Source organism: Xenopus laevis, chromosome 3L, assembly GCF_017654675.1.
Source record: "Xenopus laevis strain J_2021 chromosome 3L, Xenopus_laevis_v10.1, whole genome shotgun sequence".
Taxonomy (NCBI): Eukaryota; Metazoa; Chordata; class Amphibia; order Anura; family Pipidae; genus Xenopus; species Xenopus laevis.
Window position 1 is genome coordinate 124,628,528 of NC_054375.1, and position 72,089 is coordinate 124,700,616.

Consider the following 72,089-nt stretch of genomic DNA (forward strand, 5'->3'; position numbering starts at 1 on the left):
GGAGAGCCCTGATCAAAGGTTGGACCTGGTTTGACAACCACTGCTATAGTATAATAATCTCCATACAAGAGGTGAGTGGGTCTAAGGCCATTCTTGTTTACTCAAGGAATGCCAGATCATTGCAGCCACTGAAGAACTCAATATATACTCCTGATTTGTTTTTGGTTATTTTGCAACACTTTTTTACATTAACCCATTTAGAGGGGTTGTTTACCTTTGAGTCAACTGTTAGTATGATGTAGACAGAGAGTGATATTCTGAGACAATTTGCAATTGGTTTAAATTTTTTATTATTTGTGATTTTTGAGTTATTTATCTTTTTATTCAGCAGCAGTGGTTTGAGTGAATAAGTCCTGGCTTCAGGAATCGCAGCCCTGCTTATCAAATGTCTGCAGCCGGCTGGACAAGAGGAAACCTACCACAGACCAACTTAAGATGCTCGGGTTCAGCATGTTATTCCATGCAAACAAACAGCTCGCCGTCATGCCCTGTGTTTATTGGCACTGTGCATCTCTGTGGCACTTACACTTGAAATAAGGAGAAGTGCTTATCATATTTATTAACTGCCTGCATTAAAGTGGACCTGTCACCCAGACATAAAAATCTGTATAATAAAAGTCCTTTTCAAATTAAACATGAAATCCAATTTCTATTTTTTATTGAAGCATTCATAGCTGTTGTAAGCTCATTTAAATATGTCAGCTGTCAATCAAATAGTGTCTGCCCCTCCTCTATGCCTTAAGGTGGCCATACATGAGCAGATAAAGCTGCCGATATTGGTCGTTTCGACCATTTTGACAGCTTATCTGCCCTTGTATAGGGGCTTCCGACGGGTCTTCCCGATCGATATTTGGCCACTATTTCGATCGGGAAGGTTTGATTTTAACCCGACCGACCCGTTGGAGCCCCTTGGCGTATCGTAATCCGATCGTTCAACCATACGGCCAAACGTTCTGATTACCCCCAATATAGCCATGCAGTTACTGGCATATCGGGGAAAGATCCGCTCGTTTGGGGATGTCGCCAAGAAAAGCGGATCTTTGAGTCTATGGCCAGCTTTAGGCATAGAGGCGAGTAAGCCAATTACTTTCACTTTCCATTCAGCACTTCCTAGATGTCACTGCTCTCCCCACATTCCCCCGTTCACTTCACCATTTAATTGTGTAATCAGTGCATGGGTATGGAAATTGGGTCCAACATTCTGGTGCACAAACAAGATTCTGAGATGATGCAAGGCTTGTCTTAATAACAGTGTCCACAAAATGGCTGCTGCCTGCTTGCTGTAATTATGAATTCCCAGACTAAAGGAAACAAGATTCAAATAATTTATATAATGTAAATAAAGTTTATTTTGCTTGACTAATGTGATAAAATAGGATTTTGAATCATTTTTTTGGGTGACGGGTCCCCTTTAAGTGACACAAGCAGGCCTTGTATGAGATGGAAATCAGAGCCATAATAACGAGAGACAATAAAACTGGATGTGGGCTAGGGTTATTTTGGTAACTACCATACTGCTGTACAAATGGGCTTGATTGAGATGGTTGCTTAATGCATAATGTATATTCCAGTGCTGGAAGAAATCTCTACAAGCTGACTTGTTAGTATGGTATTACTGTATAATGATTGCAGGAATAATGGCACACGGAGATCTTGTTGGACTTTCCATTTCCACTAATAGCCTCCAAATGTCCTTCTGCTTTCTTGCTCTGTTATCAGAGTAATTGAATTTGGATATTCTTTTGTTGTAGGATATTATTGGGATGTTTCACAGTACCGCAGGGGTGTCGAGTCTGTGTCCCTTAAACTAATAAACACATTTTTCCATTTTAAAGGAGTTGTTCACCTTTAAATAAGTTTAAATAATTTAGTATGATGTAGAGCAGTGATCCCCAACCAGTAGCTCGTGAGCAACATGTTGCTCTCTAACCCCATGGATGTTGCTCTCAGTGGCCTCAAAGCAGGAGCTTATTTTTTAATTTATGGCTTGGAGGCAAGTTTTGGCTGTATAAAAACCAGGGACATTGCCAAACAGAGCCTCAATGTAGGTTCACAATCCACATAGGGGCTACCAAATAGCCAATCACAGCACTTATTTGGCACCCCAAGAACATTTTTCATGCTAGTGTTGCTCTCCAACTCCTTTTACTTCTGAATGTTGCTCACGGGTTCAAAAGGTTGGGGATCCCTGATGTAGAGAGTGATATTCTGAGATAATTTGCAATTGGATTTCATTTTCTAATATATGTGTTTTTTTAGTTATTTATTCTGAGATAATTTGTAATTGGTTTTCATTTTCTAATATATGTGGTTTTTTTGTTATTTATCTTTTAATTTAGCAGCTCTCCAGTTTGCAATTTCAGCAATCTGGTTGCTAGGGTCCAGATTATGAATAGTAGAGGACCAGAATAGAAAGGCGAGTGATTAAAAAGTAGCAATAACTATAAATTTGTTGCATAAAAGCGCCTTTGCCACCTGTCCGGTTTTGACCCGGACAGTCTGTTTTTTTTTGAAGGGCTGTTCTGGTCAAAACTTTTCCAAATTAGGAAAACCAGGCAGGATTTCCTGGGATTGACACTGCGATTGGCCAATCGCCGATGGCCACATTATAGACCCGCCCCCAATCAGACCTGCCCCCAATGTCACAGTCCCGCCCCAGTGACATCATGGCACCACTATGTCACTAACCCGCCTCCCACTGGAGTTTGTCGGGGAGAAAGGTGGCAACCCTAGGTCAGTGACCCCTATTTGAAAGCAGGAAATACTATAAAAAATAAACAATGAAGACCAACTAAAAAGTTGTTAAGAATTGTTCATTCTATAACATACTAAAAGTTAATTTAAAGGTGAACCATCGCTTTAAATGTTTTAAGTTGGTAATCAGGACATGCCCTTGATAGGACTCCATCTCCTTTCTCCTGGTTCGCATCCCTCTAGGAATTCTGTGGAAATAGGTTGTAATATATGTAGTCAGGAATATAATTAGCCCACCCTCAAAGGGTTGTGTTTGATTGTGTGTAAATTGAAAACTACTGGGAATTTTAACAGCCCAAAGTGCACCAACATCACCCAGTCCATATGCATGGTACATTACAGGCGGTAGGCCTACTACCAGAATCTATATGTTGCAGCTCCACAAGAAATCATCAGATTCGGGAAATACCAGCAAACTGCCATAGCCACCTAACATAAATCGTGTGGGTGGCCTCTGCAGGCAAATCACCATATGACCCATCAGGATGAGGGGGACACCCACCCAAAGGAGCAACATGGGTGGTAAGTAACCTGATTATAAAAGGGCCCAAACAAAATGTTATTTTCCTATCATTTATTACCCTAAGGGGCAGATGCTTTTGTCTTTCTTCAGTCCCTGCTGGTTGTAATCCCTTATACAGCATTTGTTCATTTTCAGCTTGTGGGTATATATGCTGAAACCAAACTTTTTTTGGTGCTCATATGTTTGTTTTTTTTACACAGCTCTAGTTACACATATCAGTCAGGCTTTCTAGCTTAAGAGAACCAGTGTAGGAGCCTCCCTAGTCTGAAGTGAAACAAACAGCCATTTTCTCTCACTCCCTGAATGAACAAGACAATCCTGGAAGTTCTGTCAGCTGACAAGATGGAGGAGGTAACCATGGTGCCTTTCAGTTTCCAGGTAGACTTTTCCAACCCCAAGGGCATTATTTCATAAAATGTACTAACCTTCTAGTTTTCTTTCTCTCCTTAAATGAATTCCACACACACACACACAGCAAGTTGTCAGTTTCTCCCACTCAAATCTCCCTGAAGATTACAGGCCTGTAATTGCTGCTCTCACATTTGCGCTTGACATCTCCCCACCAGCTAGTGGGTTTGATGGCTTGGGAGCAGAGCTGTGTATTAACTTCTCACAGTGATTTATCACCAGCAGAACACAAATGTGAGGAAAAAGCACATTAGCCCTGCCTGTTGCACTGGCCCTAAAAGTGCTTTCACACTGAATACCAATTTTATGGTCCTGCTGGTGATAAGGGGGCAGAATGTCTCAGCCTACAAAATGCTATTGCTTTACAATACAAACTATTCATCTTTACTGTGCTGTTCTATAGAAATCATGTTTTTTTATTGTTTTTTTAATCAAGATTTCTACTTAAAACAATACTTTCTTCCAAGTCAAAATAATGCTTCAAAATCAACACACTACAGGGTGATTACTAAGCCAGACAGACGCAAGCTGCATCCCTGTAATATCTGTCTCGCCTAATTAGCAATCAGCGGCGCAGCATGTGGCAGCTCTACAGGAGCACGAAAGGTAATTTATATTTAAATGGGTATATTTATGCCAATAGATCCATTTTGAGAACCTGCCGCTCCTTCAGTCACCAAAGTGTCCCATCAAAAGGGAATAACAGAGCATATTACTTCGTTATGTTACTTTAAGGAATACTGCTGTCAGGGGAAAAAAGGTTTATTTATGTCTGAGATTAAGCATACCTCCCAACATTTTGGAAGCAAAAAGAGGAACAAAAAAATTTTTTCCGCATGTAGCGCAGCAATTTTTTGACCACACCCCTTTCTGTGGCCACACCCCCTAATTACCATGTTTGTTTTACAAAATTTGGCAGGTTATGAAAGTTTGAAAATATTTCTCCTTATCTAAACTGTGTTTTTATGTCTCAAAATTGTTACAAAGTATCTTATTTGCACCTGTTAGCTGTTCTGGGCTCTCTGCTAAAAGCCAATTAAGTGAGAAACTTTGTTTCTTTTTCTGGCTGTTCAGTGCAGAGAAAAGAGGGACTTTCCAGTACAAATGAGGGACTGCGGGTTGAGCTGTTAAAAGAGGGACTGTCCCTCCGAAAAATGGACAGTTGGGAGGTATGGATTAAGGTATAAAGCATTTTGATAATGAATTAAAGAAAAGTTAATTTTTGAAGTTACTGGCATTTTTTGTGCATGCATGGGTATGGGATCAATTTCCTGGTACTTGTGGTCAATTTATTTCTGGCCTAAAACAGCAGTGCTGTATTATATTATGGCAGAGATTATAGATTAAGGGCTTTTACAGATGAGTGTTTGAAGCTGCGCTCCCCGTGTTCTGTTTTTATGCGTTCAGACACAGGGGAGCACAGGAATAGACGCATTCTATGCGTCTCAACCTGCGTTCGGCGCCTACATGTGCCTGTGTGAGTACAGCCCCACTGAATGCGTCTATTCCTGCGCTCCCCTGCGGCTGAACGCATAAAAACGGAACGCAGGGGAGCGCAGCTTCAAACGCTCGTCTGTAAGAGCCGTAAGGGTGGCTAATTGGCAATTTATGTTGGAGGCCTCAGGAGCCCCTGTCCGACCAATATATTGTCAAAAATTAGACAAATATTATCAGTAGAGATGCAGACCTTGTCCAGATGGGTATCCTTAAGATGGCCATAGACGCAAAGATCTGACATTTTTCGTCCGGCGGAGATCGGTCGTTTGGTCGATCGGACAGGTTAGAAAATTTCTATCGGCTGCCGATAATATCTCTGCGTGTATTGCCGATCGTACGATTTTCAGTGGGAGACTGTCACCAGCTTTGGTTGGACATAGATATCGTACGATTGCTGTCAGGGGCAGAACATTGCTGATCTGTTCTTTAACTAATCTGACTGGTAAGACTTTGATCTGAATGGTTAGTGGTGGGTCGGGAGATGGGAAAGTCCGATCGTACGATGATTCGTACGATCGGATCTTTGCATCTATGGCCAGCTTTAGGCTTGCAGTATAATTTGATTGTTTGCTCATATGGCAAGTGTATGGGCAGAATAAGGGCCAGTGTCTTTTAAGACACCGCGTTGACTATCTTTTATCTGAAAAGCTCATTTCTTCCACTACTGCATGGAATGTCTGTGGTTGATTTAAAAGCCCCATAACACCAACATATGAATGGATTTCATATTGTGTCATTTTTACCCCGCACTTAGTCTTTAGCGCTGATAAGCAAAGGTCACTTTAAGGAGCTGCTTTAATCTTCTTTGTATGACATTCAATTATTTGCTCAGTTTGTAGATCACTGCATCTTATGGCATTCTGTAGTTCAATAATCTCATGTGAGCTATGCTGTATCTATATAAAGACATTTTGCAGTTAATTCCATTTATTTGTATCTTGAGTTAACCCAGCCTGACATATACATATTAATGTTGCCAGTGGCTCTGTGCTATAAGCTGATATCTATTTCAGGGTAGCTCTCCAGCAGGTATACACGTTGCTATGCACATGGCCCGAGGGGAGCACATCTGCAATTTTTGCACAGCATGAGTTAGAAATAATTCTAGTGTATTGTTGGCAGTATGGGGACAGAATTAAGGATTACTGAGCTCAAGTGAATATAAATATCAAATAGAGCCATTTGTTAGTTCACTTACCAGTTATTAAAGTTCATTTTTATGGGCTCATTATCAGCTTCTTTGTTTAGAAAAAAAAAAAAAACTACAAATGTGCGTGGAGCAGTTAAAATTTATTCTGTTACACGTAATACACAGTCTAAACATATTTATTATATAAATCATTATTTATTATATAGATCATAATTAGCGAAATGTAACCCAATGAAAAGGAACAGAACAAGTTAGTGGGGATTCAGGTGCCATCTGCTGTATAGAGAGAGAAGTACAGAGGCTCTTTTTATTGGCATAGTGCCACTTTGTAAACATGGGCATGGCCTTTTTAAAGGAATGCTGAGTGCCAGAACATACCAGAAACTGAAACTTTGCAGGGATGTGAGATATGTAGATATGTAGACAGACGTGCATGTATAGCATTCTCCAGCAAAGTGCCTGCAGGGGCTGTACAGAACTGCATACTTGGTGCCTGGCCAGGCAGAACTTGCCACTTTCACCCCCCCTCCCTCAAATCTCAGATTAACATTTATACTTTCATTAAAAAATATTTGGCAGACTTAGTGTTGCCTGGTGAATGCGGAAAAATTAACTGTATCCACCTCAATAAACTGTAATGTAGGATGGTGCCGAGTATTGTGTGTTTACCCTTTAATGCAGGGGTCCCCAACGTTTTTTACCCGTGAGCAACATTCAGATGTAAAAAGAGGTGGGGAGCAACACAAGCAGCAAAATGTTCCTGGGTGGTGCCAAATAAGGGCTGTGATTGGCTATTTGGTAGCCCCTATGTAGACTGGCAGCCTACAGGTGACACTGTTTGGCAGTACATCTGGCTTTTATGCAACCAAAACTTGCCTCAGAGCCTGGAATTCAAAAATAAGCTCCTGCTTTGAGGCCATTGAGAGCAACATCCAAGGGGTTGGTGCTCACGAGCTACTGGTTGGGGATCACTGCTTTAATGGAACATATTCAACTTATAGCTCTTACATAGAGACTAGGGCAACATACTTTTATTATGGTATAGCTCCCACCCCCTGACTCTACTGATAACAGAGCCTCCAGCTCACCTTCCTATATAACCCACAATAAGCCTGGCTAATTAGCAGTTAATTTAGAAGCAGTCTGCACAGAAACAGTATATGCTCTTTAAGGGCTCTTACTCATGAGCGTTTTTACCTGCGCTCCCCTGCGTTCCGTTTTTCTGCGTTCAGCCGCAGGGGAGCGCAGGAATAGACGCATTTCATTTTTTCAAATGGGGCTGTACTCACACAGGCGCATGTAGGCGCCGAACGCAGGTTGAGACGCAACATGCTGCATATTTCCTGCGTTCGGCGAATACATGCGCCTGTGTGAGTACAGCCCCATTTGAAAAAATGAAATGCGTCTATTCCTGCGCTCCCCTGTGGCTGAACGTCGAAAAACGGAACGCAGGGGAGCACAGGTGAAAACGCTCATGAGTAAGAGCCCTAAGATGTGAACACGAGTGTTAACTGTCTGTGACTGCAGCCCGGGGAGAAAGAAAATGAGCACGTACTTGTGTTTAAGGAGTAGGTGAGAGACATTTCTGTCTAGATTAGTTAGAAATGCCACCTCATCCCTTTAAAACTGAACACATTTAACCTATCCTGTATGATTAATTAGCAATGTTAATAGAGGTTCATGTTTTAGTTTGCAGTTGCCTGCGCTGGATTTTATGCATTCCACTGCATAGCAAACATAGATTTAAAAAAAAAATGATATATATAATATTGATCTATTTTTCGGAATGCTGAGGACCTGGGCTTTTTCAAATAAGGGATCTTATAACTTAAGTCTGCTAAAAAATAGTTTAATAAACACTAAATAAAATCAATAGGATTGTTTTGCCACCAATATGGATTCATGCAGTTTAGTTACCATCAAGGATAAGGTATTGTTTTATTATTGCAGAGAAAAGGGAATTATTTGCGTAAAATGGGGTCTACGTTAAATGGCCTTCTATTAATTCAGAGCTTTCTGGATAAAAGAGATAGAGAGATAGATAGATAGAGATATAGTGTGTGCATATATAAAAATAAATAAATAAATATATATATATATATATATATATATATATATATATATATATATATATATATATATATATATATATATATATATATATATATATATATATATGGAAATACACCCTATATGCAAGATGTGATTTTAATGCATCACCCCTCACCTACTCATACACCAATTTCTTTTATATCCTGCTATATTTAACATTGCCATATATACCTCTCACCTCCTATAAACTGATTTCACTGCCATACACACAATTATAACAACATTTTACAGCATTCTGTGAGAGATTAAAATTCACAAGTGGGATCAGTAGGGAGCTTGCTTGCCTTCCTTATAACTGGGCACTGTAAATTAGGAGTCAGTTGCATATATTTGGCTACTGGGGAAAATCCCCTGTTGTTCCAGTATATCCAGTTGTACACTGCTCAGCCATCTTGGAAGGCTGTCTCCACACTTTCTAGTATATATTCAGGGCCACCATCAAAGGGGGTAATGCCCCTAGGGGCCAGAAAGGGCCCCAAAAGCCACAAAAATGCAGATGACTGGTGGGGTTTTGGTAGAACAGGGGTATGACAATGTGTGCTGGTCATTTGTTTTTCATTGGGCCCTATTCTACTTATTGGCAGGACCCTTCAACCAGAGAGCCCAGGTGACTGGTGGGCTAATAATTGAAGCCCTCTTGTGGCCCTGTATCAAAGGATGAAAGGACAGATTTCCAGAAAAGATTTCTACAACTCTCTGTTCATTTGAATAGACTATTTTGAATTCTTATCTGCTGAATTGTCCTTTCGCCTTTGATAAATATGCTTACAGTTTGAAAACCAGTGGCTGGCAGTCTACCATGAAGGCAGGGCAATCAGCATCTGCATGGGGTTGCCACCTGTTCTGGAAAAAAATACCAGCCTTCCTATATATCTTTTTTCCCTATTAATAACATTGGGATCAGCCATCATTTTTATCGGCCAGGCCGGTAAAATACCGACCAGGTGGCAACCCTACATCTGCATATGCTGGAACAACAGAGAATCATAAACTCTGGTTTTGTTAATCTAAGGGAAAGTTAAAAAAAACCTTAATAAACTGCTATAATTGCTGCAGAAATTGGAAATGAATCCTTCTTCCACTCCAGAATAGCACAGTACACTGTATTAAAGTTAGAAACCATGGGTTCAAACTAGATAAAATAGTATCCAACCATCTCTTGCAACTTTCTGTTGTGAAATAGACCCATTTTAACGGCAGAGGTACTGCTTGTCCCCCCCCCCCCGTCCGCTGTATACTAGTTGCATTGCTAGTACTTAATGTTACTACACTGCATAGGAGACATTCTGAATTTAAAGGAGGCTTACGTTCTTCAAAATTGTTGCCTACAAATCTCCCCCTCTTTATAAAGGGGTTTTTCACCTTTAAATTAACTTTTAGTATGATGTAGAGAGTGATGTTCTGAGACAATTTGCATTTGGTTTAAATGTTTTATTATTTGTGGTTTTTGAGTTATTTTATTTAGCTTCTTATTCAACAGCTCTCTAGTTTGTTTCCGTAATCTGGTTGCTTGGTTTCAGAATTACGCTAGCAACATATTGGGCCCTCCAACGGGCTTCCCTGATTGATATCTAGTCAAAGATCAGTTGCTTGGACAGGTTTAAAAATACCATTGAATTAACGTTTAGTATGACGTAGAGAGTGATATTTGAGACAATTTTTCAATTGTTTTTTTATTATTTGTGGGGTTTGTTATTTATCCTTTTATTCAGCAGCTCTCCTGTATGCAATGTAAGCAATCTGGTTGCTATGGTGCATATTACCCTAACAAACATGCATTGACTTTAATAAGAATAAGACTGGAATATGAATAGGAGAGGCCTGAATAGAAAGCGTAATACATTTGTAGCCTTACAGAGCATTTGTTATTTAGATGGGGTCAGTGACCCCCATTTGAAAGCTGGAAAGAGTCCGAAGAAGAAGAAGAAGGCAAATAACTCGCACTATAAAATAAATTAATAATGAAGAACATTTGAAAAGTTGCTTAGTATTGGCCATTTTATAACATATTAAGAGTTAACTTAAAGGTGAACCACCCCTTTAAGGCTGCTTTATGATCTCACTGCAACAATAGATTTCTGTAAGCTGTGTTTTAACCAATCGCACCTTCTTATACCCTCTGGGTGCTGCTGGGTCTGTACAATATGTACGTTTTTATGCACAGCTAATGCTTGCATCAAACTTGTCTTGCTTGTTTACCCTTGCTGCTTGTTGAAGAATATCAATAAGGCAAATCAACAATTAAAGTTCAACAGAAAACAAAGGCAAAGATTTGATTGGTCGCTATGAGCAACATCACTGGTAATGTTTCACTCCACTTTTTACACAGCATGATCAATAGAGTGTAGAGAGTGCAACTGCCCTAGCAAATCTGCCCCCCCCCACCCTCATCTCTGTTGGAAGACTGGAGTTGGCATCCATGCATCTGACTTGTAACATGTAAACTGATGATTCATGGACATTCAACAAAGGCTACCATATTCATTGTGTAAGCTGGACCCCAGAGGGATTTCTATGCAGTGTCGGACTGGCCCACTGGGATACCAGGAAAACTCTCGGCGGCCCAGGTGTCAGTGGGCTCTCATGCTGCTAAACATTTGGCTTATTTCATGGCCATTCCCTATTTTATTGAGAACAAAGGCTAAATAGATGGAATAATAGATCATAGTTTTATAGTATGTAAAGAAAAGGGACTATAGAGGTTGAGTGAGAAGAGGAAGAATAATAGTACTGAGAGTGGGCCCCTGGTCTAAGTTTTTTTTGGTGGGCCCCTGGTGTCCCAGTCATACACTGTTTCTATGCTTCCAGAAGCTATGGGTCTGCTGTACCTAGAATTCCGGTAGTTGTAGTTGAACAACAGCTGAAGGGCAGCAGGTTGCATATGCTTGATCTGCTGTATAAATCTACCTAATACACATCAGAAATACAAGCTACATTCATATATATATATATATATATATATATATATATATATATATATATATATATATTTATTTATTTATTTCTCAGAGGGATATTTCCCAGAACTAGACAAACGGCAGCCAAGGTTTTTTATACAGATATAAATGCTCCATATTAAGAATTTCTAACATATTTGGAATAACAAAGTCCCCAACAAGACCCATCCTAGTAAGGTACCATTGCATCCCTGCCTTTGTTAATTCCCCTGAGTCACTGTGGGCCAGTTCAGTTTGTTCCCTTGTCTCCCCACAAACCTGTCTGACAAGTCCTTAGTGTTTGGGGCAACAGGAGGGAAAAAAAACCAACACTTGAACAGGAGGGAAGATAGAGAAAAAGAAGGAGGGAAGAGAAGCGAGTAACAAAGTCTGCAAGCAAAAAAGGAGAAGCAAGAAGGGGGAAAGTCTCTCTAGGAGTGACTGTGTAACTAAGGTAAACAGCAGAGAATAAATGGGCTGAGAGTAAAATCAAGCGTTTGGTAAGGGAGTTAGAGTAGAATGGGTGAGTCTGTGTGTATAGACTGCCACCAAACGCATTGCATTCCAGCGCAGGTAAGTGTGCAGGTGTGTTTATGGGGAAGGTGTGTTCCACACTGCAAGGTGTATAATAGAGATATAAAGGTGGTGTTCATTTAATCTGCAGTTTTGTGACAAGTGCAATGTCACTTCCTCATCTAAACTCTTTCTCAGATTTTGGACTTTGCAGGTACCTCTGGGAGCTAGTTTGGGTTCTCTCATGTTCTCTCATGTTATACTTTAACTAACCCATCCCCTGCTGGTTATATATTAATCCCTGAAATATAACTCCAGATTTAAATCCTCTCTGGACTTGACATTGAATCACACGCAGTCTGTGCAGAGACCAAATAAAAAACAGTGGAATACGAAGATATTAGCCCTGTATTGAAGTAACAGGGGCCCCCAGGTGGGGGGATTTTGGAACCAGCACAGATCAATCAGAGGGAGAGAAGCAGAATAGATGTCTAAGCACAGGTATGATATGGGGAAACAGTGGTCTCAAGCTAAAATGCAGTATTGATTTTGCTAAACCGAGGCCCTGTAGCTGTTGTTGAACTATAACTTATGAGAAGTAAAATCTGTTCATATGAGTGTTTAGTAATGAGGCTTGATAGAAAGGACCACCTTTTTTTCTGAAACTGTAGATGTTGTAGTTTTCTTGGGGGTTCTGCCATTTGTATTGCATTTTAAATCTCCGTGTTTGGCCTGTAGCTTATCTAAAGGTGCGGAGCAAGTTGCTGTCTATGAAAGGGATTTGTCTCTAGCAACAGGTGAAAAGTGGGTTTACTAGTCACTCGGCAAAAAAATCACTTGACCTGAGCCTCCAGCGTTAATGGCAAAGCTGTCAGTTAGACGAGATCACTGCATGTATATACAACTTCTCTTTGTATAAGGTCTGTTGTAGTCTCTTTGGTTTTACTTGTTTGGCTTTCAGCTCCCCCCCCCCCCCATGTTGTTCATGTTTACTAAAAGCCCCCATAGTGTAAAACAAGATAATATATGAATGAAAGCAGTATCACTACCACCCCCAAATATCCAGCAGCATCCCACACTAATAAATGAGCATCTGTCCCTACTTCATCTTGCATCTGAAAAACCCAAAAGCACTAAAATGCCAGACACTCAGTTTGGGAACCCTTAATACGGGGTTGACTTTTCTCAACAGATTGTGGAGCAAAGATATGCATAACTGGTTAAAGATCAAGCACTTAGATCAGAAGCTGTATGGGGCAGGGTCCTTTAACATAAGGATTTTATTTTTAAATGTTATTGCAATATTTGTCCCACTGCTTGTACTATAAAAAGGTACATTGCTAGATACACAGTAGCACTATATAAATAGAACATACATACTTGCAAAAGTTACCTGGAACCAGTCAGGACCTCTCAGATCTGGTCTTTTCCCTTCAAAACCAGACATGTGCCAGCCCTCTTCTTACAGAGCGCCGTAACAAGGGGAATAACATAGGAAGAGATTGTTTTTGCTACATATTTGCATTGTTATATAAGACAGTCTGATGCTGTATTTGCCACCTTTCTAAACGCTAGTGGGCAATAGTCCAAGACCAGAGTGGATGCAAGCAATATGGCAGCACCGATGTTCATATACATTCATCTACATAACATCAATAACTGTCAGTGTTGTGCAACTCAGATTTCATGCTCCTTTACTAATAGGGTTGCCACCTGGCCAGTATTTGACAGGCCTAGCTAGTAAATCACTAGCTAGGGCCAGCATCGGTATTAAAATTTAACATGCCCGGCAGCCCGATAATCCCTCTGCTGCTGCTGAACACTCCTTCTAACCACAGGCCCATGTATTTCCCCAATCATTCTCACCTTTCTTTCCTCCAAACCACCGGTTTCCCTGCCCCATACATCATAGTCCTTCCCCAACCTAAAGGCCCGTAACAGGCAAGTAAAAAGGTGGCAACCCTACTTACTAATCTAGTCCCGCACTTGTAATATCACAGCCAATCACTTTATTGAATCTTCACTTTTTCCCTTTAATTCAGGAAACTCTCCTTTGTGGAATTACTTCTACTGATGAAGAACAATTTTTCTGAGGTAGTATCTAGTGACAGTCCAGCACTTTGATCTGCCAACTCCCACTCTAGTTTTCCAGATATTAGCTATTGTTAAAATGCTAATATAATGAATTTGGGGGGAAACAGCACCATCTGTTGGTTGGCTGGCTAAGAATGAATTTCCTGAGAAAAGGAACATCTTGTTAGTGAATAGAGAGGTGTCATCTGACATTTCTTTAGTTGGTTATAAACACTGCAACATCACAAGACATGCAGGGATCCTGAACCAAATCCTGGACTTGTTGCCTAGTAAAAATTATTTTTCTTTTCTCAACCCCCATGCTTCTATGTAGTTCTTACAAGTCATGTTGCCTTTTCAAATGGCCCAGATCGGCAATCTTTGGATTCTGGCAAATTCCAGAGGGGCTGCTGTAAGATGTGGGTTTGAGCCGGCTACCACAAAAAATCCTCAGGTCGCAGGTGGGTTTGGGTCGAGCACTTCTTTCCGCTCTCCCTGTGGCTTCAGACCTTGAACGTTGGGTCTTTTCGTGGCTTTGGCTTCAGCAGTTCGGCGCATCACTTTGGCGCGGTCAAGGGGGCCTGACTAATTTCAAAATTGCAGCACAGCCAGGCCCCCGTTTAGGCCCGGGCCTGATACAACTGTACCCTCTGTGCCCCCTGATGATGGCCCAGGGCTGCTAATTACTTGTAATGGTAAAACTATACTCCTCTTTTTGACACAATCTCATTCTGTTACGTTTACATAAATTGCACACATAACCTCATCTGAACTTCCAAAAATAAATATATATATATATTTTTTTATGATAGTCTTTACTGCAGGTATCAGTTATCCAACCCCCCCCCCCCCCCATAGTTTTATAGTATAATGCAAACCCTCCCTCACCTTATTTGATTGTAAAGCAATGGATTCTGGAACTTGAAGTCCCTCTGCTTTCCAAAGAATTTAAGCACAACCCATTATGGCTGGGGGATCCAGTAGACATTGCCACTAATGGCAAAATATACAGTTTGTTTTTTTTTCTTTACATGAGCTCATTCAGTTGGTTTTATGTAGAAAATGTGCAAAAACACTATCTAAACTATAAATAAATAAATATATATATATATACGTATTTTTTAACAAAGCTATACCTGATTTTACAGATTGAAAGGAAACCATTCCCAACCCCACTTAGGCTTAAAGTTTAATGGAAAAATTTGGTCTGAACATCTGCAAATAACCATTAATGTGTAGTGTCCAAAGTTTCATTATTTGTACATTTAAGTATAAATAAAAACTTAAAGGAACAGTTCAGTATAAAAATAAAAACTGGGTAAATAGGCTGTGCAAAATAATAATGTTTCTAATATAGTTAGTTAGCCAAAAATGTAATGTATAAAGGCTGAAGTGAATGGATGTCTAACAAATTAGCCAGAACACTACTTCCTGCTTTTCAGTTCTCTTGGTTTCCACTGATTGGTTACCAGGCAGTAACCAATCAGTGACTTGAGGGGGGCCACATGGGTCATAACTGTTGCTTTTGAATCTGAGCTGAATGCTGAGGATCAATTGCAAACTCACTGAACAATTATGTCTCATGTGGCCCCCCCTTCTAGTTGCTGACTTTGCTGGCGCTAGGCAACTTCGGCGACTTCTGAATACGAAGCGACGCGTGTGCCATGCCGCAGGCGATTTTTCATTTTAGCCGGCGCAAGACAGAGGTAAGGCATTTGGGGAGATTGGTCGCCGCAAAGACGAGGCGATTAGCTGCCAGGTGACTAAATCTCCCCAAATCGCCCAGTGTGACCTTACCCTTAGTTCATAGGCACACTTTCACCCAAAGTGTTCCTGTCTGATGAAACAAGCCACACAGAGCTAAGTTAGATCAATGCTTGTGTTCCTGACAGTGGGCAGGGATTGACCATAAATTAAGCCCAGTAATAACTACAGCGGGGGAGGGGGCAAAGCCAATGTGTTTATACCCCTTATACCATTTCATGGGGTAATACTATACATTTTCTCTGTAATTATGTAATATTTCAGAAGTGCCACACTGTAAATACCACTGCCCACCCCCGTGCTAGGATATTGGTAGAGTTCTGTAAGCCTTATCAAATTTAGCTTCACAATGCTTCTGTATCTGTCACCTGACCATTCAGCAAATAACAGCGAAGGAGAACTAGATCTTGTGTGGCGCAAGCAGTACAATGCATTGAGAGACAGCAGCAAAGGTATACATTCACTTTATACTGAGGTTTATACTATCCAGGGCTATGCCAGTGAGCTCTGTGTTATACAGCAAACACAATTATATTTACAAGGATCATAAATAAACTATTCATACTGGCCAAAAAGGGTGGTTCTATCATAACCCGCAAACAAAAAAGAAATTAGTTTTAACACATCTATATGATTCTTGTTTTCTCAGAAAGTGCCTATTGGTGCATCAAGCGAAGGCAGAAAACAAGACTGGACTCCAAACTAGCACCATGCTGAGCTGGAAGTTACCTCGATTACTGACCATCCAACAAGTACCCAAAGTAAGTGTCATTTAGTGCCTTTTGGCCTTACAGACCTTAAGTTACTCTCTCCTGTCAAATGTCTTTTACTCTGGAATATTATTTTTAAGGTGTTTCATGAAGACAGCATCCTCTGTGGGTATCGATCACCATGTAGCTCCGCTACAGCCTGTATTCTGAGCCTCTTCCAAATGACCAATGAAACCCTTAATATCTGGACCCATTTCATACCCGCCTTGTAAGGATCCATATTCTGATTCCTATTACACTGCACAGTCCCACCACGCCTAGTACTCCAGTGATTAATATTCTTGCCTTACTGTCTCTAGGTACTTCCTATGGAAGATGTTGTCCTTTTTGCATTCAGGTTTTTGGGATGACCCATTCTTGTGGCCTCTTTTGGTATTCCAGTTGTCTTGCTGTATCTATCCTTTGGCGTCTACTTGTGCTCACACATTCAGTGTTATGTCCACCAAAGCTCGACACATCTGCTTTTTCTTGGACTATGGAGCTGTCAGTCTGTACAGCCTAGGTAGGTAAATACCCCAGTTTGACAAACATCATAAGGCACTCATGATTTACCAATGGACTAAAGACCTTTTGGAGCAAATGTGTAGAAGTACATTTGCCCAGCCCACATAAATCTTAAACTGGCCATACATGCAAAAATATGCTCTTTGGCGAGATCAACAAATGGGTGATTTTTGTTAGATTTGGCCATCCATGGCTTTACCAAATCACTCTGATCTGATCCTCTGGCTCCCATAACAATGAGCGGAGCACATGTTGGGCCTGTACCGACTTATCAGCAGAGGACAACATCAATGAACCAATACAGTCCTTACCTGATGGGATCCAGGCTGCCCAGCTAATATATACTGTATGAATGTGAGTATTTGTATTTATATAGTGCTACTCCGATTTGCACCACTGTACATTTGACCACTCTTTCAACAGGCGATTTTGTCCCCCCATACAATTTCACTGGATGCAGCAAACCCAGCAGTTCTGTTTCCAAATAATTAATTTTGTAAATTAATTAATTAATTTTGCATGGTTATCAGCTGTCCCCTGAGAGCCAGAGTCATATGCCATGAGGTCTGGGCAAGTTTAAAGTTCACCAAACAAAGAACTTTCTAATACATAAAATGATGTTGCCTTCAGGATTGCTTTTAGGTATCAGTGGGCCAGGGCAATGATCTCCTTGGTGGGGTTCTGCAGCTGCACAAGAAATGTGTAGAAGCAATAACCTTGAGCTGATGAAGCTGAATATAATAAGGCAACCATTTTAAGAAATATGTGCTTACTGGTGTAGGCGAAGGGTCCAGGAGCCCCATCCTGAACCAAGAGCTATGGGAGCAGGAACTGTTCTCATATAATTGTGGCACATGAAATATAAAGTATAACGGTCACTGATGTACAAATTAACCCCCATTTGTAATAAAAGTAACAACATTTACCCAATTGCAGTAACTGTAGCAACCAATAAGATGTTTGCATACGCTGAAAAAGATAGGATGACACACACAAGCAGCAAATGTGCTAAATCCTTAGTGCTTTTATTTCGATCTCCAACACAACGTTTCGGAAGTATAACCTCCTTTATCAAGTGGAGAACACTTAAAAAAGGAGGTTATACCTCTGAAACGTTGTGTTGGAGATCAAAATAAAAGCACTAAGGATTTAGCACATTTGCTGCTTGTGTGTGTCATCCTATCTTTTTCAGCGTATGTAACAAGGGAACCAAGTAAAGCAGCAAGGTTTCTGGATAGAGCACCACCATAATATAGCCATAGCCTTTTGAACTATTGGCAATAAGATGTTTGACCTTAAACATGTGACCAGTAAATGCTACCTGCGTATTGGTTGCTTTAGGTGACTTTTATTACATAACTCCACGGGGCACATTTACTAAGGGTCGAATATCGAGGGTTAATTAACCCTCGATATTCGACCATCGAAGTAAAATCCTTCGACTCCAAATATAGAAGTCGAAGGATTTACCGCATTTACTTCGATCGAACGATCAAAGGAAAAATCGTTCAATTGAACAATTAGATCCTTCGAATCGAACGATTCAAAGGATTTTAATCCATCGATTGAAGAATTTTCCTTCGATCAAAAAAAGCTTAGAAAGCTTATGGGGAAGGTCCCCATAGGCTAACATTGGTGCTCAGTAGCGAAGTAGGTAGTCAAAGTTTTTTTTAAAGAGACAGTACTTCGATTATCGAATAGTCGAACGATTTTTAGTTCGATTCAAAGTCATGGTCGAAGTAGCCTATTTGAAGTACCCAAAAAAATACTTCGAAATTCAAAGTATTTTATATTCGAATCCTTCACTCGAGCTTACTAAATGTGCCCCCACAAGTCTTTTATTCAGGCATTTAGGCCTGATGCATTTTTTGTCTGAAATTTAACACAATCTTTTTTTTTTATTTGCCCCAATTTTTTTGATTGCTCTTGGACACAACCATAATTACAGGGATAGTTATTGGCTGGCCAACTTGCTCATCTGCAAAGGACCCTCAAAAAAACCATTATTGTCATGCCATTTGCATGACACTTGACAGAGCTGAGAATGAGGTAAGTGGATGCAGTAATCTGCTTTGCAACCACTTGGATGTGGATGGTCTGGATAAGTAGAACTTTTCATGTTATTTTTTGCTTTTTATCTGTTCGCTCTTCTTTCAGATTTCTTAAGATCTTCAGGGTGGCATTCCTTCTTGTTTTGCAGGGGCAGCCATTGCTTACTCTGCATATGTATTCCCAGATCGATGGGTGGGTGGCACTTTCCATCGGTGGTATGTTCCTTGTGCTGTGATGAACACAATTATCTGCACTGCGCTGGCCTGCTATTCCAGGTATGGCATAAGTGACAAAGGGAGATGCCATTGGCCTCCAGACCTAAAAGCCTAGGATAATCTGTGCTGTTTTTTGGCCTGCATATACAATAAATGCACGCCAAGAAACTGCTGTTGCGCTTATCTCCGCTCCATGATGCTACTGCATCTACAGGCAAAGCATCAGCCTGGGTGCAGACACACAGGAAGAGTAATGCATTTTCACGCTGTGTGTGTGTGTGTCCCAGGCCAACACTGTGCCTGTAGATGCAGTAACATCATGGAGTGAAGATGAGTGTAACGACTGTTTCTTTGCATGGATTTATATGCAGGCCAAGAAATATCCCAATTTGACACTAGCCTAAAGGCCCTTATACACAAGTAATTGCCTGACACCTGGTATCACGTGGTGTTTGTTCCATCGTCCTCCTGCGGGGACCGCAGGGAAGTACGAAGCCAATGCCTCCTGACAGGGCATATGTAAGCGCTAAATGCAGGTGGAATGCAATTTCATGTGGTCCAGCTGAGAATATCTTCAGTTATTATGTGCTTAGGACACATAACTCTTTTATAGGTGCTTCAAATGCACAGGGATGATTCATAACCTTACGCTCCTAATGAAGAGCTGAAGATGACTGATGCTTTCCCTGTTGGGGATCACTATGATTGTTTACATCTTTGTCCCCAAGTGATGCTTGTCTGACAGCACAGCCATCTGTCACGGGGAGCACATTTCCTATTCAAAGGAAAAGGAAGCAGCTGCCACCCAGCAAGGGAAGTTTGATTCTCCCAAATGAGAGAACTGGCATCATAATAAGAGAGCATATAGAGATTTAAATATGAAAATCACTAGTGTTAGTATAAGGCTATCACAATTGTTAGCCTTATATGTTCTGTAAGGGCTAGTGTATATACAGACTGCTGTATTGGTAACAAGTGGGAAAATCAGGACTTTCTTTAGAGTTGTGGCCCAGGGCAAAATGGTCTTTGCAGACTTTGTCATCTTTTCTAGGAAAAATGGTGATGATAAAGTGCTCCATGTGCCACTGCCCAAAGCACAACAAAAAAAGACAATACCTGGCATTGTCCCCTCATTTCCTATTTTTTATTGCTACTTTTGTGTTTGATAAGTTTTGGTTTATCCATAAATATTATCCATTTCTGATTTTGCTTCTGTAACTGTCACCGACAGGCTAGGTGCTCCAGTCCTGCATTATAACCAGCTCGTGATAGAAAGGTAATTTCTGGGCAGGCAACTGACACTGCCCAATCCTGACCCTCTTCCAGGGTTCCCTTTGTGTGTCACACTTTACTTTTTTACCACGGCTGCGGTGCACACTATTTTGTCACTGCCTGCATTTATGATGGAATTCTGGAAAATTATACTGCACTGGGTAAAAGAATGCACTTGTTTTATACATGAGCAATATTTAAAATGGCAATAGGGTACCTTTTTAATTTCTAATCATTTTTTAATTTATACATGGGAACATTTATGGATATGCATGTGCACCATTCTGATTATATCACCTCGCCAAGGTGCATATAAAATAATTCTTTAAATATAATTCTGCACTTTTATATAAATAAGTCAAGATCACCTGGAGTTGTATCAGGGAAAAGTCTTCTCAGCAGCTTTAACTTGGGCTCAATCACTCACGATCACGTAAAAATAAGTGGGAATGTTCATTAACATATTAAATTAATTGCATTCCAATCCCTTGAGATATAATAAGATTGTTTTTCTGCAGGATTCCTGAGGTGACGCGCCCACGGCTCAGCAAAATGTTACGCACAACAGCCTTTGCTTATCCCTACCTGTTCGACAGCATTCCCTTGTTTTACAGAGTAAGTACTGGGAAGCCGGAGCGGACCGCCTAGCGGACTCTTGCTTCACTAAGTCACTTTATAACAAGCCTACTAAAAAGGAAAGTTAAAATGTAAAATATCTACTCGTTAAAATTATTTTTTTTTTAGAAAGAAAGAAAAAGGTTTTTACCAGCTTCTAGAGTTAAAAACAGTTTACATTCAGCTTCATTGTTTACATTAGCTGAGGATTCTCTGCAGACATTCTTGAAACTGAATAAATAGTCTATATTGTTCCATAGTTGACAATCTCCAAAAATAATTTCCAGGGATGTTGTCTAAGTGCCTTAGTTTCATATGAGAAGTCTGATAAAAGAGAGCAGAATGTGCACCATTTACCATACATGATACTTTTAATGGTCTAAATATAACATGGTATTTTTGTTACAAGGAACCCCTATCAATTAAAGACATAGAGCAATGGTTGACCATTTCTATTTGATGCCCCATTTAGTTACAGTTTAGAAATAAACAACAATTCACTTTTAACAGTAAAATAAGAAATATAAGAAAACTCCTTGATCAGGCTTGTAAAAGCCATTTTCTGTAGGACAGGCACGCATGCTCCATAAGCAGAGTGTGGTTTGGCCCCTCCGTACGGCCGGAAATGGCCACATTTCCCGAAGGAGAGAGTAAGCTGCCGGGGGACCTGAGGGGGTGCAGGCCCTGGCCCAATCGCACTCCCTGCTCCCCCGGTAGTTACGCCACTGGGTTTGGCACCCCAGTGACTGGTGTGCATGGAACCAACCCAGCACAGAAAGCTTGGGTACACACGGGCCGTGCAGACTGCCTTCTTCTTCCAGATGCACCTGACTGGTCCCAGCACAAATAAAAATAAATATTAATTTAAAAAAAGATAGATGGGCCATGATCACACTGAACCCTTAGGCTATAGCCTATGCACGTTTATGGATTGGTCTGCCTAAGCATATACACTAACATTAAAATTTAAAAATGTAACACAATTAAAAAATTTACACAATTTATGTAATTTACAATAAACCTTCTGTGACTTGCCTAGAAACTTATGGAACTTACATAAAAGCTTATGTACTTTATGTGTCAAGCTATGACAGCAACTCAAAGCCGTGTGAGAGGGGCAGGGATTAGGCTTTGGACAAGCTCCACTGCCCCCCCCCAATAAACTAGATCTTATTAGCAATTAATGGATCTATTTATATGAACTAATTATTGTGGAGTAACATCGGCTGTTTAAATTGGGATCTATTTACTCAATTATATGATTGTCTCCTACATGAACTTGTCAGCAGTGGAATAAACTTTGGGGACAAGACATTTTCCATAAACATATATTACAGCTGCTTTTCAAAGTCCCACTGGGTCGCCCAACAGTTGCAGGATCTGGTTCTTCTATAGTTGCACCCCTGCTTTTCAGTAAAATGATTGGTGACACATTTAAGTTTAACCTTAACCTTTGTCCTAGCAAACCCTACTTATCTGCTAGTTGCTGATTTATGTAGTGCTCACAAGCATTGTGCTCAAAAATATTCATACTATGCACTTACGCCCCAGCTTGAGCCCCCAAAGTTTCTGATGTCAACCCTGCACACAAACATTACTGTTGTCATTTAGTCACAATTCCAACGATATCCAGGGCAGCAAATAAAGGTTTACCCCCCCCCAACTCATATTTATGTATCTGGGACAGCAAAAAGCCATTTTCCCCAGATTTGATCCTAAGGGCAGGGGCACACGGGTAGATTCGGGGAGATTAATCACCTGGCGACTAATCGCCTTAATTCAGGACGACAATCTCCCCGAACTGCCTTCCCCCTGCTAAAATGAAAAATCGCCTGTGACAATGCACTCGTGGCGCTTAGATTTCCGAAGTTGCCCGAAGTCTCCTCGTGAGGCAACTTTGGAAATCGAAGTGCCGAGAGTGCCATTGCGCTGGCGTTTTCACATTATAGCAGGTGGAAGGCAGTTCGGGAGATTGTCGCCCTGAATAAGAGACGATTAGTCGCCAGGCGACTAAATACCTGAAAACCTGAATCTGCCCGTGTGCCCCTGCCCTAACTCGCCTTCAGGCTTATCCCATGCCACTGCTTTGGACCTCCTTAGAAGATAATTTGAATAACTATACATTTGGAGCAGACATTAAAAACTGATTTCTGTTCAGGATTAAAAATCTGGGACATTTCCAAAAGGAAAGATTTAAAGAGAACAACCTCAGGCACAGTCCATGACAGGGACAGTTGACAAGTATACCGTTTTAAGGGACATAACATAGTGGAAGATTCTAGAGATACTGGGGCTATAGTGGCCCCAGTGGGGCTCAGACTGATCAAGTTTGGTTTACAGGAAATCTAAAATTATACTGCTATAGCTACAGTACTGGCTCTTCATTAAAAAATCTATAGACCATTAATCAAATACAACAAACAATATATCAGCTTGAGTTTAGAGCTTCTTTAGATATTTTAAATATTTCTGTGAACTGAATGAAATGCATTGTATTCTATTTTATGCAGCTTTTCCTGTGCTCTGGTAGTGGCTGTGCTCTGAATGCTGCCCTCCCCAGGCACATCTGGCATTCTCTCTTGGCATTCCTCACTGCTTTCCTTTTCACCACACACCTCCCGGAACGGTTGGCCCCTGGATGCTTTGATTTTGTGGGTGAGTGGCTGTGACTATAGACTGATCTTTACAGTGTTCATAGCTAGATTGTAAAAATGTGGAACATTGTCCATGTAACAGTCTGAAAGGAGGTGAGAATTCTTTAGAGAGAGCACGTCTTTCACATATCTCAGTGCTCGTTTCTAGGGGTATATGCGGCAAGTGCCAGCAAGCTGTCCAAATTTTTCAGAACCCTCGAGTAATGTAACGCGCATTCGCACTTTCTGAAGCCAAAGATTCTGTGTTGTGCATGTGCTAATTGCTCCCGCTGACTTCCCGGAAATGTTCTGCACATGCACACATAAGCTTTTCGGTGCAAATCGTCAGAAATGGTTGACTATTTGGTGGCCCTTTGTGGACTGGCAGACCGTTTGGCCATAAACCTGTTTTTTATGCAACCAAGACTTGCTTCCAAGCCTGGAACTGAAAAATAAGCACCTGTTTTGAGGCCACTGGGAACAACATTCCAAGGGATTGGTGAGGAACATGTTGCTCAGGCCAGGACTGGAAATCTGTGGATTCTGGAAAATGCAAAAGGGGCTTCTGTGAGCTTTGGGGGACTTTTTGGACCTCTGTGTACTTGGAATGCCAGGCCCTATTTTGACTCCCGGTCCAGAACTGATGTTGCTTATGAGCCATTGGTTGGAGACCACTGCTGTATGTGAACAATGGACTCCCCCATTAACATATATTATTCAAAACACCTGAAGGCACACATTCACTCTAGTTGCACTGTGACAGTTGCAATGCATAACATTTTAGCCAATCACAGACATGTTATAAATGTGATTATGAATTAAAGCAAAAGGAAAGGGTAATACATAGGGAGGGGTGACCTCATGCAGGTCACGATGATGCGATAATGGCGGAGCTCTTCTAGTACATACCGTCTCCTACCTGATCGCAGCTCTTGCGATATGCCCATCGCTTCACGTCGGCTACAACATCTCCTCCTGAATCGCTGCGGAGCTCGGATCAAAGCATATCTAGGAGTCTGGTATCTTTAATATCAACTTGGCTTTATTCAAGCGCAAATACAGTGTTTTTTTGACTCCTAGATATGCTTTGATCCGTGCTCCGCAGCGATTCAGGATGAGAGGGGGTGACAAAATGTCAGGCACCCCCAGGATAATAAAGAGATGGTATTTTTTTCCCCCAAATCACTCTCCTGTTTTTCACCTAGGTCTCCCCCAAATCTTTTTTTGCACTAGAAAACTTGCAGGGGTTGAAACCTGCTTGGAATTGCCATGCTGTGCCGGTATATTTGTCTTTCGAGTTCTGGATTGGAGGGTGCCGATCCCTCTCTATGTACTGAGCACCGGGAAGAACAATTGTGGAAAGGCCAGGGTGTGCTGTAAGCTTTCTAGGTCTGCTCGTGTGCAATGCAGTCATACTAGTATTACAGTACATGAGCATTAACAAAATAGTAACATTATAGTAACAATCTAAAAAAGACTCGAAAGAGCCTTGAAGTAGGTTAATATAGGTAAGATGGTGGCGCAGTGCTAGTTAAGAAATCTTTCTTTTCTGTCTATCCTCCACTCTCCAAGCAACTGCCTCTAGAGACTATAGGCAATGTTAAACAAACTAAATGAAGGCACATCCAAATACAATCATTACACGGCAAAAAAAACACACAGAGCAAATTTTACACTACTCTTCTTCTCCATGCCAGAAACCCACCACCACAGGGCTACAGGACATTATGGGGCTCTGGTAGCTTCATTCCCCAGTGCTGCAGGTCTCCTGTCAGGCCTCGCTTAGGAGAGGACCCCCACCACCACTAGACTACAGGATTTTTGAGGCTTTGGTAGAGTTCCTACCCTAGTCCTGTCAGACCTCATGAGAGGGCCCCAGTGCAAGTCGTTCCTGTGAATAGGCAGCTGGTTTTCATTATAAAAGGTTCTATCATCTCCAGAACAAATCGCTGTTTCTAGGTTATCAAGTCAAGCAGTTTTCCCCAGTTATTTTGTAAATAACTCCAAAGTACTGCATTCAGGGTTTACATAATACCACATTTTTCTTGCTCTTCATATTAAGAAAAAGAAGAGTGACTGAGCTACTTTTCTGTTCCCTAATTATATAATATTAACTCATAGAAGCCCTCTCAATTTGCTGCATTGGGTGTGTCAGAATAGCACCTCTATAAGAGCTGTAACAAGATTTATGATCTATATTGCAATTTAGAAAGAAGTCCAGACTGACTAACTGTGGTACAATGGACTTTGAGATGTACTTCACATGAACAGTGGAGTCTACATCTCCGTTACACTGCTGTAGGCAGGTGGATTTATATACAGTATATAACTAAGAGATTAGAGATCCATGGCTAAGAGTATACACACATTCTATGGTTTTTCAGCATCAGTGAGCTAACTTTCATATAATTCATCAAACAGGTGGACAGGTGTATTTGTGCTGGCACTAGCATTGTTAGAAGCATTTTAGGGTACAAGTGACTTTATGAATGGCACCAGTGTGCTTTGAATTTTGCATCTTGTGATCGAGATTGTAAAGGAGGCTTTAGATGACTGGCACACTGGGTGCCATCTTGTGGAAAAAAATGGCAATCAACAATTTATTTAAATTACATTTTTGTTTGTTTTTCATTGCATTTTTGTATGTTTTTCACATACATGGCAAATGGTTAAAATAAAATGTATTAACCATACATTGATAAGTATGTTTGTTTCTGTTACTGTGCTGTTTTGTTTCATGACAATGAATTATGCCAGGAGAGGCCCTTTAGGTGTGTACATTTGTTTGTATATGACTATTGCCACTGTTTATTTTTCACAACCCATATGAATAGCTTCTCCTTTAAGGTCACAGTCACCAGCTGTTCCATGTGTGTGGTGTTATGGGCACTTACATCCAGATGGAAGTTCTGATACAGGACATGAATCTACGAAGGGAGTGGCTTATGGAAAAGGCTAACAGTCCATCTTTCTCGAATACCCTGGGAGCCTGGGGAGTAGGAATGACCATGAGCATCCTTGTCATTGCCTGCTTCTCTTTGGCTCTGTACTGGAAACCCCTGACTCAGAAGAAAAAGAGAATGTGACCAGGTACAAAGGGGCCGATTAATGTCTTAATAATATGGGAATGCAAGTTGGAGCTGGACAGAAATGGGCATCTATCAAAAAAATAAAAATTTAATATAAGCTTCATCTTGCTGAAATAAGAAATTTATAAATATAACCAATTAAACATTCTGTACCGTTTATGAAATAATCAGGTTACTCTTCACTCTCCCCCTCTGAGCAACCTGTCTCTCTTCATGCAGCCGTCATGCAGTAGGTGGAGTCAGTTTTCAATTGACAATTAAGTCTAATACATCCTTGGGGTGGGGGATGCGCCCTTAACCTAAGTGCTCACTCTAAAAATAACTTGCTCTGTTGGAAATCATGTTTCTCTGCGTGCAGGGTGTTTGCCAGAGTCTGTTGTTTTGTTATTGTTTGTGCTGGAGTTGGCTATTTGAATTACTCTGCTAAGAAAGGGAGCCCCCCTTAAAGATGTATTATACCTACCTGTCAATCAAAATCTGACCCAGAACACAGCATGAAGAGTGACAGGTTGTGGAGAGTAAGATACCGAAGAGAGACTTTTTTTAAACTGTACAGAATGTTTGATTGTATTTAGAAAGTGTCTCATTTTAGTGAGATGAAGACACTTGGACAAACATCTAGTAGTGACTTTAAGCCTGTCTATTCCCCATGGAACAGGGTGAGGTTACTGTCCTAGTTTAATAATGCTAATAACATGCATTAAAGATGGGTGACATTGGACTGAAGGGCCATCATCAGAAATTATAGGACCCTATACTACTTAGTTAGATCATATACATTTGCATATGATCCTCCTTCCTTCCCCATGGCCTGTGTTATTAGCGAGACTGCAAACCTGGGCCCCCTGGGCAGTTGGCTCTGCAAACTATGTAGAATTAAGCTTCAATTAAAAAAAAAAAATACTAAGGGGCCCATTCACTAAGCTCGAGTGAAGGATTCGAATGAAAAATACTTCGAATTTCGAAGTATTTTTTGGGTACTTCGACCATCGAATTGGTTAAATTCGTTCGAATTCGAACGAATTTGAACGAATCGAAGTAAAAATCGTTCGACTATTCGACCATTCGATAGTCGATGTACTTTCCCTTTAAAAAAAAAACTTCGACCCCCTACTTCGGCAGGTAAAACCTACCGAAGTCAATGTTAGCCTATGGGGAAGGTCCCCATAGGCTTGCCTGTGATTTTTTGATCGAAGGATTTTCCTTCGATCGTTGGATTAAAATCCTTCGAATCGTTCGAACGAACGTTTAGCGCTAAATCCTTCGACTTCGATATTCGAAGTCGAAGGATTTCAATTCGAGGGTCGAATTTCGAAGTATTTTTAACTTCGAAATTCGACCCTTAATGAATCTGCCCCTAAGTGTTGACTATGTTTTGTGAGAACATGAAACGCATAAGGATGTAATCCATGTTTGTACTTCAATAAACAACTGTTTTTTTTAAATATAACTGCCTGGAAGACTGCTCCTTGAGTACTGAATTGTAATGACTTCCACACATGGTTATTAAAAAAATTAAAAACACTTATTTGCTTAAAAATTGCCTTTTATATGGTTGAGTTTATTGCAAGGCACATAGTAGTATATTATAGTATTAAACCACCACAACATCATAATCATGACAGTATTCCTTAAAGGAGAAGGAAAGGCGCTATTTACTTGGGGTACCAAAAGTTAGGCACCCCCAAGTGATTGTAAATACTTACCTGAAACCCCGGGCCGGCACTCCTATCAGCAGAAAACTGCACTGGCCAGGGTTCTTCCAGTGAGCACCACGGAGTGATTGGCTTCTTCTTTGTTCACGCAGGTGCGTTTGCGCAGTAGCGCGAAAAGCCGAACTGTAACAAAGTCGGCTATTTCGTTCTACTGCGCATTGTGTCTGATCAGGGAAATTTGAAGAAAGAAGAAGGAAGCCGAACGTTCTGTGGTGCTCGCTGGAAGAACCCCTGGAGCGGTGCAGTTTTCTCCTGATTGGAGCACCTGCCCAGGGTGTCAGGTAAGTATATATAATCACTTGTGGGTGCCTAACTTTTGGCACCCCCAAGTAAATATGCCTTTCCTTTAAAGAGTTCTTCAATTAGTTCTGGCACCCGAAAAGGTTTTTTGCAGATAAATCTCCTCCAGTTTCACTGTAAGGGCTTGCACTAGGGTTCTAGGATGTAACCAAACCAAAGGTAAAGGGAGTCAGAATAATTGTATTGAAGACATGATCTCATTAAGTGAATGAGCAGAGGGTTTATATTCCTTTCTCGGCAAAAGAAAGGATTATTATAAAGGCATATACAGCAAAAGTAATAACCATTTTTGTTTCTCTGTTCCCTCACAGCAAATCCCAGGATGTATTGCACTGACACTTAAGGATGGCTTTTCTCGCCTAATGTAGCTGGACACTGATTTCCAAAGAATTTGTGACTCCATTAGAAGCTTAGATCTCATGTCACCTCCTTTTATTAAATCTTCAACGAACACAGCTGAAACTAATGATAACACCTAGATCCTCATTACAATGACCTGACAGACCTCTGAAAACTTATTTTCTCAACAAATCTACTTCTAGAACTACACTCCAGCCTTAACATATCTATATATATATATATCTATATATATATATATATATATCTATATCTATATATATATATCTATATATATATATCTATATATATCTATATATATATATATATATATATATATATATATATATATATATACAGTATATATCACAAATGGAAAGCTGTACAAGGACTGAAGGAGCCACAAAGCTTTACACAGAATTCTGCTACCTGTGCTACTGTACACCTGAACCGCCTCACAAGCAACAGTCAAGTCATTATCAAGTCTAAGCAAAATGATTCCAGGGGTCTCCCATTGCAATGCAACCCTGATGTGCCCCATACTAAAGAACTTTTAGACTAGTGGCTCATTGAACGACTCTACGTTGTGGTAAAGACCAGTTATTGTTAATGAAGAATTGGGACTGTTTTATATTGATATCAAGTGCCATAATATATAAAATATATTTATTATAAAAAGGTGTACTTGTACTTTATTTATGGTGTGTGTTTACTGTGTGTGAGCTTGCTTATTCATGGGATCTATACACAGAATGCTTGGGAAGTAGGATTTTCCAGACAAGAGTCTTTCTGTAATACTGAGCACCACGGGGAAGGAAACCCTTTTGGCGCAAAACTCCTCCCCCCGCCTACCTTCGCCCCGCCGGGCAAATGCCCCTAACTTGTTAGTCACCCCTCCGTTCAGGTACTCTCTTGACGAGTTCACGGGCGCCAACTTCGTCCGAGCACCCTTGTTCCTGTTCTGATCGGCGTTTGCACCCGAATTTCACAAAGTTTCCGATTTCTTTTTCCGGAAACTTCGTGACTTTCGGCGCATGCACAGTAGATCCAACGAGCAAATGCCTCGTACTGTACATGCACAGCCAAACGCCGATCGGAACAGTAAAAAGAGTGCTCAGACGAAGATGGCGCCCGTGAACTTGGCAAGAGAGGACCTGAATGGAGGGGTGACTAACAAGTTAGGGACATTTGCCTGGGGGGGTAGGCCAGGAGGGGTTTTGCGCCGAAAGGGTTTCCTTCCCCCTTTAAGGCTACTAAAACATTTAAACATGAAAAACACAAAGGTTTTGATGTATTAAGGGCTGCCTAATTGCTAGCTGGTCCAAAGGAAGCAGAAAAAACTAATCTGAAAAATATTTCTTGTAATCTCATTGGATGCCTACATATCTGCAGGAAGGACCTACTGGTGAATAAAGCATCAGAAAGGTTATTATATGATCCCCTTATATAGTTGTAAACAGTTATCATATCCCCTAAAACAACTCTTGTGAACAACCCCAACTTGTCTTTATTCGTAGTTGAGACTTTTTATTCCCTTAAAGGAGAATTTAACCATTAAGTTAAAAAAAAAAAAACCCTTCCCTACATAGACCCCCTCCCCTTAGCCTAGCTGCTACCCCGGGCAAATACCCCTAACTCTTTACTTACCCCTCGGTGCAGATTATGTCCAGTGGAGTTCAGGACAGCCATCTTCTACTCTTCGGGTATGTTCGGGAAGTAAATGCCGTATCGGTACATGTGCAGTAAGAGCAATTCTCTGTTTTGCGACAACTGCGCATGCGGCGAAAATCATAGAAATTGCTGAAGCGCCGCTCTCATTCCGAAGATTACCGAAGAGCTGGAAGATAGCTGCCGTGTACTCTGCTGGACAAAATCTGCACCGAGTAGTTAGGAGCATTTACCCGGGGTAGCAGCTAGGCCTATGTAGGGTAGGGAATTTTGAACTTTAGGGTTTGCTTCTCCTTTAATAACATTGGGATCAAACATTATCTTTTTCCAGCCATGCCTGTAAAATAGTGGCCAGGTGGCAACCCTAGCTGTAACCTAGGACAGAGCTAAAGTGCAGGTTACCAGTGCAAATGCATATCAAGTAATCTTCACCCCATATCAGATGCACAGGGGACTGTAGGCTAGGCAAACTGTGAATTCCTGCAAATAGCAGAGGGGCTGCTGTAAAATGCCATAGACAGTCACTATTTAGTGGGTTGGCGTGGAGCTGTTTGGGCCTTTGTGTACTTGAAATGCCAGAGCCTATTTTGAATACCAGTCCAGATCTGGGGTCTTATGTGACACAGGTAATGTTGCACTGGGCCAGTAATTCCCTGACATAGCCAGAAAATCAGCTGCTGGGGCTGGTATTACAAATTTACCAGCAGCTGTTAAATGTGTAGTTCCCTTTGTTTGCTAAATTTTCTCCCCTGCTGTACTCTCCAAGATCACCTGACCCCAGTGTAGGGTTGCCAACTTTTCTGGAAAAAAATACCAGCCTTTCTATGTATTCATCTTTTTTCCCTATTAATAACATTGGGTTCAAGCATCATTTTTACCGGCCAGGCCAGTAAAATACCGGCCAGGTGGCAAACCTACCACAGTAAGATCACCACCACTCTCCACTGATACTGGCTGGTAAGTTTGAGGGAAAATGTGGCGGCTGGCCATGAAGTGGACACAACAACCATATCCAAAATTCTATTGAAAAGGAGTGCATGGGCTAGAAGTCCATTGAGTCTTGGCTTGTAGTGTGCATGCTCCTTGTGGTCAATGCAAGTTATACATTAAATGGCAGTGTGTTGGGAGTTTCCTTAAATAAGAAGGATCTAGGGGTTTTGTAGTTGTCTAATTCTGGGCAGTGTCATTCTGTGGCTACTAAAGGAACTAAAGTTCTGTCTTGTATAAAAAAGGGCATTAACTCAAGGGATGAAAACATAATTATGCCTCTTTATAGGTCCCTGGTAAGGCCTCTTCTGGAGTATGCAGTGCAGTTTTGGACTCCAGTCCTTAAGAGGGATATAAATGAGCAGGAGAGAGTGCAGAGACGTGCAACTAAACTGGTTGGAGGTGTGAAAGACTTAAATTATGAGGGTAGACTGTCAAGGTTGGGGTTGTTTTCTCTGGAAAAAAGACACTTGCGAGGGGACATGATTACACTTTACAAGTACATTAGAGGACATTATAGACAAATGGCAGGGGACTTTTTTACCCATAAAGTGGATCACCGTACCAGAGGCCACCCCTTTAGACTAGAAGAAAAGAACTTTCATTTGAAGCAACGTAGGGGGTTCTTCACAGTCAGGACAGTGAGGTTGTGGAATGCACTGCCGGGTGATGTTGTGATGGCTGATTCTGTTAATGCCTTTAAGAATGGCTTGGATGATTTTTTGGACAGACATAATATCAAAGGCTATTGTGACACTTAGCTCTATAGTTAGTATAGATATGGGTATATAGAATTTATGTGAAAGTAGGGAGGGGTGTGTGTATGGATGCTGGGTTTTCATTTGGAGGGGTTGAACTTGATGAACTTTGTCTTTTTTCAACCTGATTTAACTATGTAACTAACTAACTATGTAACTATGTCAATCAGCAACAAAGATCAAAAAGTGAAGAAGCTGAACATTGCAGTCACCAACCCCACTCCACACCTCTGCATTAGGAAGATTGGTAGAGGGGAGCAAGAGTAATTTTGGGGTGAGGTTGCAACAGTTCAGGAAGGGTTCTGTGCAGGGGTCCTATGTTGGCTGAGTTGTTTACTTTTCCTTTAAAACAAATGAAGTATAAAACTCAGTTGCCACCACTGATAGGGTGAAGAAATATAGCAGAAGCCAGCTGATCAACAGAAGTGTACAACTCACTGCTGCTACATTGTTTCAAGAGTCAGAACCAGGAGTGCAGAAAACAGAAACGGACAGATGCAGCTTTCAGTAAAAATACATTCTCAAATTTATTTTAAAACATAAGGAACGTGTAGTTTTTTTTTCACTGACTTCAGAGCCAGCGCACTTTTGCCAGTAATAAATCATGTTGAGCACAATATGATGTATGTCGCTGTATAACGTTGTATAACACAACACTATATAACACTGTATAAACCTGTATAAACCTGTATAACACTGTATAACGCTGTATAACACTATATAACACTGTATAACACTGTATAAACCTGTATATAGCGGTATAACGCTGTATAAACCTGTATAACGCTGTATAACACTGCATAAACCTGTATAAACCTGTATAACACTCTATAAACCTGTATAACACTGTATAACCCTGTATAACAGTGTATAAAACTGTATAAAACTGTATAAAACTGTATAAACCTGTATAACACTGTATAAAGCTGTATAACACTGTATAACGCTGTATAAACCTGTATAAAGCTGTATACCACTGTATGTCACTGTAAAATGCTGCATGTCACTGTATAACACTGTATACCAAACACTTTATAACCCTGTATAACACAACACTGTATAACACTATATAACACTGTATAAACCTGTATAACACTGTATAAACCTGTATAACACTGTATAACACTGTATAAAACCTGTATAATGCTGTATAACGCTGCATAAACCTGTATAAAGCTGTATAACACTGTATAAAACCTGTATAATGCTGTATAACGCTGTATAAAACCTGTATAATGCTGTATAACGCTGTATAAACCTGTATAAAGCTGTATAAAGCTGTATAACACTGTATAACACTGTATAACACTGTATAAAGCTGTATAACACTATATGTCACTGTATGTCACTGTAAAATGCTGTTTAACGCTGCATGTCGCTATATAACACTGTATAACAAACACTGTATAACCCTGTATAACACAACACTGTATAAACCTGTATAACACTGTGTAAACCTGTATAACACTGTATAAACCTGTATAACGCTGTATAACACTGTATAACTCTGTATAACACTGTATAAACCTGTATAACTCTGTATAACACTATAACGCTGTATAAAGCTGTATAACACTGTATAACACTGTATAACGCTGTATAAACCTGTATAAACCTGTATAAAGCTGTATACCACTGTATGTCACTGTAAAATGCTGCATGTCACTGTATAACACTGTATACCAAACACTTTATAACCCTGTATAACACAACACTGTATAACACAACACTGTATAACACTATATGACACTGTATAAACCTGTATAACACTGTATAAACCTGTATAACACTGTATAAAACCTGTATAATGCTGTATAACGCTGTATAAACCTGTATAAAGCTGTATAACACTGTATAACACTGTATAACACTGTATAAAGCTGTATAACACTATATGTCACTGTAAAATGCTGTATAACGCTGCATGTCGCTATATAACACTGTATAACAAACACTGTATAACCCTGTATAACACAACACTGTATAAACCTGTATAACACTGTATAAACCTGTATAACACTGTGTAAACCTGTATAACACTGTATAAACCTGTATAACGCTGTATAACACTGTATAACTCTGTATAAAACTGTATAACACTGTATAACACTGTATAACGCTGTATAACGCTGTATAACACTATAACGCTGTATAACGCTGTATAAAGCTGTATAAAGCTGTATAACGCTGTATAAACCTGTATAACACTGTATAATACACAAAAGCCATGAATATCTTGTAAATTATATCCTTATAAACGGTAAGTTCTGATGTCATCAGTTATAAACGGTGAGTTCTGATGTCATTTCTGTCACATGACTCACCAAAACTTGTGTATTATAATAAATAAAGTACCCCCAGTTGCAAAATATGAGGATATTATAAGTTACCTCAGAGTTCCATGACCTGTATAAAAACACTCGGCCTTCGGCCTCGTGTTTTTATATGGTCATGAAACTCCTCGGTAACTTATAATATCCTTATATTTTACAAGAGGGGGTACTTTATTCACTATATAACACTATAATGCTGTATAACGCTGTATGACACTGTATAAACCTGTATAACACTGTGTAAACCTGTATAACACTGTATAAACCTGTATAAACCTGTATAACGCTGTATAACGCTGTATAACACTGTATAACACTGTATAAACCTGAATAAAGCTGTATAACACTGTATGTAACTGTAAAACGCTGTATAATGCTGCATGTCGCTGTATAACACTGTATAGCAAACACTGTATAACACTGTATAACACAACACTGTATAACACATCACTGTATAACACATCACTGTATAAAACTTTATAACACAACACTGTATAACACATCACTGTATAACACATCACTGTATAAAACTTTATAACACAACACTGTATAACACACACTGTATAACACTGTATAACACAACACTGTATAACACACACTGTATAACACACACTGTATAACACTTTATAACACAACACTGTATAACACACACTGTATAACACTGTATAACACTGTATAACACTGTATAACACACACTGTATAACACATAACACTGCTTTTCTGTTATAAAATGGACGGGTCGAGACATGTGACAAGCTGACTTGCCTTGAAACTACATGGCGCTGTTCTGGGAAAACAAGGATCTCCGCAGACTTGTCTGCGCTCGGCGTCCTCCAATGACGTAGTCGCGCTCTGTGATTGGATGAATTTAAAAAATACAATGCGCGGGAAGAGGAAGTTTGGAGGTTGTGCGCAAGTGACTGATACTAGGAAACCAGCTGAGAGAAACCCGGGGAAAGAATATCGGTGCTGAAGGTGAGAGAAAAACGGCGGCAAGAGGCGGAAGGGATCGGAAATGAAGAGCGCGTAAGTACAGGGTGTTTCGGAGGGATGTGCTTTTACTTACATGTGGGGTTTATAGGTGAAGAGCAGAATGGCGAGAGGCCAGTGCACTCGTGTCTTGGTTGATCTTGCTCTGGAAAACTCAATGGATTAATAATCTATCCGTGACTCGGTAGTTGTGGGACTTGTAGTTCGGTAACTGACGTTGTATGGAATCCAATACATTTCTACCGGCAGCTGCTGGTCTCCCATAGGGGCACAAGGTATATAGTTGTATAAAAGCAGAATGGCTTAGGTGTGGTAACCAGCAGTGCACATGGCCTGTCTTAGGAGTGGTGACCAGCAGTGCACATGGCCTGTCTTAGGAGTGGTGACCAGCAGTGCGCTTGGCTTAGGTGTGGAGACCAGCAGTGCACATGGCCTGTCTTGAGCCAGACTAGCTGCAATTGTTCCATACTGAGGTCCCACAGCATTTCTATGTCACACACATAAGTATTAGCTGCACTAGTATTAGTTGGACCTCTGTATGGATCCCTGTATCTGACTGTTCCACCAGTGATTGCTGAAAATTGCTGAAAATTGTATTTACTCCCCAGGGAACCCGCTCAGACAGTATTGCACAGATTTAGACTCCCATTCTATAATTGTTCCCTTGACCCACAATGTCCCACTGGAAGCTGTACATTCCGTGCCCTGTTTGCACCACTTATTCTAAAGGGCAGATAAACACTGGGCGCCATAATGAAGTGACACAGGTGCAGGGAAGCATGGCACCCAGTCTCCTTGTGTTGGCCAGTACAGGTTTTCCTGCTAATGAGCTGTTTTGTCCCTAAAACCCTCATCATCATCATCATGTTAAATTAAACCTGGGCCTGTCATGGGCATAACAGACTTTCCAAGTGGAACCAGCATCTCTCTGTCTGCTTAAGCCCTGCTCCTTAGTGCAGATTATTTTTCTCTTTTTAGCATTAAATATGTTCTTTATTCAGTTTTGCTTATTAAATGACCCCCTCACCCTTTTAGAACAGGACACAAAACCCACTTCCTAAAAAGTAATTCAGCTGCATATTGCACAATTGTAAATCTGAACCCTGCAGTCTGGAGGCATGCATCTGAATTCATTGCAAATTACACACATAGGATGTGAATTGAAGGTATTTGCACTTACAGAGACCAGGTGTCGACTCCTTTCACCTGTTTAACTCAATGGGTTTATTTGTACATGTTATTCAATTACCTTTCTATTCAGAGCCTCGCCTGTTCATCTTTCATTATGTCATTCAGACAATTTTAGTTTCTGGGGTTTGTTGCCTAGCGACCAGATTAGATTTTAAATGCAAAATTATAGCGGGGTGATTTAAACAAACAAGCAAAATTAAAGGTGAAGTGTGAGTGCAGGGAGATGCAGAGAGATATGTGTGCAGCATAATGTTGGTTCCAAGAGTATGTAATAGCCACAGATAATCCTGAGAGGGTTGCAACAATAAAAATAGTTTGCTCCCCTTCCAGATTTTGCTCTGTTACCCATGTCTGCCTTTCATTGATGTTCATGGCAACTACAGGTATTGCACCTGGAGTTTTCCAGATAACAGATCTATCTGTAATTGGATCTTCATAACTTAAGGCCAAAGACACATGTGGAGAACAAATTGCCTCTTCTTCGGGCAACTAATCTCCCAGAACTGCTTTCCCACTGGCTAGAATGTTAATCGCCTGACGGGATGGCACTCGGATCGCTTCGTTTTCCGAAGTCATCAGAAATTGCCTCACGAAGAAACGTCAGGTTACTTAGGAAAATGAAGTGCTCCAATTGCCATCCCGCCAGTGATTTACATTCTAGCTGGCGGGAAGGCAGTTCAGGGAGATTAGTCGCCCGAAGAAGAGGAGGAGCTTTGTCCCCGGGAGACTAATCTCCCCGAATCTCTAAGTCTACTAGAAAATTATGTAACCTAAAAATAGTAAGCTAGGTTGAAAAAAAAGACACACATCCATCAAGTTCAACCTTTTAACTCCATTTTAACCTGCCAACAGCTAGTTGGTCCAGAGGAAGGCAAAAAACCCCATTTGAATCCTCTCCAATTTGCCTCAGTGGGGGAACATTGCTTCCCGACTCCAAGATAGAAATCAGACCAGTCCCTGGATCAACTTGCACTATGAGCTATCTTCCGTAACCCTGTATTCCATCACTTCAGCTAAAAAGCCATCCAACCCCTTCTTAAAGCTATCTAATGTATCAGCCCTTACCACTGATTCAGGGAGAGAATTCCACATCTTCACAGCTCTCACTGTAAAAAACCCCTTCCGAATATTTAGGCGGATCCTCCTTTCTTTTAATCAAAATGGGTGACCTCACGTCAGCTGGAGAGACCTACTGGTAAACCTTAAATAAACTCTATGCTGGTTTTGCTTCCAATAAGAATTGATTATCTTATTAAAGAGAAAAATAAACTATTTTCTAACATTTAGATTACAGTATTTGGTTAAAACAGAGTCTATGGGAGACAGCTTTGTGGCTTTCCAGGTAATGGATCTCATATCTGCACCTGCACTTTTCAGACTACCCCTATAAAATAGGAATTCTTAATGATGGGGGTTTTACCGATGAGAGGATTTGCTGACTGATCAGAGCTCCAGTGTGCTGTAGTGAGGCCCAGGTCTGGCGTTTGTCTGTGTAACTGGATGCCTCTCCTTGCTCAGGAATGCATTAGCTCACGTCTGGATCTAATCTATACAACATTCACATAATGCTCTAGTAGCCATATTGGTCCTGGTGAATACAATTATAGTTTGGCTAATGTAGCATTCACATCATTGTCAAATGTGGACTTACACGTTATCTAAAGGGCGAGCTAACTCGGAACTAATTGCTCATGTTTTATCTGTTTAACGGTATTCATCCACTGTAATTCATCGCCCAACCCAGTGTCTCGTTAAATGAGCAGTTCACTTTCACAGAACTTGCCATTTTTATCTAGTACCTGTACACCTTACATAATGACTTTTAGTTGCTTTATATTTGCTACATTTTACAGTTTTTCTTAAACATAGGTTCTAAAAATTAACATTTTAGCTTTCCATTACCTGTTTATTCATGTGTTAAAGGGGTTGTTCACCTTCCAAATCAGTTGTTTTCAGATTATTTACCAGAAATAGACTTTTTTTGAAATCGCTTTCCATTATTTATTTTTTACTGTTTTTCCAAAACGTAAATTTAAAGTTTAATGTTCCTGTCTCTGGCATTTCAGGCTGACAGATAATTCAGGCGCAGACTCTAAACTGTTACTATTTCGCAACATTTCGTTGATACATTTCTCCGCTGCGTCTCTGTAGTATTGGCAACTATTGTATCAATTCTAACAGCTCTCTAATAAAACTTGTTTTCTTCTCAGCAGGGACAAAGATAAGAAATGAAAAAACTAAATTTATCAATTTAGAACAGTTTACAGGGTCGGCGACTCCCCTTTCCCAGAGCTGCTATAGGGCAGAGACACACAGTCAGATTCGGGGAGATTAGTCGGCAAATCTTTGGGGCGACTAATCTCCCAGAACTGTCTTCCCGCCTGCTGGAATGTAAATGTTAGACGGGATGGCACTTGGATCACTTCCTTTTTCGAAATCGTCAGAAGTTGCCTTCGGGCGACTTCGGAAAACGAAGCGTTCCAAGTGCCATCCCGCCGGCGATTTACATTCTAGAGGAGATTTCTTTTTGCCAGGCGACTAATCTCCCCGAATATGAGCGTGTGTCTCTGCCCTGAGAAGGTGAAAAAGTAAATTTTACACTTTAATATTAGAAAAACAATCACACATTAAAAATAAAAGGTTATTGGTAAAAGTCTTTATTTCTGGTGAACTATCTGAAACCAACTGAACTGAAAAAAGTGTTGGAAGGTAACCAACCCCTTTAACTGTATTTAGAAGATGGGGCAGTGCAGTAGATTGTAAAATATAACTCAGTGCTTTATCGCAATAAAAGAGCAGCACTAAGGCCAAATAACTTGTATTTCCCAGTCTATAACGTTAGAATTTCTTCTGAGAATCTATTTCCAGTACCACTGAATTAATGAGCTGAACCAAAACATTTGCAAAAGAGCACCTGCATCTTGGTTACATCTTGTTGGCTATTGCTTTGAGCATTTTTTGGAACCCCTGTGGAGGCTATCGCCTGACCATTATCCTTTTTTAGTGCCAGTATCCTGTTACACTAGAGAGAAATCACTCAACTGCTAAGACTACTCATTGCTTCTAATAGGCCTGACTGCAGATCTCTGCTCTGTATTTAAATGTATGGGATTCCCGAGACCTGAACATTCCTTTTGGGAGACCAAAATATCCATTTAAGTCTATATTAGTGTTAATATTGTGTCTAGCAAAGTAATGCCTAATATCAGAATAGGAAATTCTTCAAGGCACTTTTAACTAAAGTTTAACTTGCCTTTTAATCATTCCCATTCTAAATGGAGCGCTAGAGCTTCTTGCAGAAAAGTCTGTGAGGCTCTGCTGACCCGTTCTCTAGTGATGAGGGACATTTCAAACATTTGTTGATGCATTTGGAGCATGATTGGAAACTAATGTATCCATTTGTAACAACTGTTAGTGCACATCTTTTGGATCACATTGTAACTGGATCAACTAGTAGGTAGACAGGTAAAAATAGAGTTCAGAGGTTCAACTTGATGGACGTCTTTTTTTTTTTCAACCTAACTTACTATGTAACACTTTTAAAACTTGGCTATCTTGCTTATTCGGCATCTTTGGAGGAGGGAAATGAATCTGGCTCGTTTAAAAACTTTTTTGTTAGAACAATAATAGATCAAAGCAAATGAAAATGGTATTATTTTAGCTATAATTTTAGATGGTAATGAGTTCTGTGAATGGGAGCTGCCCCCTTTAAGTTAGAGGAACTTTGGCTAAATTAAAGTTATTCGATCAATTGGAAATTCAAGGAGTCCTCTTGAAAGCCAGCACTGATTTCAATGTAATACAAATTGAATTGGTGCAGCTCTGCAACATGAATTTATTAGGTGTCCCTGAAGTTTCACATTATCTGGTAACCCTAGGCTTAATTGCTGATACTGTCCTGTCCAAATTTTAGACCAGGGAGGGGAGCTTGAGCTTAAAAAAAAAAAAAATAATGTGTAAAAGGCTGTGCATGGGAGCTGGCAGCACTCGGCTCACTGCACTGTAGGACAGGGACCAATCAGCAGCTAGCAGGACCTGATAGGGAACTGAAGCCTGTCTTTGCTTGTGTGACTGCAGGGCTGTGATTGGCTGTCCCCCTCCTACTGTGCTTCTGGCAGGTACATCAGGACATGCCCATCCCTCTTTTGAAACCGGGACAGGAACCAGAGAACATCTATAGGGAGCTCCAATTAAGGGGCTATTTTTAAAGGAATTGTTCAGTATTAAAATAAAAACTGGGTAAATAGGCTGTGCAAAATAAAAAAAATGTTTCTTATATAGTTAGTTAGCCACAAATGTAATGTATAAAAGCTGGAGTGAGTGGATTTCTAACATAACAGCCGAACACTACTTCCTGCTTTTCAGCTCTCTTGCTTTACACTGACTGGTTATCCTGGTTACCAGGCATTAACCAATCAGAGACTTGGGGGGGGGGGGGCTACCTGGGTCATATCTGTTGCTTTTGAATCTGAGCTGAATGCTAAGGATCAATTGCTGAACAGTTATGTCCCATGTGGCCCCCCTTCAAGTCGCTGACTAACTCAGAGTTATAGAGCTGAAAAGCAGGAAGTAGTGTTCTGGCTATTATGTTAAACATCCAGTCACTCCAGCCTTTATACATTACATTTTGGCTAACTATTTTAGATACATTTTTTATTTTGCACAGGCTATCTATATACACAATTTTTATTTTCACACCGAACTGTTCCTTTAAAGATATAAATTTTTAGCACCATGAAAAAGCAACACCATTTTATAATTGCCTACAAAATTAGGGCTTTTTCATTTAACCAATATGTCTCCTTCAAGGCCAGAAAACCACTCCTAGATTTAATGGACCTATTACAAGAAGTCGAAACACTTTGTTTACAGGTTAATCATTTGCAGATGCAGCTAAACATTCTTTAGCAACAGCCTGTATGTTTGGGAGGCAAACTTGGGTGATTTGTAGTCTGATCTGGTGAATGTGCTCAGCAGCCATAGGTTCTATTCACCTGCATCTTTTTTGTGACATTCACATTGAAGTTGAGCTCTGACTCCTAGCTCATTAACTGAGAAAGTGACCTCACTAAAATGTTTGTTTGTTTTACACCATTCTTTCTTTTCCCCAGTATGCGACCAGTTAAACCCCCTCGGAGACTACCACCCAAGAAGCCTTCTAGCACAAACCAAAAAGACCCAGTTGGGGTAAGTATACACAAGGACCCTATAGTCCATTAATAGGAGAACTAAACCCTAACTAAAGAAGTAGCTAGAGATGTGCATTATATTTTGTGCTTCTGTGCCAGCCTAAGGCAACCACAACCCTTTAGCGGGGAAGATCTGTGTCTCCAAAGAAGCCCCAGTAGCTCCCCATCTTCTTTTCTGCTGATTCACTGCACATGCTCTGTGCTGCTGTCACTTACTGAGCTTAGGGACCCACTCACAATATACAGTACACATAGAATAGAAATGTCTCAATATAAGGCTGATTAGTAATTAATACAGATAATTACTTCATGGCAGCACAGAAATCAGTGCAGCTATCATCAGAGTTTAATAATCAGCCCTGTAGCATCAGCTAATATTATATATTGGAATTGGGAATCTCACTGCAGCACTATTTCCTTTGCTGAGATACTCAAGTCAGTTTTGTAGAAAGAACCAGTAAGAAACATGCCGTATATAATACATGCTTCCTCATTCATTACACATAAGATTTTCTTTGTGATGCTCCTGCATCTGCTTTTTTGATTTTTGTTTTCAGCTGTAATTATATTTCTCTGTCGTCTTAGGGGGACACAGGGAACTATGGGGTTAAGCTCCATCCTGTGGAGGCAGGACACTTGAATATTAATTAAAGTGGGCGTGGCCATCAGGCTTACTCCCCACATACCATACATTCCTATTAATTTTTTCAAGTGTCCTGCTTACGGGAGGATGGACAGCACTAGCTGACACCCGGGGTGATAACCAAAACATGGCTACCTGGTTTGACACGGTTAACCCCCTACGAGGCGCAGCACACCGGGGTAATTTCTCTAGCCTTGGCTATAACAACCACCCAGACGGTTCCTGCATTGTCTACCTCAACGCATATGGTCTGGCTGGTGTGGGGGTAAGTGGCACGGGCCCTTCTTAAGGGACATTGCCAAGAGTTCTTTGGGGTCCCCCCCTCCTCTTCTCACATGACTTCCCTGCCTACCTCTCACAGCGCCTGTCTCAGAATGAGCGTGCTCGGGCAGTCAGCTGGGAGTGAGGCAGAAGACAGTAGTTTCTGCGTCGGTAGGGGCTGTGGGAAAAAGCCGGGCACTATCAATTGTGGCACTCCAGTTCGGACTAGCATCCACACCCAGGGTATTCACCAAGTTAATAGAGGTGACAGCAGCCACACTGAGACTACAGGGTATCTCCATGATTTCTTACATGGACAACCTCCTTCTCAGGGCCAGATCTGAATTGAGAGCCAAAGAAGACATGAAAAGGGCATTTTTACTTCTTCAGGACTTTGGTTGGACCATCAATGGTCGAGATCCAAGCCCCATTCACAGGATGACACTCGCAGGATTAGATTTCGACACAACAACTCAGACTGTAAGCCTGCCCCGGGGGAAAACAGAGCAGAATCAGAGATCAAGTCAGCTCCTTACTCAACAGCACAAGACGACGATACACAGGGAAATGCAATGGCTGGAAACAATGGTTTCTGCCATAGAGGCAGTTCCATTTGCACAGATTAATCTCCATCCACTTCAAGCCAGCATTCTAACGACATAGAAAGGGGGATCGATGCCTCGATCCCTAACCTTACCTCGAACGTCACAGGCTGCGCTGTGGTGGTGGATGAGGCAGACAATTTAGCCATCGGCCAGTCATGGGCAATCCCGGAGTGGAAGGTGAGGTCGACAGACGCCAGTCTCCAGGGCTGGGGTGCATTATGGGAACATCACTCTGTACAAGGGCAATTTTCAATAAACATCTAATGCTGTAAAATTAGCGCTAGCCCAATGGACACAGTGGCTCAGAGGACAGCCGGTACGCATCCAGAGCAGCAACACCTCTTCAGTGGCATACATAAATTGCCAGGGAGGAACGCGAAGTCAAGCAGTGCTGGCAGAGGCCATACAGATTCTGCACTCGACAGAGATCAAGTTGTAGGCAAAACTTATCCTGGGAGTGTCCAACATGAAAGTGGACTTCCTCAGTCGGAATCGGCTAGATCCAGGGGAGTGGGAGCTTCTCCCAGAAACATTCGATCAGGTTGGCGATCTTGGGGACAGCCAAGCATAGATAATAATGGTTTACAGATCCAATCGCAAGGTGGCGAGATTTTCAATCTTTACGAAGACCCAAGAGCATCAAGGGTGGACACTATGACAGCATTGGCACTTCGACCCAGCATATGTCTCCCCTCCCCCGCTCCCCAAGGTACCACGAGTTCTCAAAAAGGATTAAGCAGTCTCGATTGACAGTGATAGTGACTCTGTTCTGGCGGCAGAGGACCTGGTTAACCAATCTTCAGGAGTTGTCAGTGACACAGCATGTCCGGCTGGTGCCCAGACCAAACCTTCCCCAATAGGGACCGATAGTACATCACAAACCCAGACTATTCACTTGACGGGATGGCTGTTGAGGCATCCATCTGGCTAACGTAAGAGGTTATTGCCACTATGTTGAAAGCTCGTAAGCCTTCATCATCGAAATCATATCGGAGGATTTGGCATTTGTATTTCAAGAGGTGTAAATAATCTGATTTCCCTTCCTTGAACTGGTCATCCCTCGGATACGGTCATTTTTACAACAAAGACTACAGTTGGGACTTAAACTTAGCTTCTCAAACTTCAAGTCTGAACCCTGTCAGTCTGTTCAGTCTTGATTAGCGAATGAGGACATAATACGCTCATCTTTCGAGGGGTGGCCCACATCGCTCTTCTGTTCCGCCATCCAGTAGCTGGGTGGGACCTCAACTTGGTGCTTGAAGCCTTGCTTGATTCACGATTTGAACCGCTGAATTTGGTTGATGATACATGGTTAACAAGGAAGGTGGTGTTCCTCATGTCAATATCTTCCACCAGGAGAGTGTCTGAACTTAGTGCTCTGTCTGTGAGCCTTCGTACTTATCCTCCATAAGAACAAATCTGCATCCCACGCAAACCAAGAGATCATTGTTCCTTCCCTATGTTGGAAAGTAAAAAAATGACGTCTGTGTTCTTACATCTGGCCCTCACAGGGGTCAGGCAGCCTCAGAAGTATCCATATCTAGATGGATTAAAGAGTCAATCAAGCCCCAGTGCAAGGAGAAGTGCACAACCTGAAGGAGTCAAAGCCCACTTCACTAGGGTGGTGGGAGCTTCCTGGGCCTGGCTTAAGTCCGCTTCCTTGAAACAGATTACAGAGCGCCTACCTGGTCGTCTGTTCACACGTTTACAAAATCTTTAGGGTTGACACATTTTCCTCCACGAGGTCTCCTTCGGGCAAAGGGTGTTGCAGTCAGTACTTAAATAAAAATGCAATCTATCAAGCACTCCAACCCTGCTGTATTTGGGACTGCTTTGTTAAGTCCCCATTGTTCCCTGTGTCCCCCTAAAACGACGGAGAAAACAAGATTTTTGATACTCTCCGTTAAATGTTTCTCTGTAGTCGAAAGGGGGGACACAGGGATTCCTGCCCTTAGGTGAGCTACTCTTTGGTTGCTTACTAGATAATCCTCAGGTCGGTTCTACCTGTTACGGTTCAAGTTAAAGTTTCCGTTCGCAGCTTTGGAACAAACTGAATAGAAATGTATGGTGTGTGTGGGGGATAAGCCTGATGGCCATGCCCACTTAAATTAATATTGAAGTGTCCTGCCTCCGGGAGATGGGGCTTACCCCATCGTTCCCTGTGCCCCCTTTCCACTACAGAGAAACAGATTTACTGGTGAGTATCAAAAATCTTGATTTTCATGGCTCATCTACTAGCACTGGGCAAATTTGGACTCCGCCAGTACTACGAAAGCAAAAATATGGGTTGCTGTCCAGATTCAAAACTGACCATATTTAGTAAATAAAACGGATTAATAAGTTTGTAGCTTGTTTCACATTTTGCTGCATTTGACCAAAGGTCACTCATGCAAATTTGAGTTGTTCTAATTTGTATAAATCTTTCTTTAAAGGTTTACTGCAGAGTGCGCCCTTTAAGTCCCCCTGATCAGGAGTGCTGCATTGAGGTTATCAATGAGAGCCTTTTGCAACTACATCCACCGGACGGATGCAAGGTCAATCGGAATGGGGAATACAAAGAGGTGAGAGTTGCCAGTCTGCTGCTCACTGCTTATTTAGGACATACTGTTTTATGCTGGCTTGTATGATAACTTGCAATGTCATTACTCTTCTCTTTCAGACCCAGTATTCTTTTAAGCAAGTGTTTGGGACTCAGGTGACCCAAAACGAGTTGTTTGATGTTGTTTCCAAGCCTCTAGTGGAAGATTTAATCCGGGCTAAAAATGGTAAGCTTTGTCAGTTCACGGTGGTGAGAATTTCTATTGAATATCTGCTGCAGCTAACCCGTTTATTTGTAAATGCTGTTTCAGGGCTTCTCTTCACATATGGAGTGACTGGAAGTGGAAAAACTCATACAATGACCGGTTCTCCTGGGGATGGTGGACTCCTGCCACGCTGTCTTAGCATGATATTCAACAGCATTGGCAACTTTCAAGCAAAGAGATATGTATGTGTTTATACCACTAGAAATATTTGTTGCAGTGCACAACTTAGTCTGTATTGCTGATCCCTTGCTATAGCTTTTATGCAGATTTTTTTTTCTGAAGATTTTTCATTGTTTAGGAATAATAAAAAACAGCTTCTAATGTATGTCATGTGAATTTTTTGCACTTATAAGTCCTGATTTCTTTGTCTGAACTAACCTCTTTCACAATGTGTAGGTTTTTAAGCCTGATGAAAAGAACGGCATGGATGTGCAGAATGAAGTGGATGCCCTGTTAGAGAGGCAGAAGAAAGAAATCCAGCCGCAGGTGATTCCCAGGACACCGATGAGCAGGTAACTATAGATATGGATTTTTTAATAATTTATTATTATTATTTTCTTTAAAGCAGTTCTTCACATTCCAACACTTTTTTTTTTTTTATGTTCAATTGTTGTCAGATTGTTCCCCAGAATTACTTTTTTTTTTTTTAATTGCTTTCCATTTTTAATTTTTAACATTTTCCAAAATCTAAGTTTAAAGTTAAATGTTCGTGTCTCTGGTGTTTCAAGCCTGGCAGCTCAATAATTAAGGCACAGACTCTAAACGGTTACAATTTTGCAACATTTAGTTGATACATTTTTCAGCAGCATCTTTGGAATATTGGCAACTATTGTATCACTTAACATCTATAATGAAACCCTGGGATTCAGCTCAGCAGGGACAAAGATAAGAAATGTATTAACTAAATGTATCAATTTAGAACAGTTTACAGGGTCAGTGACCTCCCTCTCAAAGCTGCTTTAGAAGGTGAAAAATGCCACTTTACATATTAATATTAAAAAAACGGTCCCACATAGTAAACCAGAAATAAAGACGTTTTCCAGTGACTTTCTGTTTTCTATCTGAAACCAACTGAACTAAAAAAAGTTATGGAAGGTGAACAACCCTTTTAATACGGTTTTTCATACTCTTCCGGAGTACCTTGCTGACTAAATTGTGTAACACACAGGCAGCGAATGGATCCAGAGTTTGCAGATATGATAAATATTCAGGAACACTGCAAAGTAGAAGATGTTGATGAGGACAGTGTTTACAGTGTGTTTGTGTCCTATATTGAAATCTACAATAACTATATCTATGACCTGTTAGAAGAGATCCCTTTGGATCCCATCAAACCAAAGTGAGTAACAAATATGAACTGCATGCCCTATATGTGTATAACCCGTTATTTATTATTAAATGCAACTAAATAAACTTTCACAAATGTTCTGTATGGATGGGGGAAACGGTAATGGCACTGGCCAAGCCACACGCTAGTAAGTAATGCAATATAAATAAAATGCCAATACCTTTGACGCAGCAAATGGGCTGATTCCAAATTTATTCCATGGTGCTGTCAGACACTTTAACAACAATCAAACATTTCGGGGCCACATGTCCCTTCCTCGGTAATCACAGAGGAAGTGACGTGGTCCCGTAACGTTTCACTAAATAAATAAATTGTACTATATAAAACTTTCCTGTTGCTGGCTGCTGCATTTGAAATTGTTAATGCCACATGCGCCGCTTTGGTTAAAGTGGAACTATAATTGATTGCAGTAAAAACCTTTCCACACGTCAATATTTATCTACTTGCATGTATTTTTATAAAAAGGCATTCTCCGTTTAGCATGTTTTTATTTTTTGTGAATGTATTGCATATGTGTGCCACCATGATACCAGGTGCTACCAGAACCATTCCAAAACCAGCTAGGCTTGGAGTTAATTCTAAACAATAGCAATCTCTCTTCAGCAGTATGTTTTCTGTGATTTATGTTTATCGATCCCTAAAGTTTATCATCCATAGGGCAGATTTATCAAGGGTCAAATCGAAAAATTCGAACTTTTGAGTTTTTTTTTTTTTTGGTCAAAACTGTTAAATTTGACTCGTTATTCAAATTCGATTCCAGTTTTTTTTTTAAAAAAAAAACACCCAATAGGTGCGCTGATGGTATTTAGTGTTTATTTTGGCGCCTCGTACTATACTGTATATAGCACTTTGGAGACAGTTTGTCTCAGACCTAATGTACACACACACTTTATCCCCCCCACCCAGGCCCCACAAGAAATTTTAGGGACCTCTGAGCCCAGCTAAGGGTTGCAATGCAGTGAGCCAAAATACTGTAGTGTAGTCACTATAACATGTTCCTATTCCTTTATCAGGTGGAACACGCCCGGAAGGAATGCAGATTTTATGTATGTGGACCTTTGTGAAATTTATGTGAAGCTTCCCACCCCACACCCCATTTCTTTGTTAGATTTGCTTATTTTTATTCGCTGCTCTTTTCTTCTGTTCTTCCCTTTTTATTCATGTAAAGCTTTGTAGAGTAATTCATCATGCATGACTGATCCCTCTGCTCACCAATCTAACATTTAGTGATTTTCTCTCAATGTTTAAGGTCTGCCCGTTCATGTCATAGATTATTAAATCTTGTATATTGCAGACCGCCACAGTCTAGAATACTGCGTGAAGACCTAAACCACAATATGTATGTGGCTGGATGCACAGAGGTTGAGGTTAAATCTACTGAAGAGGCCTTTGATGTCTTCTGGAAAGGTGATCACTTTAGCATACTAAACCAGGATCTGCAGATTAGTGATGTACAAAACTAACTTTGTTTTTTTAATTGTAACTTTGTTTAGGCCAAAAGAGGAGACGAATTGCAAACACACAACTAAATCGTGAATCAAGCCGCTCCCATAGTGTCTTCATTATAAAGTTAGCACAGGCTCCCCTTGATGCCGATGGAGATAATATTCTGCAGGTGACTGGAACTGCTTTATTCTTTTCACATGATATTTATGGCCCACCAGCTTATTGTTTTTGGTATTTGACATTTGAATTTGTCCCTTGCACAACTAGAGGCCTATTTATTAAAGTCAGAATTTCTCATTATTTTCTGAAAACCACTCCAACCAAATCCATACAAGTTTTTCCCCTTATTTATCAATACATTTTCCTGAAAATTTCCTGTGCGGGGGAAAAAATAGTGGGAAAAAAAACGAATCTTACAAATTTTTCTGATTTTTCCACCCTGAAAACTTGGATTTTTTTTCTGATTTTTGCCCAAAAAACACTAAATCTTCGCATTATTGCACAAAGCCCAGCACAGATCAAGATATCTTCAGGACTTCTACTATTGACTTATATGCAACCTCGGCAGTTCTGAGCTGACAGATTTTTGGATTCTGACTTTATCCATCCTCGGGGTATTTTTTTTTTTTTTTTTTCACTAAAAATTGGGATTTTATAGTAAAAAAAAAAAAAAAAGAGAGAAATTTTCGGGTTTTTGGCATTCGGAGTTTAATCTATAACCCCCTTAGTCTATCATAGCTGCCCCATTACACTAAAATGTGTTATTTTCGCCTTATTTTGTTTCCCTGTAATGACAATGGTTGTTGTATGCAGGAGCGGGAGCAGATCACTCTGAGTCAGCTCTCTCTTGTGGACTTAGCAGGAAGTGAAAGGACAAACCGTACCAAGGCAGAGGGAAACAGACTGCGTGAAGCAGGTACGGTCTGACATTGTGCAAGTACTGCCCTCTACATTCTAAAGGGCACCTATAACCCGAAAAATTTTTTCCCAACTGAGGGTGCAGGCTACTACAGGCAGGCCTACACTTGGGGGAAAAAATAGTGTGGGGGGGATCCTTTTAAAACTCTGTTTGCTTCAATCAGAGTGCAAGCACTATTCGCCTGCACCTCAGGTGAGGGAAATATTTTGTGGTGGCAGGTGCCCTTTAATTTGTTACTAACTGTTCTAACCAATGCAGGAAATATCAACCAATCACTGATGACTTTAAGAACCTGCATAGAAGTCCTCCGAGAGAATCAACTCTGTGGAACAAACAAGGTAGGGATGTTCAAAACAGCTTTTGCTTGGGGCAGGTTTTGTTAGAGCAAATATAAGTAACTGTCAACTAATTCCCTTTTTGCATACATCTATGCATGTTGCTGTGTTTAGCTTCAGTGTAAATATTTTATTTTGTTTGGGCAGATGGTACCTTACAGAGACTCAAAGTTAACTCATCTGTTCAAGAATTACTTTGATGGGGAAGGGAAAGTACGTATGATTGTATGTGTCAACCCAAAAGCTGATGATTATGAAGAGAGCTTGGTGAGTAGAACTCAAACCTTTGCTAAAACTACTTGAAATAAATTACAGTTGCAAAAATGTAATACAACCTAATCTGTATTACAACAGCAAGTAATGCGATTTGCTGAGATGACCCAAGAAGTTGAAGTGGCGAGACCAGTAGACAAACCCATTTGTGGTCTGACCCCAGGACGGCGCTACAGAAACCAGGCATTCAAGGAGGAGCTTACCCGTAGGTTGGAGGACCGTGGTGGACCAATTAATGGTGGGGGTACGTATGTTATGTTGCTTTCATTCTGCATCTTAAAGGAACAGTAACACCAAAAAATTAAAGCGTTAGTGTTTGGATAACCGTTATGTTCTACAGAGCTTGTCTGCTGTGTAACGTAAATTTGGTGGAGGAATTTGTATTGTATAAGCCTGTCTCTTAATAAGATAAGGAAGTTGTAAGCCGAGTTTGTGGCTTCCTCTCTGTTTCTGGTTGAGATGAGGGATGGTTTCTGCCCAGAGGTTGTAGACAGGACTTTGGCAGGATTGGGGGAGTGGAGCGTGGTCTCAATCACAACTATTGTGAGTATGGGGGATAGTGACCCAAATTCTTCCTCAAAGGCATGCCTGAGCTGAAGGTACCTAAAGAGCTGTATCTGCTGGTTTGGAGACTTTTCTTGCATCTCCTGGCAGGTAAGAAAGTATCCGTTGGGAACTAGATCAGACGTGAGTTGCCCCACAGTGGGAGATGTGGTATGGGGTGCTGTTGAAACTTCAGTGTCGTGGCCCAGGCTTTGTGTAAGGTTAGCATTGTGTTGGGTAGGGTGGCCAAATTCAGAGGGATGCCTATATGGGAACCTGCCCTCGATAGACTGTAGTGTAGAGGCCTGAAGGTCTGTGTTAGGGTTATAGGGGTTCGGGGCTACACCCCATTGTAGATAATTGGTTTGGGAGGCCAAGTAGTAAAAGTAAAAATGAGGCAGGGCAGACCTCCATTTGGAATAGGAGCAGTCAGCCGTTCCCTGTTTTGTTAGCCCAAATAAAAGGCATAAATGATGTTGTTAAGCTTCTTAAAGGAACAATTTTAAAATAATTCCAATATAATGTACTGTTGTCCTGCATTGGTAAAAGGTATGTGTTTGCTTAAGAAAGCCTTTTATAGTTTATATAAACAACGTGCTGTGTAGCCATTGGGGCAGCCCCAGAGAACCTGTCAAACTCCTGGACTGATTTTAAGAGGGATAATAGAGAGGCGGCTGGATCAGCCAAGTATACTAGGATATCCGCAAAAGGGACACTTTCTCATTGATGTTGGCATATTGAAACCCTTTTATGTCTGGGTTTTCCCTTATCATGATGGCCAGTAGTTCTATTGCTAGGGCAAATAGTACTGGGGAAAGGGGGCATCCTTGCCTAGTGCCCCTGCGTAGTTGAAAGAGAGTCTGAACCATTAAATCTAACTTAAACCAATGGAGTTTTATAGAGGAGTTTGACCCATTGAATAAATATGGTGCCCAGGCCAAATTTGTTCAACACTTCCCAGAGGTAGTTCCGCACCACGGAGTCAAACGCCTTCTTTGAGTCAAGAAAAGCCACTACCCTGGAACCTCCATTAGAGTGAGAAATTTTCAAGTTTGCAAACAGGTGGCAGATATTGAAAGCAGTCGCCCTTCCAGGCAAACCGTTTTCTCTTTACTCAATGACTAACTGTGTTTAGTATTGTGCAAGAGTAATATTGATGAATAATTTTTGGCAACCATTTCATTACTGTGGTTTTTCTGATTTATTCTTCTTGTCTCCTAATTGGAACAGATGCAGAAGACCAGGCAGTAGTGGAGATTCTGATACAAAGCTTTCCTCCTCTCCCATCCTGTGAGCTTTTGGATGCTAATGATGATCAGACTCTCCCAAAACTCATTGAGGTCCTGGAGAAAAGGCGCAGGATCAGGCAGATGATGGCTGAAGAGTTTAATAAAAATGGTAAATTACAATCTCATACTGCACTAACCAATTTATCTGATTGTGTTAACTCTTGCCTATTGTAAAGCCTGAGATTAATACTTGCGAAAAACTTTTTTTATTATAGTTTTCCTATCCAATATTTTTTAAATGCTTTCAAGTATTCAGGCTGTGCCAAGTCACTTCCAGATATATTTCGTAAAGGCAGTTATACAGAGTTTAAAATAGTGCAGGCTAAGAATGCATTGTATTAATGCATTAGTTTACCTTACAAAATGATGGGGGAAAAATCTTCTCTTTCTGTATGTGAATTCTGCTTTGAATGTTGCGTGTTCTTCATATGATGACTTGATGCCAAACTCCTAATGATTCTAATTGCAAATTTGGATTTATATTACATTATTTAATTCTGTCTCTTGAGTTTGTACCTTTAGAGCTATGCTGCAAGACCTGAATGGTGTAGTTACAGCCAAAGAAAACTTTGCACAGGGGAAAATGACCGAAAAGGACAAGATGATAGCCTCACAGAAATCTGAAATTGATCGCCTCGACAAGAAAATAAAGACACTGGAATATAAGGCAAGTTGGCAAATATCTTGCTTAGAGACAATGCAGACATTCAATAGCTACTGTATATCTGGTCATTTCTAGAATGTTTTAGAGACCCATTTTCTATTTTCTTAGATTGATATTTTGGAGAAGACTACAACAATTTATGAGGATGAAAAACGCACAATGCAACAAGACTTGGACAATCATCAGCACAAGCTGCAGCGCCAGTTGTCTGATAAGAGGAGGCTGGAGGCACGTCTGCAGGGAATGATGACTGATAATGCTATGAAATGGGAGAAAGAATGTGTACGTATCCAGTGCAGTGCTATTCATAGGGTGACATTGACTTATCTGCCAAAAGTAACTTGTTTGGTGCCTGCAAGACTTATGGTTTAGTATTGATTATACCCCCTGAATAATCAGCCTCTCACAGTGGGTGAGAAAAAGTGTAAATGATTGGCACAGTTTAATTAAATATAATATACATTAAAATATAAATTTAATAATATACAGGCTTAGCTGTACCACTTATTGTGTTTATAGCCTGCGCACATAACACAGCATAGATGCAGCACAGTTAACAGGAATATTGTAGAATGGGATAAAGAAATTAGTACCCTTCATCTATAATGCATAGTGGGTTCTAACTCTCCTTCAATATACATAGCCTCAGAACTTATGCTGAAGGCAGTGCACTGTCTTTTTGTGACTTCCCAGTTCTGGAAGGGTTAATGCGCAGTGCAGAATTTGCAAAAGAAAAAAAGTTCTGTACTTGACATTTGCTCACCAACTGCCGCCATAGGGATAGCAGGGAGGCTGGAAAAAGATTGTGGTATGGCAGTAAACATATGAAGTACCCTGGGACAGATGCCTCACAACTTTGTACCCCAAGTCATTTTAGGTTTCCTTTTCCTAGAATTAGCTAATAAGGCTACTAACTTTGAGGAATAAACTGTTGATTTGCCACTTTCACCACCATGTGAAGAGCCAAAAAGGTGGTTTAAAGTCATTGTACAGTTATTCTGTTCTGCTTTATTTAGAACAATGTATTGCACAAGCTACTAAATGTTTAAAAAATCTATTCATTTGTGCTTTCTATTTCCCATAGGAGCGGCGAGTAGCAGCCAAACAGATAGAGATGCAAAACAAGCTCTGGGTAAAGGATGAGAAGCTCAAACAACTCAAAGCAATTGTAACAGAAACCAAGAGCGATAAGCCAGAGAGGCCACCCAGGGAGAAGGACAGAGAGCCGAGGGTACCCGTCAGATCCGTTTCACCTTCACCTGCACCTGTATGTATTACCACAACAAATGCGGTGTATTGGGTGGGATGATGATGATGATTGCAAGTTTGGGTAGTCACTCTGTCTGTAGGTGGTGGGTTTATATTTCACTCTGGTGGTTAAGTGGAGATGTTAGAAGCTTTGAATATTTAACATCAGCCTTGGAAGGTTGGAAAAAAAAAAACTCCCCGCACAAGGAGAAACAAGTAAATATGTAGAAACTCTGTATTCTCTCTATTTAGACCCTGTTTCTGTCTGCTGAACTCTTGTTTGTTTATAGTTTTTTTGTTTTAGTTTGTTTTTTTAAAGTAAGAAGCTAGAATACAATTTAACATGTTTTTTCAGCTAATAAGATTGTGCTTTGTGGTGTATAACCTGCTAAGTAACGATCCCAGAGACCGATCTTGTTGATGGTTAAAGGAGCACTAATGGGAAATGAAAAAAGAGGGGCAAAAGACCAGAAAGTAACTGGTACAAGGAAGCAACAACTAGTGAAGCTGGGTTTTTTTCCTTGACTTGGGTTTTGGCTGGAAAAACTGGCCTTGTGCCATTACATTAAAATACTTGATAATGACACTGGGGCTCAAAGTGTAGTAACAGAGCAGAATTGTGTAACAATAATAAAAGCAAATCTCTAATTGCTAGTGGTTACTATATAGCAGTGATCCCCAACCAGTAGCTCGTGAGCAACATGTTGCTCTCCAACCCCTTGGATGTTGCTCTCAGTGGCCTCAAAACAGGTGCTTATTTTTGAATTCCAGGCTTGGAGGTACATTTTTGTTGTATAAAAACCAGGTGCATTGCCAAACAGAGCCACAATCTAGGTTGACTGGCCATTGTCCACCTAGGGGCTACCAAATGGCCAATCACAGCACTTATTTGGCACCCCAAGAACATTTTTCATGCTAGCGTTGCTCCCCAACTACTTTTACTTCTGAATGTTGCTCACGGGTTCAAAAGATTGGGGATCCCTGCTATATAGGGACAAATGTGTGCAGTATTAATAAATAAGCCCCACTGTGTGCCTATTTGCCCTTGTGATACTAACCCTCTGCCAAAACAGTCTGTACCTCCTCGTATTACACACATTTTTATCATCGTAGGTCCATTGCTGGGTTCTTTCACTTGTACCTGATTACTGACTTTTCCATTCTCTCATCAATGTTTGTTTTTATTTCTTTCTGACAATTGTGTAAAGGGCTAGAGATGCTAATGGTATGTCAAGTCTTATGGCAAAGGTCTGCTGTGCTGCTTCCCATGGCCAGAAATCCTGAGCCATATATTCTGCACCCAGATAAAATTTGTATCTGTTCATCCAGCACATACAAACTACTTCTTGATAACAAACATCCTATTTTATCTGAAAGAGGTCTTCTTACTTTATAATTTCTGTAAATAGCAGCAGAACACTGTATGTTCACACAGCAGCTTATTTCTAAAAACTGCTCAAGGATTTGAAGCAAAAACAGTGATGAGTTACAGCAGGGGTGCCCAAAAGGTAGATTGGGATCAGTAGATCTCAAGTCACTGTCAACAAACGGCTTGTCTAAATCACTCTCCTGTTTCATGCTTGTCTTTCCGATATTTATTTGGTTACATTAGAAATAGATGTTTGTTAAATATAGCAATATACATTTTCTCTTAAATCAATATTTGAGTACAGGTATGGGACGTGTTAACCAGAATGCTCGGGACGTGGGGCTTTCCGGATAACTGATCATTCCATAATTTGAATCTACGTTCCTTAAATCTACTAGAGAATCATGTAAACATTAAATAAACTCAATAGGCTGGTTCTGCTTCCAATAAGGATTAATTATATCTTCAGTTTGCCTCAAGTACAAGGTCCTACAGAGAAAATAGGAAATCATTTTTAAAAACTTGGATTATTTGGTTTAAATAGTGTATGGGAAGACGGCCTTTCCGTAATTTGAATCTATCTGGATAATGGGTTTTCGGATAACTGATCCCATACCTGTGATATTTTCCTTGGCACTGAATGATATTTTATGGATGAAGATCATAATAGGACTTAAAGTAGGCCTCACATTAGTAAAGTATTGGCACTCCTGGGTTACAGAATATCATTTATGAGCTGGTCTTGTTTTAAAACCTAGTGCATTATGGGATGCCCCATTATTTTTTGACATGTTGATTAATTGTCTTTGGTCTCTTTAGCTCCTGGGTAATAACCCAGTTGCCCAGGCCACCCCTGCACGGTTGCAGCTGCACAGGCGCTCAAATTCCTGCAGCAGCATGTCTGTGGCCTCATGTGTCTCGCAGTGGGAACAGAGGACACCCCAGCACACCCCTCAGAACAATGGCTGCTCCAGCCGCAGGCGGAAGGAGCCAGAGGAAGCTAGAAAGAGTCATTCAGCACAGAGCAGGCCAGCAGTTAATGCAGCCAGTCTACAAGCAGATCTAGAAGAGCAAGAGTGTTTGAGGGTCAGTGAGTTATTATATGTAGCATAGTGCATTGCCAGTGACCAGTTATGTGCAAATTCTGGCAGCTCTATTGCCCCACATAACTTGATGCAACAGCATATACAGTTCAGCCGCTTTTTTATTTACTGCAGCTCCATTAGTAAATATACAGCCATGCTTATTGCAGCAGTTGCATTTCTGCCTCCTCTAGGAATGATCAAGGCAATGCAGTATGTTCTATCAAATGAGTCCGAGGAAACTACTTGCTTGCTTGTTCTTCTGCCTTGATCCAAAGCCGTTTTATAACAAAATGAAGGGACAAATGATATTCCATTTCTTTAAGACTTAATCTTTCCAAAAGCATTTCATTTAAAAGTCAGGTGCCATGTTAGCCAAGTCATTGGTTGTCTCCTGCATCTGCCTGACCAGCTTGGAAGCTTGTGGGCCAGTTGAAACTTGTGTGTGTGTGTGTGGTCATTTCTGTCACATGACTCACTGTGTATTATAATAAAGTTCCCCCTGTTGCAAAATATGAGGATATTAGAAGATATAGTGTAACATTCTCATTGTATCTTCTCTCCACGTCTTCCTTCCTTTCTATGGTCCTTGGGGTTTTGCGTTTTTTTAAGGGTTAAACTGTCCCAAATGGTATCAAAGGGCAATAGATAGAAACACAACTGTAGTTGGTAGAACTTGGGATACCTCCACACCCTTTTCATTTTCCAGTTTCATATGTAATTTTTAAGTCCAGGCAAGTCATCATTTTGATCACTGAAACAATAATCCAATTAATTAACCAGTCTAATTAATTTATTGGCACAAGCACTTTGGTCACCAGCAGCAATGTCCTGAGATTTATTAAGCACCAAGTCACTTTGTGTTGATGTACAAATTAGGTGCCTAATTCACTAATTATTTACAATTCATTGGAGCACTTGCACTTTATTACACTTTATTAATTCCTTTTAATTGACTGATGGATTAAATGAACTTTTTTGTTATATGAACAGAAAGAAGGAATAGTGGCAGTGACTATTTTCTAGTCTAGTGTAACCCTCAAGAAAAAGATTGTCTGGTGCTTCTAGGGATGCACTGAATCCATGATTCGGGCCTTTACAGCAGGAATCGGCCAAATCCTTTTGCCCGACCTAACCCAATCCTAGTTTTTTCACAAAAAAAGGAAGCAAGTGTTTTCCGCTTCCCACCCCTAATTTGCATATGCAAATTAGAATTCCGTTCGGTATTCGGCCAATTCTTTCGCAAATGATTCAGGGGTTCAGCTGAATCCAAAAAAGTGGATTTGGTGCATCCCTAGTTTCTTCAGACTTTTGTGTTGAACTATTCCCTTGCAAGTCACCCCAACAGGGAGAATTTTTAATAACTATAGAAAAGGGTATTTTACCCAATTCCTTTATTTTAACAGCATGTAAAATAATCCTATTCACTTTTTGTTTAGTTCTCCTTTAAAACCATTGGTTTTTGGACTTGGTTTCAAAACCCTATTTTAAGGCCCAGCATTTTGTCCCACTGGCTTATAACAAGGTTACAGGTCTATGAGAGCAGACACTTAATTAGAAGAATATCTAGTGTATACACGATTACCCTAAATTCCCTTCAGTTTGGCTTCCTGGCCTGTCTGGGGGCACAGATTCTACTTAAAGGGGTGGTTCACCTTTCCGTTAAGTTCTAGTATGTTATAGAATGGCCCATTCTAAGCAATGTTTCAATTGGTCTATTTTTTTTTTTTTTATATATAGTTTTTGATGATTTTTTAGTACTCTTTCTATTCAGGTCTCTCCTATTCATATTCCAGTCTCTTATTCACATCAGGGAATGGTTGCTAGGGTAATTTGGACTCTAGCAACCAGATTTCTGAAATTGGAGTAAACTGGAGAGCTGCTGAATAAAAAGCTAAATAACTGAAAAACCACAAGTTATAAAATAAGGGAAACCAATTGCAGATTGTCTCGGAATATCATTCTCTACATCATTCTCTACATCATACTAAAAGTCAATTTAAAGGTAAATCACACTTTAAAAGGACCAGTAACATCAAACAATGAAAGTGTTTTAAAGTAATAAAAATATAATGCAGTGTTGCCCTGCACTGGTAAAACTGGTGTATTTGCTTCAGAAACACTACTATTGTTTATATAAATAAGCTGCTGTGTAGCAATGGGAGCAGCCATTCAAAGGAGAAAAGGCTCAGGTTACACAGCAGATAAGCTCTGTAGAACATAATGGTGTTATCTGTTATCCACTATATAACCTGTGCCATATAGACTTTTTTTTTCAATTTCCACCATTGTTACACAGCAGCTTGTTTATATGAACAATAGTAGTGTTTCTGAAGCAAACACGTCAGTTTTACCAGTGCAGAACAGTACATAATATTTTTATTACTTTAAAACACTTTCATATTTTTTTGTGTTACTGTCCCTTTAACTGTCCATCATTGTACCCCAAAAACTACTACTTTCAGTCTCTGACATATATTGTCCTTGTGTCTTTCCTTATAAATGGGTTGCCCGTCCTTTGCATGCAGATTAAATAAAAATGATTGGTTTGGGTCCTGATGTCCAAGGGTTTATTAACTTTGTCGCTATTCCAGTGATTCCTCAAGGATGTACAAATCTCTCGGTGATTCTAAGTTCTGAACTGGATTGTGATCACATTAGGGAAATGGAAGTAGATTGTTACTTACGTAGGAGCAACCGCTTCAGCCTTGCCGCTTTGCTATATTGAATTTAACTGCATGCCATTACAATTGTGATTAAATGAAGGCAAATCATTGTATGATATAAGCAGTGAGCAGGTCTGGTAACTACACAATCCTTTTTACACTAAACAGCTCTACAGTTTGTCCCCCATAAATGCCCATGTCCCAGTCTTAATCCCACTGCCTCCACTTTATTATACATATCTATACATTGAGTTTTCTCTGCAGAGTATATCTGTGACTCCGAGTATATCTGTGACTCCGGCTGGAGGGATATGGCCCCGCCCTAGTGAGTGTTTCCCATTTTTGGCACTTTAAAGGGCTGGTTCACCTTTACACTAACGTTTGGAATGTTATAGAATTGCCAATTCTAACGTTTCAATTTTTCTTAATTTTTATAGTTTTGGCGTTATTTGCCGCCATCTTCCAACTCTTTGAGACCAGCTTTCAAATGGGGGGTCACTGACCCCATCTAAAGCAAATGTTCTATAAGGCTAGAAATTTGATGTTCCAAATTTTATTACTCCTCTTTCTATTCTAGGGATGCACCGAATCCAGGATTCTGCCTTTTTCAGCAGGATTTGGAATCCTTCTGCCCGGCCGAACCGAATCCTAATTTGCATATGCAAATCAGGGTCGGGAAGGGAAATCATGACTTTTTTTGTCACAGAACAAGGAAGTAAAAAATGTTTCCCCCCCCATCCCACCCCTAATTTTCATGTGCAAGTTAGGGTTCAGTATTTGGCCAAATCTTTTGCGAAGGATTTGGGGGTTCGGCTAAATCGAAAATAGTGGATTCGGTGCATCTCTATTCTATTCAGGCCCGTATTCAAATCGATGCATGGTTGCTAATGAGATTTGGACCCTAGCAACAAGCTTACTAAAAATTGCAAACTGGAGAGCTGCTGAATAAAAAGCTAAATAACTCAAACATCACAAATAATAAAAAAATGAAAACCAATTGCAAATTGTCTCAGAATATCACTCTCTACATCATACTAAAAGTTCATTTAAAGGTGAACAACCCCTTTCATTGGAGCAATCCACTAGATAAGCCGTACACATTCAGTTACCAGGCCTCTGAACTGCTTCTGTTAATACACGTGTGGGTTTAATTGATTACTGATTCTTCCATGTTTGTCTTGATTTGCTCTCTGGACTTGCTCAGACCGCACTCCCGGCCCACCCCAGGCACCGTCGCTCTCGCTCAGCGGGGACAGAGAGATGGGTGGATCATAAGCCGCCCAATAGCGTGGAGACTGACACAGTCATGCAACCCCATGTCCCCAAGTCCATCAAAGTCGCCGTAGCCAGCGAAAAGGCACTGGCAAAATGCGACAAGTATATGCTGACACACCAGCAACTGGCCTCCGATGGGGAGATTGAGACTAAACTTATTAAGGTAATACACAGTTTAGGGAGGAGGGAGTGTGGGCATTGCTCTTCCTTACAGCTGTACAAGGTAACATTTCTGGGTCATGTTAACAAATTGTACCATTTTCCAACCCGCTTTCAACTTTAAAAAGCTGCTAGTGGGGAAACCGATCCTAACATTTGGAACACGTACCCCCCTTTCACTGACTGAATGGTCTGGTCCATCTATAATTGAGTATCACAAAGAGTCTTATTTGCCTGGTATTAACTAATGGACTAATTCACTGAATAAGGAGATACCAACGTCTGAAATTAAACTTTGTTTTATATTTTTATATTGTAACATTGGCTTTGCGTGAGCTTTATCATTTTGCCATAAAAGTACTTGCTGGTGTTTTTACAATTACAAATGCAGCCCCATCAGCGACAAACAATCATGATCTATAGATTCATGTACATTCCTATTTTCAGGGTTTTTTTAGTGTTCGTATCCCTTGAATAAAGGCTGAGACTTCTCGTTGGTTTGCTCTTCATATTTCTGCCACAAATGGAGTTTTCCGATATCCGTTTTCTTGTCTAAACATCTCGGCAGTTCCAAGAGATCAGTCTATCCGATGGGTCACACCAGCATTTCTTTTATAAAATGATCACTTGCTACAGAATTCTCCAGTTGGGAAACCAACATAACTTAAAAACAATTTGGTGCTCCTGTTCCTTTAATACTTATTCACTCCCCCCCCCCCAAATAGTTATTATGATAGGTAAGGTTTACTTCCCCTTGGCTTTTTTCACATTTTCAGCATGAATTTGACATACAATAGGAGAAAGGCAACGGAAACTTGAATTCCTCTGAGCTCTGAACCAGAAGTCAGTGTCACACCAATAACCTCAGCTTTTTTTCAGTGTCTGCAGCTCACATTTATGTTTCTATTCCTTCGGACAGCTTTTGGGGGAATGATGTGAGCACATATTAAGCTGCAGACATTGGAAAAAATCTTTAGGTTATTGATACAAAGCTGACGTCCGGTTCAGCGCAAAGAGGAATTCAAGCTGCCATCTCCTTTTCACCTTTATCCTATGGGGCACTTTAAACGTCAAATTCAAGATGAAGATTTGGAAAAAAAAAAACCAATGGGAATGCACTGATATTTTGTATTCGGCCAAACCCCCAAATCCTTTGTGAAAGATTTTATGGAGTGCCAAATCCTAATTTGCATATGCAAATTAGGGGTAGGAAGGGTATAAAAAAAAGATTTCCTTGTTTTGTGACAAAAAGTCACACGATTTCCATCCCCATATGCAAATTAGGATTCGGTTTGGCTGTGTAGAAGGATTCGGCCGAAAACTAATCCTGCTGAAAAAGACTTAATTCGTGGATTGGGTACATCCCTAAAAGGAAAGTAAGCCTTACCTATTATTATAGCTGTTTTGGGGGGATTTAAGCATTAAAAATATTTGGTGTTACTGTTCCTTTAAGAAGCAGTTCCTCAGATAACTCTATACCTGAGACAATTGGTGAAAGTTATTGATGAGGAAAATCAGAAATATTTCTCAAACGTTGAAAAATCTGCCCCATGAAATTCCCAGTCGCTGTTGTGCACAAATACAGATAAGTCCAGGTTTGTTTGCTTGTGAGCGGCTCATTGGCCCTTGTTCTTGTTGCGCTGGGTTTCCATTGGTTCACATGTTGGTGAGCACTAGTGGTGTAAGAGAAGGACGGGCCTCCTTGGGATTTAATCGAAACTCTCCCTTCTATTTCTTTACTCAAGGGCGATGTATTCAAAACGCGTGGAGGCGGCCAATCCGTGCAGTTCACAGACATTGAAACACTCAGGCAACAGTCTCCACCTTCAGGCGGGTCAGTTAGTTTGAGGTCAACCTGTTGAGCACTAACATGTAAATACCCAATTCTGCTGGATAATATGTTAACTTTTGTTGTTTTTTTTTGTAGCCGTAAACGTAGATCGTCCCCATCTAATCAGCCCCCACAAGCAGAAACGACCGATTCAGAGTGGACTGATGTAGAAACCAGGGTGAGTTTTAGTTCTTCGTTGTGAATCTCCAAATATAAACTGGAAATAAATGTGGCCACATCACAATGAATTAAGGTGGCCTTAGACGCGCGGATAATATTGTATGAAACGAATGTTCGTACGATATTTGATGTGTGTATGGGGGGAAAAGAGCAGAACGATGTCGGCAGAAGACTTGGATATCGGTCGGCTCATCGATCTGGCTGGATGGAAAATTATGATCGAGTGCCTTTGAGGAGACTCAAACATCGGCCATTGTTGGTGCTGAATCTTCAGATACAGGTCAAATTCTATTGTTTCTACTTTTTATATCTGACGATTCAGCTCTACACGTGTGAAACGAACGATCTTTCTTGGAAAAATCTTTTCCAAGAAAGCTCGTAATTGTGACGTCTATGGCCACCTTTAGACTGAAGTAAGAGTTGAGTTTAATAAAGCTCACCCCCTTTGTTCATGAATACTTTGGCGACTGATGTTGCATTGAGACAAATGATCACAATCATGAAATCCAGTTTTTTAATATGATCCTAATCTAATTAACGAGTCTAATCTATCAATGCAAATTGGATATTCAGTTTTTTCCTCACTTCTCAAATAGGGCGGAGCCTCCGTGGAATGCTGGATTTGAGAAAATAACCATCAACTTTGTTATAATTTCTTCAATTAGACTTGATTAAATACATCTGATCTGATTCAAAGTCATTTCAAAATTAGTTCATAGATGGGAGCGAGGGAGATCACTCAAAACACTGCAAGAGAAGGGCCACATTTGTTAAAGGGCACCAATCATGACCAAAATCATTTACTAAGTAAATACACTATGTGAAAGTTCAAGAAATCCAATTTTTAAAGCAGTTAGAATTGTTTGTATAATGTAAATGATCAGCTCACTATACCTTCTGCAAGATCTCCCCTATCTCCCCTGCAGTTCTAGCTGAGGCAGCCATCTTGGATTTCACTGGCTCCTCCTACCTATATCTTCCCAGCCAACTGCAGCTCTGAAATCTCGCACATGCTCAGTTCAAATTCCTTGTTTGCTTATCAACCCTTCTAAGCTATTTTCAAATCAGCCAAACCTGTGTGTTAGCTGCTGTACAGTAGTGCTGCCACCTGCTGGAAGTTAGCAGGTGGCAGCACTTCTAGTGGATACTTCTAGTGGAGGAGTTTACAAAAACAAGGCATTCGGGGTAAAATACTCAAAGCAGTGTTACAATCTGAGCATGCTCCTGAAATTTGCACATTAGAGTCTCTGTTAGAGTCTCAATATGGCCTCCCTCAGTGAAAGAACCCATTTGACAAAGTAAGGGATTTTTTTAAAACCTGCAGTTTTTTCAAAAAACTATATCTGTAGTTTGATTAAACGTGTTTAGCTTGTACTGGTCAGATTGTTAATATGTGTTTGATTTTGGCTGTGATAGGTGCCCTTTAACACCAAAAAATTAGTGTTAAAGTAATAAATATATAATGTAGTGTTGCCCTGCACTGGTAAAACTGGTGTATTTGCTTCAGAAACACTACTATAGTTCATATAAACAAGCTGCTGTGTAGCAATGGGGGCAGCCATTCAAATGAGAAAAGGCTCGGGTTACACAGCAGATAAACTCTGTAGAACATAATGGTGTTATCTGTTATCCACTATTTAACCTGTGCCATTTTAATTTCCACCATTGCTAGACAGCAGTTTGTTTATATGAACTATAGTAGTGTTTCTGAAGCAAACAGATCAGTTTTACCAGTGCAGGACAACACTACATATTTTCATTACTTTAAAACACATTTTTTGATGTTACTGTTCCTTTAAGGGCTGACCACTGATTGTGGTTCCATGTTTTTTTGCCACAACTTTACACAGTTTTCCTTAACCCTAGTCTTGATTCTTCACAAATGTGCAAAATGATGGGAAAAGTTGTGTACGTAATCCCCCCCCCCCCAAAAATCATGTCATTTTTTATTTTTAAATGTGCTCCTTAGTGTGTGGTGTCGGTGGGTTTTGCAGTCGCCAATGGTTAAGTTGTACTGTGTGAGGGTCCTGGTGCTGAGAGCTGTTGCCTGATTCTTTTATCTTTCTCACCAGTGTTCCGTTGCAGTAGAGATGAGAGCCGGATCAAATCTGGGTCCTGGATATGAGCACCACGCAATGTCCAAGTAAGTAACAGCCTCATAGACAATCCTTTAATGGGAACTGCTTAAACCCTTGTTATGATTAGTCATTCCCTATCCTCTGCATTACTTTGGAGCAAATTGTGCTGCTTTAGTGATTCTCTATTTAATCTAAGAAGCAACGCTGGCATAACTATAGAGGATGCAGATCCACTTCTAAAGTTGTTGAAGTGCCCCTACCAGTTGCTCTTACTACACCAGTGTGAACAGGCAAGGGGGATGCAAGCTTGTCCATTTGTAAAAGTGATTACCAACCTTCCCTGTAGGTTATAGCCTCCATTAAAGGTTAAGTAAACCTTAAAAATAACTGCATGTAAAATTGATGAGGGGGCTATTCTAAGCACTTTTGCAATTTACATTCATTATTTATTTTCTTTTTATTCCAAAATATTAAAGGTTACATGTACTGTTAATATGAATGAATTTTGTTATAACAGCGCCACCTGCTGGTCATTTCCCCACCAGTCTGACCACCAAGTAGTCAAGGAAGTTGTCAGGAGAAAGATAGAGGCTGCTCTGATGTTCTTCTGCTTAGGAAAGATTTAAGAAAGGTTTCTAATTGTTTTCCTAAGCAGAAGAACATCAGAGCAGCCTCTTTCTTTCTCCTGAAAACTTCCTTGACTACTTGGTGGTCAGACTGGTGGGAAAATGACCAACAGGTGGCGCTGTTGTAACAAAATTCATTCATATTAACAGTACATGTATCCCTTAATATCTTGGAATTTAAAAAGAAAAAATAATGAATGTAAATTGCAAAAGTGCTTAGAATAGCACCCTCATCAATTTTACAGTCACTTATTTTTAAGGTTTACTTAAAGGGATACTGTCGTGGAAAAACATGTTTTTTTACAAAATGTATCAGTTAATAGTGCTACTACAGCAGAATCCTGCATTGAAATCCGTTTTTCAAAACAAGAAATTGATTTTTTATATCTAATTTTAAAATTTGCTATGGGGCTAGACATTTTGACATTTCCCAGATGCCCTCAGGTCATGTGACTTGTGCTCTGATAAACTTCAGTCACACTTTACTGCTGCACTGCAAGTTGGAGTGATGTCATTACCCCTCCCTCCTACAAGCTGCTGTAATGTAAATAGAGAATTGTCTGCTGAGCCTGTCAATTGAACAGTAGGCAGGAATCAAGATAAGCTCCCACTGACACCACTTCAGAAGGACTGAAATAAGATAGTCCTGTGATCACTGCCCCCACGAAAAAATATTTTATATAGATAGTTTATTATATTTGTTTACACATAAATGAATGGTAGAAACACAGGAGTACACTCCCAGGACTGATGACAGGGAATAGAAAAAAAAGGATAAAATAAGGAGGACATACTTGAAAACCAGGAAAACTTAGGAGGAAGTCTAGGAAGGGTTAAAATAGCTCAGGAGAAAGGAGGCAGTAAGTAGTTAATGAAAAAATAAGTATTGCAGGCAGGAAAGGAGCGCAGTGTGTGTGAGGTGGATAGTAGAGGGAACTCACAGCTCCTTTACCTCATCTAGTAACCAGTAAAACAAACTAGGAAGGCAGCAAGGAGAGAAAGTTCCCCCCTCCAAAGGAAAGCAGAGATCAAATTTACAGAACGGCAGGAGCTTTGATAGTGTCTGTGGGAGGAGGGGCTGCTAGTGCAGCTGTAGAGCAGAACTTAGGGAAAGTGAAAGTAATTGCTTCCCTGCAAACCATGTGACCTCTCTCCTCCAAATTATTTTTTTTAAATGACGACAGATTCCCTTTAACCTTTAAAGGGATACTTCCCCAAAATGAATCAGTTAGTAGTGCTGCTCCATCAGAATTCTGCACTTAAATCCATTTCTCAAAAGAGAAAACAGATTTTTTTTTATATTCAATTTTGAAATCTGACATGGGGCTAGACATATTGTCAATTTCCCAGCTGCCCCATGTCATGTGACTTGTGCTCTGATAAACTTCAATCACTCTTTACTGCTGTACTGCAAGTTAAAGTGATATCACCCCCTCCCTCTTTCCCCCCCAGCAGCCAAACAAAAGAACAATGGGAAGGTAACCAGATAGCAGCTCCCTAACACAAGATAACAGCTGCCTGGTAGATCTAAGAACAACACTCAATAGTAAAAACCCATGTCCCACTGAGACACATTCAGTTACATTGAGAAGGAAAAACAGCAGCCTGCCAGAAAGCATTTCTCTCTTAAAGTGCAGGCACAAGTCACATGACTGGGGGCAGCTGAGAAACGGAATGTCTATCCCCATGTCCGATTTCAAAATTGAATATAAAAAAAATCTGTTTGCTCTTATGAGAAATGGATTTCAGTGCAGAATTCTGCTGGAGCAGCACTATAAACTGGTGCGTTTTGAAAAAACATGTTTTCCGATGACAGGATCCCTTTAAACACATGATGCAGAGAGTTGTAGTTCAATCACATTCACTTTATTTGTCACGGCCTTCAGCAGAATATTCACAAGGCTCAAATGTCCCAGCACACTGCCAGGGGGGGACGACACAGGCTCACAGGCACCCCTCTTGGGCCCTGGCTGGCTCAATCCTGATCAGCCTTTCCTCTTAAGCCCTGGCTGCTGGGATTCCCACTGGGAACACTATGCCCACTCACTCCTAGTTGGGGCCATAGCTACCTATGCTAGTTACCTCTCTCACTTACACTCCCTAGACTGTACTGTTACACCACTAGACCTCTCACTATCTAAGCTCAGTACCTTTTCCAGGAGATGACTCTACTGCTGCAGTGCCCTCTGCTCATCTTGCTTCCCATGATGCATCTCTAAAAATCACTTCCTGAAACCTTCCCTTATATCACTTCCTATTCTCCACCCACTGGGGACTTTCCCTTACAACTGTTATCCTCTAGCTCCCCCTAGTGGCCAACCTAAATATATCTATTAACCATTAGTTAAAGGGGAACTGCGCCTTACAAACCAAAATGTGATAGAGGCCCACATAACACAGAAACCACTAATATACCCATCAGTTATCTGTATGGTTGTTAGGAAAACTATTTTCTTCTTCTCTTTCAATCCTCTAGGCGTAGAAGACCTTGAATTGGCCCCGCCCCTGGACACTTTTATATTCGTACATATGTATCTATCCCACGCGGACTCTGGCTGTCAGACTTGTGAATGATTCTAAGAGGAGCTTCTGTTTCAGCCGTGTGTGACGCAACAATGGACTTGGCTGTTGACTAGAGAACGTATTTAATTCACGACAGACTTTCTGTGCGGTTCCGCTGCTGTATTTTATGCAACCTTTCATGTAGTCATATTCTTCCCCCCGCCTGTAGGTGGCGGAATATAAAATTTGGCTTCTTACTCTTGGTTCATCATGAAAGGGTTTTTTATGGATATTAAGGTAAATATTATTTCTGAGATTGCTGCTGTGTGGCTACTAACAAGGATGCACTTTACTAAAGCTTTCATTTGGATTTACACTACAGTTATTCGCTTAACATGATCCCGTATCTGTCCTGGAACTTATTACACCCCGACAAATACAGACCAGTTGGTTTAGGAATATACAGACGGGGTTTAGGGATTTGTTAATAAACTTTTCATGGAAAAGCTGGAAACCCAATGTGCATTCATGGATTTCATTCTGCTCATGTGTTTGTTTTTCTATGTCGCTGCCAAAGCCTCAGGCACCACCTGATGATTAAAGGGTAAGTCTGATTCTATTGAAATAGCAGGGACTCTTAAAGGGCCGGTAACACCATAAAGTTAAAATACTTTACCTGCTATGCAAATATGGGCCCCCAGCATGAAGTGGACGCAGAAGTAGCTAATTGATCTGAACTAGTGGTTCCCCACAAAAGTGGCCCAGCTTAAAGGAACAGATACACCAAACACTGGAATTGTATCAAAATAATTAAAATATGAGGATTGACATGCACTGGTAAAAGCTGTGTGTTTGCTTCAAATAGACTACTGTAGTTTATATAAATAACTCGCCTTGGAGGCAGCCATTCAAGGCACAGGTTAACAGATAAGCCCTGTAGAATACAATGGCGTTTTATCGGTTATGTTCTGTCTATCCTGTGTCTTTTTTCCAACTTGAATGGCTGCCCCCACGGCTACACAGCAGCTGATTTATATAAAGTATAATCGAGTTTTTGAAGCAAACACAGTTTTAACAATGCAGGGCAACAGTATATTAGATGGTGATTTCTTTAAAACAATTTCATTTCTTTGTTACTGTTCCTTTAATTACCACAAGTTTTCTTTTCCATTTTAATTTAGATTTCCAGTTTTATGTAGGTCTCGCTCCTTTGCAAGCTGAGGTTATGAAAGATGTTTAGAAGATGAAGCATTTATAGAACAAAAAATGAACCTGAAAATAAGTGACTTGACTTTGTTTTATGGCCTGTTTTGTAAATGAAATGTTTGGCTTCTGGTGTATAAGTAATTAAGGACAGATTTATCAAAGTGTGAAATAGGAGCTCACCACAGAAAAAACTCACCCACTTACTAGTCATTCCTATGGGATTTTTAGAAGTGTATTTATCAAAGGATGAAAGCATTTACCATTCAATAAATGTGCTTCTAAAATTTCCAAAGGATTCCCTATTTGATTACTTTTTTTTTAAGGGATACTGTCATGGGACGACATTTTTTTAAAAAAAAATACATCAGTTAATAGTGCTGCTCCAGCAGAATTCTGCACTGAAATCCATTTCTCAAAAAGAAAACATTTTTTTTATATTTAATTTTGATATCTGATATGGGGCTAGACATATTGTCAGTTTCCCAGCTGCCCCCAGTCATGTGACTTGTGCTCTGATAAACTTCAGTCACTCTTTATTGCAAGTTGAAGTGATACAATGGGAAGGTAACCAGATAACCGCTCCCTAACACAAGATAGCAGCTGCCTGGTAGATCCAAGAACAACACTCAATAGTAAAATCCAGGTCCCACTGTGACACATTCAGTTACATTGAGAAGGAAAAACAACAGCCTGCCAGAAAGCAGTTCCACAGTGCAGCACTGGCTGTTTCTGAAAGCACATGACCAGGCAAAATGACCTGAGATGCACCTACACACTAATATTACAACTAAAAAAAATACACTTGCTGGTTTAGGAATGAAATTTTATATTGTAAAGTGAATTATTTGCAGTGTAAACCGTGTCATTTAAAAATAAAAACATCATAAAAATCATGACAGAATCCCTTTAATATAATACTTTGATTCACAATAAATTTTCTTATCTGCCTGTTTGTGCAATTACATATCTGGATAAATGAGCTTTTCTTGTTAGTGATTGAAAAGCACAAGTGTTGCTTTGTACAAGACCAGGTAGAGAACTGCAGCTCATTCTTTTTGTGAGAGTCTATAGAGTGCAGTCCATTCTCTGCTCAATTCCAGCACAGTATTCATGGTATTCATGCAACGACTTTGCTGGAAATGGGGATTACTCTGATTTATGTTGCATTGAGGCACTGCTCCTGGGCATTACTTTATAGTGTTTTAGATCAAAGAAATGTTTCTCTGTAGGCAACGTCCCGAAGTCCACACTCAAAATGTTCTTCTGTCTAAAGGTATAGGGAATGAATAGACTCCCCCATAAGTGCTGTATGTGCAGTTTTTAAAGGACAAGCCATACCCCAAATAATACTTTGTCTAATTAGTCTATGCAACTTTCCAATATACATTTATTTCTAAAATAAACAATTGCTTAACTCCTGGTTGTTATGTTTTACCACCAGGGCAGAGAATAGAAAGGGACAAACACTGCTAGCTACATATACACACACACATACATATATATATATATGTATGTGTGTGTATATATATCTATAGATATAGATATATCTATAGAGAGAGAACAAAAAACCTTCTTTTTTTTTTTTTTTTCTCCTCACTGCAAAGACCCCTGGTGCTGGTTTTTTGTTCTCTTTGTATTTGCATTTTACTCCGGGCACAGGGGCAGCTACAAGGTAGCTTTAATTGAAGGTGGGAGCTGTCCTGTTCTACATGTATATATGTATGTATATATGTATGTGTATATGTATATATATATATATATATATATATATATATATATATATATAATTTTTACTTTCTTTGATGAAAAAGAAACCTATTTCCAATATACTTAAATTAAAAAATGTGTACTGTTTTTATAAGAAACCTGATTGTATGCAGTGAAATTGTCCCTTCATTTACTGCTGTGGATAGGAATTGTCAGATGGTCCCTAACTGCTGAGCAGGGAAACAATCATACTTATGAACAGCAGGGGGAGCCCCCGCCTTACTTCACCTTTTAGAACTCAAGCAGCTTTGTTTGTTTCCCTGTAGAGCAGTCGGCGACTGTGTAGAGATTTGTATTAAATTTTATTTTTGCCTTTACATCCCCTTTAATGTTTCCAGATGCAGGGACAAAGATCATGGAGCCAGATTTAAACAGATAAACTGGGATTCTATTTGGAGGATTATTTTGCTGCAGCCACTGGTTCTGCAGAGTTGGAGAAGGTTTTTATTAAACAATACAAAATTTATAAAATCCACATTAGATCACATGACAACACAGGACCCAGTGCAGTCTGTATATTCTGATTATGAATCAGTTTTGCTGTATTGGCTTTTGGCAGATATTATTTGACTTGTGCTGTTTTGATAATTTACGACGATCCCTAAGCAGCCCAGACCACACTG

The 72,089-nt window shown here is 40.4% G+C and overlaps 2 protein-coding genes across 20 annotated transcripts; both read left to right on the forward strand.

The window, feature by feature from the left end:
• The first annotated feature begins 3,011 nt into the window (after positions 1 to 3,011).
• paqr5.L (progestin and adipoQ receptor family member V L homeolog) lies at positions 3,012 to 29,507 on the forward strand. 10 transcript variants are annotated; one of them, XM_018253329.2, is made up of 10 exons: positions 3,012 to 3,276; positions 16,380 to 16,491; positions 16,581 to 16,708; positions 16,800 to 17,002; positions 19,205 to 19,331; positions 20,503 to 20,547; positions 21,062 to 21,158; positions 23,669 to 23,813; positions 26,639 to 26,881; positions 29,207 to 29,506. In XM_018253329.2, the coding sequence occupies exons 2-9, from the start codon at positions 16,441 to 16,443 to the stop codon at positions 26,875 to 26,877; spliced, it is 1,035 nt and encodes a 344-aa protein (XP_018108818.1). In that variant the 5' UTR covers positions 3,012 to 3,276; positions 16,380 to 16,440; the 3' UTR covers positions 26,878 to 26,881; positions 29,207 to 29,506. The 10 variants fall into 10 exon arrangements, with proteins under 10 accessions (XP_018108818.1, XP_018108814.1, XP_018108817.1 ...); XM_018253325.2 differs by lacking the exon at positions 3,012 to 3,276 and adding an exon at positions 3,369 to 3,655; XM_018253328.2 differs by lacking the exon at positions 3,012 to 3,276 and adding an exon at positions 3,369 to 3,628.
• A 6,314-nt stretch (positions 29,508 to 35,821) lies between these two features.
• On the forward strand, positions 35,822 to 69,007 carry kif23.L (kinesin family member 23 L homeolog). 10 transcript variants are annotated; one of them, XM_018253332.2, is made up of 24 exons: positions 35,822 to 36,003; positions 42,270 to 42,345; positions 46,289 to 46,417; positions 46,516 to 46,621; positions 46,706 to 46,842; positions 47,057 to 47,172; positions 47,829 to 47,999; positions 49,022 to 49,054; positions 49,303 to 49,415; positions 49,502 to 49,623; positions 50,268 to 50,370; positions 50,632 to 50,711; positions 50,856 to 50,975; positions 51,063 to 51,225; positions 52,755 to 52,922; positions 53,323 to 53,480; positions 53,586 to 53,759; positions 54,562 to 54,744; positions 56,914 to 57,180; positions 61,047 to 61,280; positions 63,022 to 63,110; positions 63,204 to 63,285; positions 65,360 to 65,430; positions 68,468 to 69,007. In XM_018253332.2, exons 1-24 carry the CDS (start codon positions 35,993 to 35,995, stop codon positions 68,481 to 68,483), a joined length of 2,922 nt encoding a protein of 973 aa, XP_018108821.1. In that variant the 5' UTR covers positions 35,822 to 35,992; the 3' UTR covers positions 68,484 to 69,007. The 10 variants fall into 10 exon arrangements, with proteins under 10 accessions (XP_018108821.1, XP_041442845.1, XP_018108822.1 ...); XM_041586911.1 differs by having other exon boundaries at positions 54,562 to 54,738; XM_018253333.2 differs by lacking the exon at positions 49,022 to 49,054 and having other exon boundaries at positions 35,823 to 36,003.
• Positions 69,008 to 72,089: the final 3,082 nt, after the last annotated feature.

Bases quoted from the DNA above. Each gene is read 5' to 3' on its own strand.
- paqr5.L (XM_018253323.2), top strand. The intron at 16,492-16,580 runs GTAAGTGTCATT...ATTATTTTTAAG, and splicing joins CCATCCAACAAGTACCCAAA to GTGTTTCATGAAGACAGCAT. The intron at 16,709-16,799 runs GTAAGGATCCAT...TACTGTCTCTAG, and splicing joins ACCCATTTCATACCCGCCTT to GTACTTCCTATGGAAGATGT.
- kif23.L (XM_018253332.2), top strand. The intron at 54,745-56,913 runs GTATGTATTACC...TGGTCTCTTTAG, and splicing joins TTTCACCTTCACCTGCACCT to CTCCTGGGTAATAACCCAGT. The intron at 63,111-63,203 runs GTCAGTTAGTTT...TTTTTTTTGTAG, and splicing joins CAGTCTCCACCTTCAGGCGG to CCGTAAACGTAGATCGTCCC.